Source organism: Hypanus sabinus, chromosome 1 (assembly GCF_030144855.1).
Source record: "Hypanus sabinus isolate sHypSab1 chromosome 1, sHypSab1.hap1, whole genome shotgun sequence".
Lineage (NCBI taxonomy): Eukaryota > Metazoa > Chordata > Chondrichthyes > Myliobatiformes > Dasyatidae > Hypanus > Hypanus sabinus.
The window spans coordinates 47096125-47167800 of NC_082706.1; the positions used below are offsets into that span (position 1 = coordinate 47096125).

The following is a 71676-nucleotide window of genomic DNA, read 5'->3' on the forward strand; positions in this document are numbered from 1 at the left end:
CACCTCGCTTTTACAAAAGACCTACATTAGTAACCCGTTTTCTCTGTACAAAGAGATTTTTGCTTTTACGAAAATTTTTCCCATATAAATTAATGGTTCTTAGCTTTATGCCATTTCGGCTTAAGAAAGGTTTCATAGGAATGCTCTACCTTTGAAGGGGGGGGGGGAACACCTGTATATATGATACAACCTTGAGATACATCTCCTTACAGACAGACACAAAACAAGACGGCCAAAAGAATCTATTGCAAAAGGAAGACCGAGAAACACCCAATACGTAGAGAGAGAAAAAGCAACAAATCTTGCAAATGTACTAAAGTGAGTCCTCAGATGCAAAACCCGGAGAAGTCCTCACAGCCTCAGAGTGGAGTAAACATCGTGGGGCAGTGAGCAGAACCAGCTCGACCCTCACCTTTAGTCAACACCCTGCTTTTTCAATCCACCTGGCCCCGAGTTTAAACTGTCCGAACGTCAGATTGTTCTATGCACCAGGACCTGGGCCTTATTGCATCAATACGCTCTGGGCCTGGACACCGCGTACCCGCCCTTTCCAAAACAGCCCAGCACTTAGATCGACCAAACCTCGCTCTTGGATTAGGTGGATGGGTCCTGAATCTGCCTTTCCACTTTTTCTCCACTCCACTTGCTCCGACTTCGTTTCGAATATGCCTCGACCTTGCCCTGATCTGGACTCGCACCTGCACGCATCAACCCTCGACCCAGCCTGGCCTTCGCCTGCCTCTTTGTTTTTTGTGGTGATTGTTGGCCATAGTTATTTTTACAGAAAAAGCCTGATAAATAAAGCATTTATTTATTGCATTGTAGGGGAATTAAGAGTTATGGGCAAAAGGCGGGCAGGTGGAGATGAGTCTGTGGTCAGTTCAGCCATGAGCAGGCTCGATGGGCCAGATGGACTACTCCTGCTCCTATTTCTTGTTTTGGGAATAACCAGTAAGTTTTTGTTTGCCCTCAGCAGGGCCATCTTAAATTTCCCTCTCAGGTGGGAATGCGGGCTGCGCTCTCACAGGAAAGTGGTCAAGCAGCTGGACTGAGGAGGGGGAATGGCATGGTGCATGAGAGGGATAATAGGGGAGAAGGGGTTTCTGATGCTGAGCACAGGACATTGAGCAAGACAGAGGCGTAGCGATTACTGTACCAGCAACTACCCGTCACGGTGAGGAGTCTGACCATGTCCAGGTGCTCCGGTGTCCTCCCACATTCCAAAGACGTCCGGATTGGTTAGTTGTGGCCCAGGAAGCTGATAGGAGTTGGACAGCACATCCTGAGACTGTGTTTGCTGATGCATATGACACATTTCACTGTATGCTTGGATGTTTTGATGTATATGCGACAAACAAAAGTAATCCTTAATCTTAACTTGATCTCTCTCACCTTCTCCCTTCTCTGCCCAGTTTGTGTCCTCCTCTTCCACTTCCCGTGCGCTGCAGTGAGAAGGCAGGAGATTGGGGCTGAGAGGTAAAATGGATTAGCAATGATGAAATAGCGGAACAGACGCGATGGGCCAAATGGCCTAACTCTTCTCCTATATATTATGGTCTTCTCCACCACCCACCCACCCTTCCCTCCCTTTACTCTCCATTCCACTCTCTCTCCTTTTCATGTTATCTTGACCCCTTTCTCCCTCCCTCTCCTCCTTTTTCTCACACATCACCTCCTCCTCGCACCTCCCCCACTTCCCTCCTCCCTCTTTTCCCTCCCATTTCTCTTGCCCCCCACAGATGACAATTTGTTCAAATTAGTTATTTATTAAATAAGCATTTAGGCATGCCTTTACATAGCCCAATGGGCACATTAGGAAGAGTGGCTCAACAAAGTGACCATGTTCATATCTACAATCTAGGAAAATCACAACAGGACTGTGGACTTTTAAACTCTAATTGCATTAGGTGATTGTATGAGGCTGACAAAATAAACAGTGCAGGTATTCCAATAATAAATGCAATGAGAAACTCAACACAAACTGATTGTGATGTAAACTGAGGTAGTGCATAAAGAACTGACAAAGTGACAGTAATGGAGTAACCGAGGGAGGGAGAGTTAAGGGTCCGAAAACAGGGCAGCCCCACCGGGAAGAGGATGTGCGAAGGACTTGATCTGTTCCGGAGTCGATCCACAGACTGGAACTAGTTGTTCCTAGAGTCTGATTGTCTGGGATTTCTAAGAAGGTAAAACAGAGATCAGGAAATGGACAAGAGTGGCTGGCATGCCTGACTGTACTGTTGGCCTTTCTGAGGCTCTGCAGGGTGAGCATGGACAGGATGAACAAGATGGAAAGATCCTGTGACAGACTGGGTAGTGATTACCCCCACTACGGGTTCTGATGGTCCAGATGTGTGGTACAACCCAACGGGATACTTTCCACGATGCAGCTCTGGCAGGTCCGTAGAGCGCCCATGGACATACTGAACAGCGTATAGAACATACAACAGCAGAGCACAGTACAGGTCACTTGGCCCTCGCTGTTGTACTGACGATGTTATTGATTGAATCCATGATCCATCTAAAACTTTCCTCCAACATAGCCCATAATCCAGTTGTCTTTAAATTGGTCTTTTAGATCTCCACAAAGTACCCGCCTCCACCAGCAGTGCATTCCAGGCAATTGCCACTCTGTTAAAAAAGCTGACCTCTGACTTCTCTGCGGAATTTCCTCCACACACCTTCAATGAATGTCCCATGACCTAACGGCTACCTTCTCTATCAATGCCTCTCATAATCCTGTACATCTCTATCAATTCACCTCTGATCGTCCATTCCCTGGGATGGAGGACAGTCTTGGGGAGAGACTGGAAGGTTGGGACAGTTCTACATGGGCAGAGAAGGCTGAAGGGAGACCTGATGGGGTTGTGCAATACTATGTGGTCACAGATAGGGCAGATAGCGGGAATCCTATCCCTATGGCAGAGGTATGTAAAGCCAGAGGGTACAGGATAGGGTGAGGGGTTCAGAGTGGGATCTGAGGGGGCATTCTCTCCCATAAGGGTGAGGGGAATGGAGTCTGGAATGAGGGAATGGGGGAAGACAGAGAATCAGTGTAGTGGAACCTCACTGTATGACATTTTCATATGAATTAATTTGGCCTTTTCCGGACCTTTCTGCTTATTCATGTTCAGGTATGGAGTTCCGGAGTTCTTTGACACTATCTTATACTTGTAAACTGTTGTTATTGCCTGTGTTAGTTTAGTTTAGTGTTTTATTTTTTTTAATATATATTTTTTCTCACATATTTTTTAATATTTTTTTTCTTTTTTAATGGTTATTTGTTTTTTTTTCATATAATCATGTGGACTTGATTAAGGTACTTTCTTTTGTTGATGTTTAGTAGGATATTATTATCTTATTATCAATGTGATTTCAAGTCTATTGTATTTATAATTTACTTATTATTATGTTATTTTTTTTTTGTGTATATGTGAAAATCAATAAAAAGATTGAAAAAGAAAAGAAAGGAACCTCACTGTAGAGCAACATTAACTCAGTGTTTGAACCCGGGGTTGTGTGTGGGGCAGCGCAGAGTGAGACTCACTCAGTGTCTGATTCAGAGAATGTGTGATGGGACAGTATGGATGGAGCTTCACTGTGTCTGACAAGGGAGTGACGGGACTGTCTGGATGGAGATTCACTGAGTCTGACAAGGGAGTGTGTGACAGGACTGTCTGGATGGAGATTCACTGTGTCTGACAAGGGAGTATGTGACGGGACTGTCTGGGTGGAGCTTCACTCTGTGTCTGACAAGGGAGTGTGTGACTGGACAGTCTGGGTGGAGATTCACTCTGTTTCTGACCCCGGGAATGAGTGATGGGACGGTGTGGAGGGAGTTTCCTGCTGTGCCTGATCCCGGGAGTGATTGATGGGATGGTGTGGAGGGGGCTTCATTCTGTGTCTGACCCTGAGAATGTGTGATGGGACAGTGTGGAGGGAGCTTCACTCTGTGTCTGACCCCAGGAGTGTGTAATGGGATGGTGTGGAGGGAGTTTCACTCTGTGTCTGACCCCAGGAGTGTGTGATGGGACGGTGTGGAGGGAGCTTCACTCTGTGTCTGACCCGGGAGTGAGTGATGGGACGGTATGGAGGGAGCTTCACTCTGTGTCTGACCCTGAGAATGTGTGATGGGACGGTGTGGAGGGAGCTTCACTCTGTGTCTGACCCTGAGAATGTGTGATGGGACGGTGTGGAGGGAGCTTCACTCTGTGTCGGACCCCGGGAGTGTGTGATGGGACAATGTGGAGGGAGCTTCACTCTGTGTCTGACCCCAGGAGTGTGTAATGGGATGGTGTGGAGGGAGCTTCACTCTGTGTCTGACCCGGGAGTGAGTGATGGGACGGTATGGAGGGAGCTTCACTCTGTGTCTGACCCGGGAGTGAGTGATGGGACGGTATGGAGGGAGCTTCACTCTGTGTCTGACCCTGAGAATGTGTGATGGGACGGTGTGCATTATTCTGTGTCTAACCCCAGGAGTGTGTGATGGGACAGTGTAGAGGGATCTCACTTTGTGTCTGACCCCGGGAGTGGAACAGTTTGGAGAGAGCTTCTCGCTGTGCCTTGCCCCCTTTCCCTGGCAGCTCATCCCACATACCCACCACCCTTTGGGTGAAGAGGTTGCCCCTCAAATCCCCTTTAAGTCTTTCAATGCTTCACTCTGTGTGCTGCAGGTTAATGCTCCCTCTCCACCTGAAACTTGGAGTATCCAACAACAATGTGTAATGGGCTCAGAGAGCCCTGAGTCAATGTGAGAGTTCACACATCCCTGAGGATTCCAGGACTGAATCCGATGCAGTCCACATTCAAGCGTCAAACGGCTCAATCCGTGTTCAGGACCCAATACGGCCCAGTCCATGTTTAGGTCACTGATCTGGCCTTTTCCGGGTCCGTGACCCAGTGCAGCCTGATACGTGCACAGGCCTCCATTCTGGATAAATCCATGTTTGGGACCCTGTATATGGGCCCGATCCAGTTCAATCCTGATATGGTCCAGCCCTTGTCCCAGGTGAATTCTTGGTTTCAGAGTCGGGAACCGGACTAGAATGAGGTTTGAGGTTGTATTAGAATCCCTCATGTGAACTGAGGGGTGGGGATGGCTTGTTTGTAGTGAGGCATTGGCCCTCGAGGCTTGTTCCATGAGGAGGTAGGGTTCCTCAATATGCTGGACCTGTGAAAACACTCAATCACACATCAATGTGAGGCGTCCGTCCGTACCCTCACGGTCCATATTAATATCCCCGTCGGTGCCAGGAATCGGGGAAGATGATGGTTCTGTGGAATTCTGCTCAGTTCTCCATAACCAGTATCACGGGAGGGGAGTCTCAGTGGTCCACGTTCCCACTCCCCCCATCCTCCGCTGCCCCAGCCCTCAGACCAGGGTGGATTGGCGGCCGCTGGTTAGGGCCACACTGCGGGGTACAGATGCTCCGTTCAGAGTGGAGGGAACCATGGATCCTGTGGAAGGCTGTGGGAGGGGTTGGAGGGAAGGTGAGTGATGAGGGAGAGGGTGGGGAGGGGAGGAGTGATGTGAGACAGAAGGAGGGAGAGGGGTGATGGAGACCAGTGCAGGTGGGCGGGGGAGGATTGGGTGAGGTAGGGAGTGGGTGGAGGGGATGAGAGGAGGGGTAGGGAGATGGAAAGAGGGTTCAGGGGAAGAGGTGAGCAGTGATGGACAGAGAAGGGAAATGGAGGAGGGGGGATGGATGAGGGAAATAGAACAGTGAGAGTGGAGGAGGGGTAGGGATGGGGGAGAAGGGGAGCAGGAGGGAAAGAAAGAGTGGAGGAGGAGGTGTGAGAGGGGTGAGAAGGAAAGAAAGATCACATCAGACCTGCTTCCAGGAGATCCCATAATCTTTCCAATACCAACAGGCCAATCACCCCCTCCAATCTAGTCACACACACCATCTCTTGCCGTCCCAACATCCTCTCCCCTCCCATTCCTCCCAGCCATTGCTGACACCCTGTCCATGTGGGATCACATCCCACACCTCTGCACAGAACCACCAGCGTAAGATCTGTAACGGAACATAATAACCAACCCGCTTCCAGCTGGACCCAGGCAGGACAGGCGAAGGGAAGGGAGTGTAGGGGTGGTGTGGTTAAGGTTTGATGGAGTTGGGTTTGGTGTAATGTGTGGGTATAGGTGGGTGGGATTAGGAAAGCCCCTCACTCACTAGCGGTAGAGAGAGAGCAGAGATCCGTAGGAAAGAGGGGGTGTGGGTAAGGAGGGGATGGCTAAAGGGGTCGTGTAGGTGTAGAGATGAGTTTAGGGATGAGGGTGGGTAGGAAAGGACCCTCTTCACTCACCGGGTAGCTGCTGTGGTTCCCATCTGGACCCCCTCTTTCGAAGGGTGGCGGTGTAGTGAACCCCGGAGTCTCCTGTTGGTGCTTGTAGATCCAGGGCAGGACCTGTGGAGGGAGGGACAGCAGGAAGTTTCAATAAGCAGAAGGGAGCCCAGTATGACCCTTCAGCCTGTTGACCACAGATTCCTATACCATTCTCTCCCTCTCCCCCTCCCGATGCAGAGGCTGCCTACTTGGCCCCTTTTCTCCTGCTCCACAGTCAGTCTGCTGCAGACTTCCTCACTATCTGTCTCTGATCCCTATCCTCCTCCAGCCTTGGATATATTTATACCCCTCTCTCTGTACAAATTCCCAGAGATCCACCTTCCTCTGGGGCAAGGAGTTGCCTAGACTGCCCACCCTCTGCTCGACATCACCTCCCAGCCCGAGGTTAAATGACTGTCCTGACTTGAGACTCTCTCACTGGGAATGACATCTCCACATCTCATTTGTCCTGTGATCGAGATGCCTGGAAGTTCACAGTTCAAAGCAAATTAATTGTCATGTACAACTCTGAGATTAATTTGCTTGAGGTATTTACATGAAAATGAAGAATTCAATGAATTTTACAGAAATCTATACATAAGTGGACAAAGACTGATAAACTGTGCAAAAAATACTGCGATCATGTGTTGTCGAGTACTTGGAAGTGAGTCTGTAGGTTGTGGAATCAGTTCAGTGTTGAGGTGATTGGAGTTATCCACTCTGGTTCAGGAGTCCGATGGTCATAGATTATGAACTGTCCCTGAACTGGATGGTGTGGGACCCAAGGACACAGACCCCTACCTTCACTGCTCTTTATCCCTGGCTCAAGCTTAGTGTAGCTAGTGTGGATCCACCCTGAGATCCAGAGGAAGTCAGATAGTAGGCAGTAAATACTTATCCTCTGCTACCTGCCATAGAATGAGACAACACATAAACAAGCAATTCCGCCTGACCAGTCCATACTGACCAAAGCATCTGCTTGACCTTGGGGCAAGGAACACGCCAAGTGCTGGAGGAGCTCAGCAGATCGGGCACCATCAATGGAGGAAACAGGGCAGTCAATGTTTCGGGCCCAGTTCTGGCCTCAGAGGGTGGACTCACTGAACCCCTCCAGAAAACAGTCTGTTGCTCCAAGTTGCAACATGTGCCATCTTCTTTGGAAAATGAGGCGGATCTTGGCATCCAGGGGCACAGATCCCTCAAGTTGCTGCACGTTGATAGGTGGATGGTGTGCTGGCCTTCATGAATCAGGGGATTGAGTTCAAGAGCTGGGAACAGGTCTATAAATCACTGGTTAGATCACGCTTGGAATATTATGTTCAATTCTGGTTGCCTCGTTATAGGAAGAATGTGGAGGCTTTTGAGAGAGTGCAGAGGAGATTTACCAGGATGCTGCCTGGATTAGAGAGCATGTAGGTTGAATGAACCAGGGGTTTTGGCATGAAGGAAGATGAGGTGACTTGATAGATGTGTACAGGTTGATAAAAGGCAGGACGATAGAGTGGACCAGTTACGCGGGGTTACATAGTAAACTCTGAGAGGTTACGTAGTGGCTTTGTTTTCTCTTCCAAATCTGGAATTAACTTTCCCAGCCATTCTAGTATGCAAAGGAAACTACAGACCTCTGATACATGGTTTCATATTCTGAACTCCTGCCAATTTGCCTGAATCTTTTTGCATTTCTTCCAAGTCCAGTTGATGGCCTGAGAACTTTACTTACGACTTTACAAGTCTTTTTGTTCAGTAGATTACAGTCTGTTTCAGTTTCTGCGAGGCAGCTCAACTCCCTTGTCATGTTCCACACTTGAGCCTCCAATGATGAGTATATCATCCATTGACAGACTAGTCACAGACTTCCAGTCAGAGAGGCAACCATCCACTACCACTCTCTGGCTTCTCCCACAAAGCCACTGCCTAATCCAATTTACTACCTCATTCCGAATGTCGAGCTACTGAAACGTCTTTACCATGAAGAACATTGTCAAATGCCTTGCTGAAGTCTATGTAACCAATATCCACTGCCTTGTCTTCATCCACTTTTCTGGTAACTTCCTCCAAAAACTCTATAAAATTGGTTAGACATGACCTACCATGCACAAAGCCAAGCTGACTATCCTTAATCAGTCCATGTCTATCCAGATACTGATATATCTGTTCCCTTAGAATACCTTCCAATAACTTTCCCCACATTTAACGTCAGTCTCACCAGCCTATAAGTTCCTGGTTTATGTTTAGAACCTTTCTTAAGCAGCAGAACAACATTGGCTATCTTCCAATTCTCTGGTACCTTTCCTGTCTCTAAGGATGGTTTAAATATCTCTGCTAGGGCTCCTGCAATTTCTGCACTCGCCTCCCAAAGGATCCGAGGAAACACCTTATCAGGCCCTGGAGGTTTATCCACCCTAATTAGCCTCAGGATAGCAAACACCTTCTCTTCTGTGGTCTGTACAGGGTCCATCAAGTTGATGCCACTTTATCTCACTTCTATAGACTCTGTGTCCATTTCCAGATTAAATGCAGATGTAAAAAAATTGTTTCAGATCACCCCCATCTGTTTTGGCTCCACACATGGATTACCATTCTGATCTTCCAGAGGACCAATTTTGTCATATCAGAAACGATCTGGTTTCTTTCTTAAATGTTCCCTTACATTCCTTATACTCTATAAGCACCTAATTTGTTCCTACCTGCCTATACCTGTTATGCACCTCCTATTTTCCTTAACCAGGGCCTCAATATCTCTCCAAAAAACCAAGGTTCCCTACACTTGATATCTTTATCTTTTATGCTGACAGGCACATTCCAGCATTGCACTCTCAAAAATTCTCTTTTGAATGCCTCCACTTACCGAGCACACCTTTTCCAGAAAACATCCAGTTCCAATCCACACTTGCTAGCTCATTTCTGATTGTCTTGGCCCCTCTCCAATTTAGAACTCAGCACGTGGACCAGATGTTTCCTTTTGCATATGTACTTTTAAACTAATGGCATTGTGGTCACTAGATGCAAAGTGTTCCCCTGCACAATTTTCTGTCACCTGGCCTGTGTCATTCCTTAACAGCAGATCCAGTTTCACACACTCTTTCACTGAGACATCAATGTACTGACGAAGGATATTTTACTGAACACTGATAAACACCATCCCATCTCATCCTTCTACAGTATGGGAGTCTCAGTGAATGTGCAGAATGTTAAAATCACCTGCTGTAATAACCTCACACAAAATGCTGGTGGAACACAGCAGGCCAGACAGCATCTATAGGGAGAAGTACGGTCTCGGCCCGAAACGTCGAGAGTACTTCTTCCTATAGATGCTGCCTGGCCTGCTGCATTCCACCAGCATTTTGTGTGTGTTGCTTGAATTTCAAGCATCTGCAGATTTCCTCATGTTTGCTATAATAACCTCATATTCCTTGCAATGATCTGCAATCTCTCTACAAACTTGCTCTTGGACTGTTGGGAGGTCTGCAATATAGCCCCATTAACATGGTCATACCTTTCCTATTTCTCAGTTCCACCCATAGTGCCTCTCCAGACAAGTTCTCAGTCTGTCCTGACTGTCTGACTAGTAATGCCACCCCTCCTCCTTTAATATCTCCCAGTCTGTCACATCTAAAACAACGGAACCACAGATTATTGAGCTGTCAGTCCTGCAACCAAGTCTCGCTAACGGCTACAATACCGTAATTCCAGGTGTTGATCCATGCCCTGAGATCACTCGCCTTTCCTACAATACTCCTTGCATTAAAATATACACACCTCAGGACTCTATTCACATATTGCTCAACATTCTGATTCCTGACATTGTCTGAGGTCTTATCAACATCACTCTCCACAACCTCTCATGAACTGTTCTGGCACTCTGGTTCCCATCCCCCTGCAACTCTAGTTTAAATCCCAACTTGTGAAATACTCCTAAATTTCTCCTTGTCTGTTTTGTACTCTTTTATCTGAGCATCTATCAGTCCTAATCCACCCACGGTGTCATCTGCTTTCTCACCCATGATGACTATCATTGTGCTAACTTGCTGCTATTCTGAAGCTTGAGTGAAATTGCTTGCTATCCTAAATTTCTCAAACTGTCTGAGCCCCTAGTTTAGAGAAATCAAATTTCTTGAGAAGCTTGTTAGGTAAGTAGATGTAGGTACTGCATGTTATTGCTTCATTTTCATGTTCGTTACTTATTTGGACTCCAAAAGTCATTCCCCCCCCCCCCCCCCAACCCCAAAGAGTTTGACTGACTTCTGTGCATTGTCTGTGTCTCTGGGCACTTCTCCAGTCCAGTGGCCACAGGTTATTACAATGTGTCCACTACTGGGCATAGCTTGAAGGCATTGCCCAGGCTAGCTATCTGCTCCGCCTTGTGGTGCGTATGATTGGAAACTAGCATAGGTAGTTTAGGTTGATAAGTCTCTGAATATTTTTCATAGATCAACCACTTTTTTACGATGTGGTGTTCTTTATTGAGGGGCAGTGCAGAGCACGCCAGGATGTCAGCGTGCAGGATACTGAACCAAACTTTATTGATAATGCTCCTTGTACAGTATGTGAAGTCCTCCCATGAAGGAGCAGCTAACTGAATGACATAAATATAACTACCACTACACACACCCAGCAAAATCTTACCCTTTACCCACACACTGAGGGGCAATTCACAGTGGCCCATTAACAAGCGCCCCACTCCACACACACACACAGTGTTGAAGGTCATAATTCAATGGGGGTCTGATGCTGTGACAGGATGACAGAGACGGGCAGCAGGGTAGAGACCACAGGAGGTGGTGTAGGAGACAGTGAGGGTGTGGCGGTCGGGTCACAGACGAAGTGGGGTGTTGGGCTGGAGAGTTCACAGGGAGGGGAACGGGTGTAGGAGCAGGACAGGGGTCAGAGATGTAGGGATAGGGATATAGGGGTCATAGTGTGTCAAAGAGACAGGGAAATGTAGGGGCCGGAGTGAATCACAGAGATAGGAGGGGGCGATTAGAGGGCATCTCACCTTGGCATCCACCTCTCTTGATCTTGCAACCTCTGCTTGTTTCTTTGAGGGGTTATTCCTGTTTTCTGTAGGGTTAGAGAAGGACAATCAGTGGAGCAGGGGAGGGAGAAATTTGGGGGCATAGACCTCATGTCCTGTTGTAACCCTCCCCCTTGCCCACAACATCCCCCTCTCCCATGCCTGCCTCTCACCCTTGGTTCCACCTTCGCTTTCCATTCCACCAAATTTATTCCATGACTCCAATTTTGCACCCCCTTGGTTCACTCCCTGCTCCATCCCCTTCCACTTTCCACATCACCTTTCACTAGTCCTGTTTCCACCCCTGGTCCACAGCTTTCTCACAGATCCCCTTTTCTTCCCTGGCCCTTTGTCCCTACTTTACCCCCTCCCCACTCCCTCTTTTGCTATTCCTTCCATCAGCATTCACCTCCTTCCCCGTATGCACTCTCCCATTCCTTCCCTCTGAATAATCAGCTCTCTGAGCGAAGCTGTACAGGGCAGACTGGTGATGTTCCTGCCCGGCTGTTGTGACTCCCATTCACACCCTCTTGGCTGTGTGTATACAGACGCTTGTGTGTGTGCGAGAAAGAGAGAGTTTCTGTGTGCGTGCGTGCACGTGCACACGTGTTTGTGTGTGTGTGTGTGCGTGCATGTGTGCAGGTGTATCTATGAGTATGCATTTGTCTGTATGTATGAGGCTGTGTACGTGTCTCTCTGTGTGGGTGTGTCTGAGTGTGTGTGCATGCAGGGTTATATGTGAGTACGTCAGAAAGTGACTGAAAGTGGTTGTGTGATTACCCCTTGGTCCAGACACAGACCGCAGTTATACTCACTCCAGCGTTTGTACAGGTAGACGATCAGGACGACAATAATGATTAGGGCAGCCACTGCTCCAATAACGACCCCCGTCACCCCTCCAGCACTCAGACATCCACCTGCAGACAGAAGGGAGGGTCAGTCTGAGCTGAGACAGAAAATGGCGTCCCCTCCCCTCCCCTAGGCAGCGAGTTACAGGCTGGGATCTAATCCAGGGTGTCGGGGGTTTATGTGTAGAATAACAGATCCCCTGGAGTGGTTTGCAGGCTGGGATCTAATCCAGGTGTCCTGGAGGAGTTGGGGGTTATATATGGAAAAACAGATTCTCAGGAGTGAGTTGCAGGCTGGGATCTAATCCAGGTGTCTGGCGGTTTTGTACATAGAATACCAGATTCCTGGGAGTGGGTTACAGGCAGGAATCTAACCGAGGGGATAGAAAGAATACAGATCCCCAAGAGTAGGTTATAGGATGTGATCCAGGGGATGAGTGGATTGATGCAGAGAATCACAGATCCCCAAGAGTGGATTACAGAGTGCGATCGGATCCGGACCCTGGGCTGGGACAGAGTGGCGTGTGTGTGTGAGACAGCCTCGCTGATCGAATTGCCATGGTTCCAACTCTGAGAACGGTTTCACTCACCCACGCCGACGACCCTAGTGGACACTGCCCTCTCCAATCCTGTCTGGGCATTGGATGCGGTGCAGGTGTACAACCCTGAGTCATTGGAGGTCAAACTGTTGATCGAGAGGGTGCTGCCTTGCGCCTGCGCCTGTCCCTGCAGAGTCCAGCTGAAGTTGGCCTGAGGCACCGAGTCTGCTTGGCAAATCAAACTCCCGCCTCGTCCCAGAATGACCTGGTCTGGGGTAACACAGTCTGATTGGAACCGATGGCTCACCACCAGTGATTCTGGGCCATCTGTGGATAGACAGAGACCATAAGGGTGTCTGGAAGAATGACAATCTGGGTATTTGTTTGTGGGCATCACTCTCTGTATCTTTCTGCGAGTGTGTGTGTCGCAGTGTGCATATCTGGGTGTGCGTGTGTTTGTGTGACTGTCTCAGAGTTTGTGCCTGTCTGTGATGTAGCTCTGAGTGGGAGAGTTGGTGTATCTTTGTGAATATTTCTGTGTCTGTGTGAGTGTGTCTGAATGTGTCTGTGTGTGAGAGAGTATGTGTGTGAGTCCCTGTGGATGTTTTTGAGAGTTTGTGTTTGTCTGTACTGTAATGTACCTCTGAGTGTGAAAGTTCGTGTGTCTTTGGAAACATTTCTGTGTGTGTGTGAGTGTGTCTGAATGTGTGCGTATATCTGTGATACACCATGGCATGTGAGAGTAAATATATCTGTGAGATATCTGTCTGAGGGGTGTGAGTCCGCATGATATCTGTCTGAGGGGTGTGAGTCTGCGAGATATCTGTGTGAGGGGTGTGTGTCTGAGATATCTGTCTGAGGGGTGTGAGTCTGAGAGATATCTGTCTGAGGGGTGTGTGTCTGAGAGATATCTGTGTGAGGGGTGTGTGTCTGAGATATCTGTCTGAGGGGTGTGAGTCTGAGAGATATCTGTCTGAGGGGTGTGTGCCTGAGAGATATCTGTCTGAGGGGTGTGAGTCTGCGAGATATCTGTGTGAGGGGTGTGTGTCTGAGATATCTGTCTGAGGGGTGTGAGTCTGAGAGATATCTGTGTGAGGGGTGTGTGTCTGAGATATCTGTCTGAGGGATGTGAGTCTGAGAGATATCTGTCTGAGGGGTGTGTGTCTGAGAGATATCTGTCTGAGGGGTGTGTGTCTGAGAGATATCTGTCTGAGGGGTGTGTGTCTGAGAGATATCTGTCTGAGGGGTGTGAGTCTGAGATATCTGTGTGAGGGGTGTGTGTCTGAGAGATATCTGTGTGAGGGGTGTGAGTCTGAGAGATATCTGTCTGAGGGGTGTGTGTCTGAGAGATATCTGTCTGAGGGGTGTGTGTCTGAGAGATATCTGTCTGAGGGGTGTGAGTCTGAGAGATATCTGTCTGAGGGGTGTGAGTCTGAGAGATATCTGTCTGAGGGGTGTGTGTCTGAGAGATATCTGTGTGAGGGGTGTGAGTCTGAGAGATATCTGTCTGAGGGGTGTGTGTCTGAGAGATATCTGTCTGAGGGGTGTGAGTCTGAGAGATATCTGTGTGAGGGGTGTGTGTCTGAGAGATATCTGTGTGAGGGGTGTGAGTCTGAGAGATATCTGTGTGAGGGGTGTGTGTCTGAGAGATATCTGTCTGAGGGGTGTGTGTCTGAGAGATATCTGTCTGAGGGGTGTGAGTCTGAGAGATATCTGTCTGAGGGGTGTGTGTCTGTAAGGTTCATGTCTGGGGCTGTGTGTCTGTGAGGAATGTGTCTGGGGGATGTGAGTCTGTGAGATATCTGAAGGGTGTGTAGATTATCTGTGAAAGTGTCTTTTCTGTCAGTGAGTGTGTGTTTGTTTCTGTATCACTGAGGTTGGTCCCATTTCTGGGCCTACTCTCTGTCCCTGAACTCTACTCCCAATCAGTTCTGATCTGAGCACTCCTCTCCCATCCCTCCTTCTCTGTCCACATCCTCCCTCCCCAACCCCTCCTCTCTTTCACACCTCTTCTCTCCCATATACTCTCCCTCCTACACTCTCTCCCCTACACTTTCTCCATTATCTTTCTCCTCCTTTCCCACAGTCTTCCTCCTCTAACCACTCCCTAAATACCCTCTCTACATTCCCTTCCTTCACCCCACTCGCTCGCTCCTCTCCCACATTCTCTCTCTCCCTTCACCTTTACTTCCTACCCTTCTGTCCCTACCTCCTCTTGCCACAGTGCTCACACCACAGTCCCTGTGTCTCTTCCCCTCATTCCACTCCCAACATTCTTCTACCCACACTCTCTATGCCTGCTCCAATCCCTTTCATTCCCATTTGCCCAAACTCCTTTCCTCAACCCTCCTCCCCATGGAGCTCTGGCTGACAGTGTAACCCACCATACACGTCTACCACCTGGCATTCATGCAGCCCTCATCCCTCCTTCCGTCCCCTCCACTTCCTCCTTCAGCCTCTCTTCCTCTCTGACTCTTTCTTCCACATCACACTTCACTCACTCCCACTTCCTCCTTGGCCTACAGTCAGTCTTCCTCCCCTCACTCCACACTACCCCATCTTTGTTCTGTTTCTTCCCCAAAACCAACCACTTCCTCCCTCCTCTCCTCCCTCTCCGTCCCTTCTCCCCTGACTCTCCCACTTCTCCCTCTCCATCCCCAAAACCCACCACTCCCCTTCTTCCTCCTCCCTCTGTTCCTACCTAAAACCAAAACCACTCCTTTCTTTCACACCTTCGCTCCTCTCCTCCCTCTCCCTTCCTTCTCCCCTCCCTCTCCAAAACCCACACCTCCCTCCCTTCTCCCACTTTCCTCCTTCCCCTTCCTCCCCCTTCCTTCTCTTCCAGCCTCCTTCTCCCAACCCTTCTCTCGCCATCTCCAAAACCAGCCCCTCCTGTCTCTTTTCCTCTTCCTACTCAAAACAAACACCCCTCCCTTCCCCTTCCTTCTCTCCCTTTTCCTCTTTCCTCAAAACACAACCCTCCCTCATTTCTGTCACTTCCTCATCCTTCCTCTCCCTCTCCTCCCAAACCCTCCACTTCCACCTGCCCACTTAAAACCTCGCTTCTACCCCTTCCAAACCCTCCCTCTCCCACCCCTTCCTCAAAACCTACCCCCTCCATTATCTTCACTCCTCCTCCCCACTCTACCCTTCCCCATCCTCCTCCTTCCAATTGCCCTTCCAAACTCCCTCTCTCCTCCTCTATTTCCTATCCCTTCTCCCACTTTGCCCACTCCCAGTCATTTCCCCTTCCCCTGCCCCTTCTTTCTTTCTTCTGTACTGCCCTCTCCTCTGACTGACTTTTTTCCCGTCCACTCGAATCCATCCTTACTGCCGTCCCTCCCTCCACTCCTCTGCACAACCGGCTCCCCTCCCTCGCTCGCCCTCCTCAGTGATACTCACAGTAGACGGTGAGGCTCTGCTGCTGGGAGCCGCTGGAGATGGGATTCCTCACCACACAGGTGTACTGCCCGGCATCCGCACGCACCACCTGCCGGATGCTCATCTCATTGCCCACCACTCTGACCCGGCTCGAGTTGACCAGGGGCTGTTCGTCCTTAAGCCACGAGAAGGAGATGCGGGTGCCAGTGAGAACTGAACAGGAGAGGGAGAAATTGGCTGTACGCTCTGGGATTCCGCTCCGGGGCCTGCTCAGGGTAACCCCTGTCACCGGCTCTGTGGGGGAGACACGCGTAGTTAGCGGAACTCAATGGGGGAGAGTGGAAGGTTAAAAAGGCAGAGCTGGTTTACAAACAGAGGCAAGATGTAAGGAAAGGCTGTTGACAGGGCAAAGCGGATGAGTTGCAATGTAAGAGGCAGACAAATTCAAAAAGGGTGCGTGCTGAACTAAAGGTATTATAATTGGCGCATGGCCTAGTGGGCAAGGCATCAGACTAGTAACCTGAAGGTCACTGGTTCGAGCCTCAGCTGAGGCAACGTGTTTGTGTCCTTGAGCAAGGCACTTAACTACACACTGCTCTGCGACGACACCGGTGCCAAGCTGCTCGGGTCCCTTGGACAACATCAGTGGCGTGGAGAGGGGAAGGCCTACAGCTTGGGCAACTGCCGGTCTCCCATACCACCCTGCCCAGGCCTGTGCCCTGGAAGCTCCAGGCACAGATCCATGGTCTCTCGAGACTGACGGATGCCACCACCATAATTGAAATGTGCACAATATACGGAATAAAGTAAATGAACTTGCAGCACTGTTAAAGATTGACGGGTATGTTGTAGGCATAATTGAATCAAGGCTGAAAGAAGATTATAACTGGGAGTTTAATGTCCAAGGATACATATTGTATCAAAATGACAGGCAGAAGGCAGAAGGGGCCACTTGCTCTGTTGGTAAAAAGTGAAATCAAATCATTAGAAGGAGGTGACATAGGATCAGAAAGTGTTGAATCACTGCGGATAATGGGCAAAATGACCCATTAACGATGTGGTCTAAGAATTACAATGGGAGATGGAAAATGCATGACAAAAGGGCGATGTTGCAATAGTTATGGGGGGTGGGTGACAGTATGCAGGTAGAATGGAAAAATTAGGTTGATGCTGGATTCCAGGAGGGGGTATTTCTACAGTGCTTATGAGAGATGGTTGAGCCTACTAGGGGATTAGCTATTCTGGATCAGACATTGTGCAATGAACCAGAATTGATTACAGAGCATAAGGTAAAAGAACCCTTCAGGGAAATTGATCAGAATATGATGAAATTCACCCCGAAATTTGAGAAGCTAAAGTCAAATGTATCAGTCTTACAGTGGAGTACAGAGAATTATAGAGGCATGAAAAGAGGAGTTGGCCAGAATTGACAGGGAAAGAACACTGGCAGGCATGATGGCAGAGCAACAAAGCTGGAATTTCTGAAAGCAATTCAGAAGGCATAGGATATATACATCCCAAAGAGGAAGAATTATTTTATAGGAAAGATGACACAACCGTGGCAAACAAGAGAAGTTAAAGCCAAAGGGAGGAAAAATTTGTGGGAAGTTAGAGGACTGGGCAGCTTTTAAGATCCCACAGAAAGCAACTATAAAAATCATTAAGAAGATAAAGATCGAATACGAAAGTAAGTTAGCCAATAATATTAAAGAGGATACCAAAAGTTTCTTCAGACATATAACATGTAAAAGAGAGACAAGAGCAGATACTGGATCACTGGAAAACAATGCTGGAGAGGTAGCAATGGTGGACAAACTGAATAAGTAATCTGCATCAGTCTTCACTGTGGGAGACACTAGCAGTATGGTGGAAGTTCTGTTGTCAGTTGGCATGAAGGGTGTGAAGTTAGAGAGAAGGTTCTAGGAAACTGAAAGGTCTGAAGGTAGATAAGTCATCTGGACCAGATGGTTTACACCCCAGAGTTCTGAAAGAGGAGGCTGAAGAGATTGTGGAGGCATTAGTAATGGTCTTTCAAGAATCTCTAGATACTGAAATTGTTCCAGTAGACTGGAAAATTACAAATGTCATTCCACTCTTAAAGGAGGGAGAGAGGCAAAGAAAGGAAACTATAGGCCAGTTAGTTTGACCTCAGTGGTTGGGAAGATGTTGGAGTCAGTTATTCAGGATGAGATTTCAGGCTTCTTGGAGGCACACAATTAAATAGGCAGCAGTCAGCAAGGTTCCTTAAGGGAAAATCTTGCCTGACAAATCTGTTGGAATTCTTTGAAGAAATAACAAGCAAGATTGACAAAGCGGAATCAGTTGAATTGTATACTTGGATTAGAAGGAATCAGTTGAATTGTATACTTGGATTAGAAGGCCTTTGACAAGGCGCCACACATGAGGCTGTTTAACAAACAATGAGCCCATGGTATTACAGGAAAGATTCTAGCATAGACAAAGCAGTGGCTGATTAGCAGGAGGCAAAGAGTGGGAATAAATGGAGCCTTCTCTGGTTGGCTGATAGTGACTAGCGATGTTCCACAGGGGTCAGTGTTGGGACCGATTCTTTTTGAATTATATGTCGATGATTTGGATGATGGACTTGATGGCTTTGCTGCAGTATGCAGATGATGTGAAGATAGGTGGCGAGGCAGGTAGTTTTGAGGAAGCAGAGAGTCTACATAAGGTCAGACTGAGTAGGAGCATGGGCAAAGAAATGACAGGTGGAATATAGTGACGAGAAGTTTAAGGTCATGCACTTCGGTAGAAGGATGGAGAGAAAATACAAAAAAAACTGAGGTGCCAAGGACTCCTTGTGCAGGATTCCTTAAAGGTTAATTTGCAGGGTGAGTGTGGTGAGGAATGCAAATGCAGTGGTAGTATTCATTTCATGAGGACGAGAATGTAAAAGTAAGGATGTAATGTTGAGACTTTATAAAGCACAGGTGAGGTCTCACTTGGAATACTGTGAGCAGTTTTGGACCCCTTTTCTTAGAAAGGATGTGCTGAGACAGGAGAGGGTTCAAAGGAAGTTCATGAAAATGATTGCAGGATAGAACGGCATGGCGAAAGGTCTTGACAGAGTGGATATGGAGAGGGCACAGCTTCAGAATAGAGGGGTGTCCTTTTACAACGGAGAGGAGGAGGAATTTCTTCAGCCAGTGCGCGGTGAATCTGTGGAATTCTTTGCCGTAGGCAGCTATAGAGGCCAGGTCTGAATGTATATTTAAGCCAGATGTTGAAAGATTCTTGATTGGTCAGCGCATGAAGGGATATGGGGAGAAAGCAGGAGACTGGGGCCGAGAGGAAAATTGGATCAGCATGATGAAATGGTGGAGAAAACCCAACGGGCCTAATGGCTTAATTCTGCTGCTGTATCTTATGGTCCAAAGGGACAGAAAGTGTCACCCCCGTCACTGGCTCTGTGGAGGAGACAGTGGGTCATTGGGAAAGAGGGGAAGGAGGGGGGAGGAGGAGGGAGAAGTAAAAGGGACAGAGTGTGTCACCCCTGTCACGAGCTCTATGGAGGAGATAGACTGGATCATTGGGGAAGAGGGGGAGAGGGAGGGAAAAGGGACAGAGTGTGTCATCCCCATCACCAGCTTTCTGGGAGAGACAGAAACAATAAGTGGGACATATGGGTGGATGGGTGGGTTGGAGGGGAAGAGCAGGATGAGGGATTTGGTGGGAATAGGGAGGGGCAGAGGCCTGGAGTGAGCAGACAGGCAGATGGCAGAGAGATTGGCAAAGGGAATGGGTAAGGGAGGAGTGTGAGGGTGAAGACTGGGGAGCCAGATTGAGTGCAGGAAGGAGTGTGTGGGATGGGCAGAGGGGGAATCGAGGGAGAGTCCATGTTATCCCTCTCCGGGTCTTTGGGAGAAGATAGTCTGTCCTGTTGGATGGGGGAATGCATAGGAGAGAGTCTGAAGAGGGGATGGAGGGGAGGGACCCCCATCCTGTGGGGGTATTGAGGAAAGTGGGGAGCAGGGGGAAAACAGTGAGTGAGTGGATTGGATAGTGAGGAGGCAGCTGAGAAGGGGAAGGGGAGGGCAGTGAGGATGCAGAGGAAGGGATGAGGTGTAGAGTTGGGAGCAATGGAAGATAAGGGGGGAAAGTGTATGGTAAGGAGGGAGAGAGGATTGTGGTGGGTAGGGGGAGGTGGAACTTGAATGATGAGATGGGGAGGGTAGGGGAAAGAGGTGAGAGGAAATTGTGAGGGGGAGGGGTGGCGGAGAAGGCGAGTCTGAGTTGTGGAGGAAGAGCGGTTCCATTGGGGAGTGGGAGGGTACAGACTGAGAATGGCAGTAATCAGGTGTTTGGTCTAAGGACTCACCGTAAACCAGGAGACTGATGGTCAGAGTGGTGGTGGTGAGTCCCTGCCCACTGTTTGGTTCCACCTTGATTGAGTAGTTGCCTTCGTCCGCCAGGGTGGTGGAGCTGATGGTGAGGGAGCTATTGGGCAGCAGATTCACTCTGTCCGTGTACCGAGTGCCAGTCTTGACGAAGAGCTGCCTGTTGATCAGGGTGAGGATGGTGCTGCCCGTGGGATCCTGCCATTCCACGATGAAGTGCTGGGAGGTGGTGGAGACGGACAGTGTAGTATCCCAGCCGACTCCTGTCTGCACCGGATTATCCCCCACCGTCACCTCGACTGGCATTCCCATCACATCAGGGAATGGCCAGGAAACTGTAGACACAGAGAGCCTCCTCACTGTCTGGAACAGCACTGGCCCCACAGTCTCCCACTGACCAACTGACTCACCACACCAGCTACAGTCTCACCCAGATCACCGACAACCGGTGACAGGGGTCCCAGCTCCAACCCCTGTGGTACAACACTGTTCGCAGGCCTCCAGTCCAAACTACAAACACCGCCCCCCAACCCCATTCCCATCCTCCCTTCATAACCAGGGCGGAGAGCAGTCCAGACCCTTGTGTCAGCGTCCCATCACGGCTCAGTTTCTCCTACTGCCCTCGTTACAGCACAGGAATGGGTCCTTTGGCTCATCTAGTTGGTCCAAACGAACTAAACCAACCCCTTCTGCTTACGCAGTGTGTCCATCTCCCTCCAATCTCTGCACAGGACCGTGCTTGCCTCACAGCCTCTTAAAAACCTCTGTCGGATCTGCCTCCAACGCCACCCCAGCAGCTCATTCCAGTCACCCACTGCTCTCTGTGTGAAAAGCAAATTTGCCCCACACATCTCCTCTGAACTTCCTCCCTCTTCCTGTAAATGCATACCCTCTGGTATTACACATTTTTTCCCAGGAGGAAAAGATACTAGCTCTCTTTATCTCTGCCTCTCATAATCTTATAAACCTCCACCAGAGCTCCCCTTGACTTCTATCACTCTAGAGAGAAAAAAAAGTACAGCCAACCTCTCCTCATAGCTCGTGCCCTCTAATCAGATGACATCCTGGTGAACTTCTGCACCCTCTCCAAAGTCTCCACACCCTTCCTATAATGGCAAGACTGGAATTCTCCAGGCGTGGCCTGACCAGTTTGACAAAGCTATAATGTAACTCAATGTTTGATCAACAGCGGGATCAGTGAATTAGTCAGCTGCTGTGGATTGCCGCTCCCCTGCCCAGTGTGAGGGAGGTGTAGAATGTAGGCTCAGTTGGTGGTGGACTGGGGAGTGGGAATGGCATTGGTGTTAATAGGTCAACACTGGATCTGTCCAACAGAGGATTCCAAACATCCTCAGCCCTCAGAGAGGAGGGATCCCTCCTCATCTTCATCCACACTGGGTGATCTCTAATTCTGAAGCCTTCGCCCCAGACCATTTGGCTTGGCATGGCAGCTGCTCTCTCCATGATCACAAGAGACTGCTGAGGGCTCAGCACATCATGGGAGCAGGTCTCAGTCTCCCCACTGCCTCAGTAACACAGCTAGCATGAACAAAAACCCGTCCCACCCCAGACATTACCTCTTCTCCTCTCTGTCAATGAGACAGAAGATAGAAAGGCCTGAAAACACTTAGCACCAAGCTCAAAGACAGCTTCTACCCCACTGTTACTGTCCTACCGTCCTAGGACAGTAAGATGGACTCGACCTCATAATCTACCTCCCATCTTGGCCCTTGCACCTCTTGTCTCCCTTCACTGTGCTTTCTCTGGAACTGTAACACTCTACTCTGCATTCTGTTGTCTTTGTTGTATGGGATGATCTTTCTAGACAGTGCACAAAGTGAAATACGGGTGACATTAATAAATTTGTGACCCTGTGCCAACTTACCAAAGAGGAGGACCGGCCACAACAGCATCTGCCGAGGTGCCATAGATGAATTTCTCTCCTCGCTCTTCTTCCACAGGTATCTGAGACCAAGGTAGGTTGTCAAAGAATGGTACAGCAGAGAAACAGGCCATTCAGCACATCACATCCATCCTGACCGGTGGGCCCCCCCATCCTGTTAATCCCATCTCCTAGCCCACGGCAACCATTTTGCCTCTGTGGGCCAGATAAATGCCAAAAAAATCTTGAAATATGGGAATTATCCATTTAAATACATCTAGTTATGTGTTGCCTCAAATTAATGAATAACGCATGCTAGAAAATCACGTGCTTAACCAAGGATGCCAATTAATAATCAAAGAACTCAGTTTAGTTGCAATTTATTTCAAACAAGGCATCTTTTGAATCGATTAAAAGGACACAAAGAATCTTTAAACATGAAACGCATGAACATGATGCATTGAATGATGGTAAGTATAAAAAAAATGCAAACAGTTGATAAATCAATATGAAACGATGCTGTTTGTTGCTTGAAAGCTTCTCAATGTTGGGTGGCAGACTTGTTGATGCCAGGAGCAAAAGATGAGCCTCAGTCAATCTTGTTCTCAAATGGCTCTTGGTGTGCTTCATCTTTGAAAATATTTGCTCACACAGGTAAGTGCAGCCAAACAATGATGGCATCTTTTTTGCATGGTCAACTAGATTAGGATGCTTCCCACTTGGATCCAGTAACCGTGTCCTTCATAGGAATTAATTGAATCTCTTCAAAAATTTGAGAAGTGGAGGTCACTCCTCGCACAAACACTGCAAGTTGAGCAGTGTCTCTCAAGTCTGTGCTCTCATCGAGGGCAATTGGAAAACATTGCAATCTGTTGCAGGCATCCCTGAAACAACTTTTATATCTGCTGACATTTCTTCATCTCGCCGGGTGATCCTTGCTGACAGGCTGATAGATGCAAGTAAAGGTTTCTTTTCAGGACAAACAACATCCACCACCGCCAGTAAACATTCCTCGACAAACTCTCCATCTGCAAAAGGCTTCACCTTTTCTGCGATACGTTTTGAGACTTCACAGCTGGCACGGGTATTTCCTTCATTTTCACTGCTTTTCTTGGCAAAAAAAAAGATGTTTGTTTTCAGAAACTAGCCTTCATTTGCTCAACTTCATCTTTCCTTGCTTGCCCAGTAAACTTGTTAAAACTTCCACCATGGCGGGTCTCGTAATGTCGCCTTCTTCACAGCAACATTTTCTAGGTAAATGAGACAAACTGGTTTCACAGCTTGCTTGATGAAGAAGTGTCGGCACTCAGTGTCTACCTTCCTGCGTTTTCCATTCATTGCCATTGGAAATTTTTTCTTGGATTTTATTTCGAAACGAGAGTTACTCAACAAGCATCGTAGCCCATGTAAATATCTGGATATTTAGCGTGGATTTCTTGTTAAAGCCGTTTACAAATTTGAATGATCCCATCTGAAAAGCTGCGCGTGCGCGGAGAGTATCTAATACATATTAATAAGGTAGTCTGTCTTCCCGTCTTTCGCATATACCAGTGTTGGTTTGGAACAAAACTGAACCTGGGGCCAGTGTAACAAGACACCATGCATGTCCATTAATGTGGTCGCATGAAACACTCAGAATAAGGAAAGATCGCTCGTGGGCCGGATAAGCATTTTATTGGCCCGCGGGCCGTAGGTTGCCTACCCTTGTCCTAGCACATGGCCTTGGTCCCTGACCCATTCCAGTGGGTGTCCAGAGACCTGGTGTCCCAACCACACCAACTCTCCCCACAGTGTGTATCGGTTAGTTACCCTTCTCTGGTACCACTCTGATGCCCTTGAATCTCTCTACTGTCTCTCTGTGCAGCCTACCCCTTTGTATCTTTATCCACCTCAGTCACGGCCCTTCCTAACCTCCTCTTCCATTGAGGGAACATTCCCAGCCTCTCCCAGCTCTCACCATCGCTCTTCCACACCATTTCCAGTGCAGTGACCTCCCTCTGCAGTGCAATGATTAGTAATGCAAGGAGTACCCCAACTGTGGTCTGAACAACTTTGTTCAAAATTGGAGCATAACCCCCCCCCCCGCCCCAACTGATGATGACCCCAGTCTTTCACTCTTCTCCCCACTCACATCAGAAAAAGCCTGAAAGCTCCAACCACAGGCTGAAGGGCAGTTTCTGTCTTGAGATTATCAGACCTTTGGATACATCTCCTGTTCAATGAGATGGACCCTTGACCTCACAATCTATCTCGTTATGATCTTCCATATTGCACTTTCTCTGGAACCATTTATTGTACATCCTGTTATTGTTTTGCACAGTGTAATGACCTCATATGCCGGCTGGTGGCGCTGGTCTCCGGAGTGAATGTTCCCGAGTTTGGCTCCAATCCAGCCGCCCCGGGCTCGCTTTCCATCCGTGCCGGGTGGAGTGTCGAGCTCGCAACTCGGCCTCAGAAAAAAAAACTGCGCAGTGGGAAGGACGTGGGGACTACTCGCAGAATCTTTCCTCCAGTTCAACCACTTGACAAAAAGTGGCCGCCAAGGCTCTGGTCGTGTGTGGCACACACACAAAAAAATGAACTCATCTGTATGAATTGTATCCAAGAACAGCTTTTCACCATGTCTCATTACATGTGACAAAAACAAACCCAGTACCCTATGTGCTGCCTTAATCATTATCTACCTGTTCTATCCTTGAACAGGACCATGAGTCCATAAGATGTAGGAACAGAACTGAGCCTTTTGGCCCATCACATCTGCTACACCATTTCATCATGGTTGATCCATTATCCGTCTCAGCGTCAATCACCCAGCTTCTTGCTCTGTCTCTTCATGTCCTGACTAATCGATCAACTTCTGCCTTAATTATACACAAATACTTGGCCTCCACAGCCTCCTGTGACAACAAATTCCACAGATTCATCGCACTAAAGAAATTCTTCTTCATCTCCATTCTGAAAGTCACCCTCTATTTGGTCCTAGACTTCCCCACTATACGAAACATCCTCTCCACATCCACTGTGTCACAAGGCCTTTCAACATTTGGTAGGTTTTAAAGATGTAACTCCTCGTTGTTCTGAATTCCAGTGAGTACAGGCCCAGAACCATTAAATGATCTTCATATGTCATGGAATCGTTTTCTGAACATCCTGTGGATCCTCTCCAGAGTCAGCACATCCTTTCTAAGATAAGGGGCCCAAAGCTTCTCACAATACTCCAAGTGAGGCCTCATCAGTGGTTCATAAAGCCTCAACATTTCATTCTTGCTTTTATATTCTAGTCCTCTCAAAATGAGTGCTAGATTGCACTTGCCTTCCTCCACCAATTCAACCTGCAAATTAACCTTTAGGGAATCCCACACAAGGTCTCTCAAGTCCCTTTGCACCACAATTTTTGGTAATTTTCTCTCCAGTTAGAAAATAGCTTACCCTTTTATTTCTACGGAAGTGCATGACCATACTCTTCCTGACACAAGTTACACAGAAATGCCTGCTCCCCAGCACTCAGAGTGACTCAAGCATTCGTGCCGTGTGTCCAGGCCTCAGCACTACATGACCTCATGTTCATCGGGATTAATCTCCATCTGTTAGCTGCCTCGCCCACGCACAGACGTCTCTCCACGTCCTGTGGACAACTCCACCAGTCTCTGAGCCACCTCAGTGAAGATGGACCATCCCACAGGTAGAGGCACACATTGTGAATGGGAGGTGTCGCCTGACTGGGAGACCACGCAATGTGGGTGGGGTCAACATACCTGGGGGTCTTCACGTTCAGTAGGGTGTTCATGATTGCGGGGGGTGGGGGGGAGATTGGCGCAGAGTGTTTCTGCAGCAGATGGGAGGAGGTTTGTGTGGAAATGGGAGCAGGTATTTAGCCGCTGTTCAATAATGGTGTGCCCCGATGTAAGGTCCGATCTGGGACCCTGGGTACCAGCACCCAGAGACACTGGCAGTGCAGCCAGTGGCCAAGAGTTGGTCATACCACATCTAGTTTATTGTGAGCGGTTTTGGGCACCTTATCTAACAAAGGATGTGCTGGTATTGGAGAGGGTCCAGAGGTAGTTCACAAGAATGATTGCAGGAAATGAAGGGGTTAACGTATGAGAAGCATTTGACTCTGGGCTTGTACTTATTGGAGTTTAGAAGAATGGGGGGGGGGTGGAATTTCAATAAAACCTATCGAATATTGAAAAGCCTAGACAGAAAGGGAGAGAATGCTTCCAAAAGGTGGGGAGCCTGGGACCAGAGGACACAACCTCAGAACAGAAGGGAGTCCCTTCAGAGCAGAGACGAGGAGGAATTTCTTTCAGCCAAAGTGTAGAGAATCTGTGGAGGACTGTGCAAGACAAGTCTGCATATATTTAAGACAGAGGTTAATAGGATCTTGATTAGACAAGGCATCAAGGTTTACAGGGAGAAGGTAGGAAAATGGGGTTGAAAAGGATAACTAATCAGCCATGTTGGTTTGATGGAGCAGACTCGATGGGCCGAATGGCCTCATTCTTATCCTATGTCTAATGCTGGGAGACTGAACACAGGGAGTGGGCTGGAGGGTGTGTGGTGCTGCAGTTAATCAACACAATGGTCACACCACATCCTGAGGATTCATAAAGTGAAGAACACATCAGGAACAATCCGAGCAGTCAGAGAGACCAGATCTGGAGCATTCCTAATAATCAGAGAGACAACATCGGAACCAATTCCACCAGGGAGACCATATCAGGAGCAGTGTGAGTAGTCAGACAGACAACTGGAGTACTCCAAACCGTCAGGGAGACCACATCAGGAGCACTGTGAGTAGTCAGACAGACAACTGGAGTACTCCAAACAGTCAGGTAGACCACATCAGGAGCATTCCAAACAGTCCGAGAGATCATATCTGAAGCACTCTGAATACTCATAGAAACTACATTGGGAGTACTCCGAACAGTCAGATAGACCACATCTGGAGTACTCCAAACAGTCAGACAGACCACATCTGGAGTACTCCAAACAGTCAGACAGACCACATTGGAGCACTGTGGACTGTATTGAAGCACAGTGGTAATCCATTAGGAGTGGTTTAGAAATGGTTTATTGACTTATCCTCAGATAGGATGGGATGTCTATGGGGAAGGTCAAACCATTTTGGTTTGTACCCATGTGTTTGAGTGGATGGAGAGGGGACTGGATTGATGATCACGTTCCTGAAGGTTCTGTGCAATATGTGTGGGGATGGAGATTTCTGGTGTGAACAAGGATTACTGTGCAGAAACAGACCAGCCTGGTAGCAATGAATTCCACAAGCTCATCTCCTTCTGGCCCCTCAACACACACAAAATGCTAGAGGTACTCAGCAGGTCAGGTAGCATCCAAGGAGAGGTATGGAGTCGACATTTTCATGCCGAGACCCTTCATCGGGACTGGAAACGAAGGGGGAAGAAGACAGAATAAGAATGTGGGGGGAGGGGAGGAAGAAGTACAAGATGGCAGGTGAAAGGTGAAACCAGGAGGGGGGAGAGGTGAAGCGAAGAGCTGGGAAATTGACTGGTGAAAGAGATAAAGGGCTGGAGAAGGTGGAATCAGATAGGCTAGGGCAGAAGATCATGGAAGAATGGGAAGGAGAAGGAGCACTAGAGGGAGGCGATGGGCAGGTAAGAGGAGAAGTTTTGAAAATGCACTGACATGTCGGAATGGGAATGGGAAGCAGAGTTGAAATGGGTGGTCACTGAGAGATTTCTCTTTTTCTAGTGGATGGAGAGCATAGGTGCTCGGCGAAGCGGTCTCCCAATCTACGTCCGGTTTCACCGATTTATACCTGGAGCACTGGATACAATAGACTGGCAAGTGAAGTGTCACCTCACCTGTTAGGGGCCCTGAATGGGAGAGAGGGTGGAATTGTAGGGGTAGGTGAGGAACTTGCTCTGATTGCAAGGATAAGTTCCAGAAGGGAGATCAGTGGGGAGGGATGAGTAGACAAGGGTGTGATCCCTGTGGAAAGTGGAAAGTGTTGGAGATGGTGAAATTTTGGAGAATTATGTGCTGGTGGCAGAGAGTTTCTGGGTCTTGGGAGGATGAACAGGGATCTCACTGCAACACATTATCATGAGGCAGAGATAACATCTCACATGACAACCAAATGACCTCTTCTGTGTCATACAGAGAGAATACAGAGTACTATAGCACAGCTGCAGATCTGTGCTGTGCATGACAACACTATTACTAACCCCCTCAGCTGTACAGAGAACACAGATCAGCACAGTATAGGCCATTTGGCCCATGATGTTGTGCTAACCTTTTAACTTACTCCAAGATCAATCTAACTATACACTCCTTCATAGCCACCATTTTTCTTTCATCCATGTGTCCATCCAAGAATCTCTCAAATGTCCTTAATCTACGTGTGTGTTCTCACCAACCCTGGCAGCACGATCCACACACTCACCACTCTGTGTAAAAAACATACCCTGAACATTCCCCTAAAGTGATCCTTGTTCACACCCCAGTCCTCCACTCACCTTAAAATTATGTCTTTTGGTGCCAGCTGCTGCTGCCCCGCGAAGAGAAAAGAATCTCGGGCTGTCCATTCTATCTTATCGTCTTGAACACCTCTATCGGATCACCTCTCATCCTCCTTCATTCCAAAGAGAAAAGCCCCAGCTCACTCACCCTATTCTCTTAAAACATGCTCTCCAATCCAGGCAGCGTCCTGGTAAATCTCCTCGGCATCCTTTCTAAAGAATCCACATCCATCCCACAATGAGGCAACCAGAATCATACATAATATTCCAAGTGTCACCTAACCAGGGTTTTATGGAGTTGTGACATTCCCTCACAGCTCTTGAATTCAATCCCTGATTAACGAAGGCCAAGTGAACTCTCATTCACTGAACATGAGAGAAAACATTAGTTCAATTACATTTCCTCATGGGACATGGTCCATATCCCTCCATTCCACGTGTCTGTCAACAACTTTATCACGTCTGCCTCCACTATCACCCCGGCACTGCATTGCAGAACAACACACACAAAGTGTTGAAGGAACTCAGCAGGCCACGGAGCATCTAGATGCATCTAGAATGGAGTCGGCATTTTCAGGCTAAGACCCTTCATCAGGACTGGAAAGGCGGGGGGAAGACGCCAGAATAAGAAGAGGGGCGTTGTCAGGTGCTGGCTGAGACCAGGTGAGCGGGAAGTTTGGTGGGTGGGGGTAAATGAGAAGCTGGGAGGTGGTAGGTGGGCAAGGTAAAGAGCTGGAGAGGAGCAAATCTGAAAGGAGAGGACAGTGGACCATGGGAGAAAAGGAAGGAGGAAGGGCACCAAAATGCAGGGTGGGAGGTGTTTGCTCAGATGAGGAGGGAAAAGAGTGGGACAGAAGCCAGAATGGAGAACGGAAAAGGAGACGGTTAGTGGGAGAAGTTACCGAAAGTTGGAGAAATCGATATTCGTGCCATCAGGCAGGAGACAACCTAGATGGACTATGAGGTGCTGACGAGGCTTGGAATTAAAATAGGTGGCTACTGGGAGATCCCACTTGCAGATGGAGTGAAGCTGCTCGACAAAATACTCCCCCAGTCTATGACAGCCAGGCACACATCCCTCTCTACCCTGCAAAATGTGCCTCGCATACATCTCCTCAAAACTTTTCCCCATGTCACCCTCTGGCATTGGACATTTCAACCATGATTGAATATTTATGCTTCACATAATTTTATAAATCTCTAACAGATCTCCACCCAGCTTCCAGTGCCCCAGAAAAAAGCAACACAAGATTGTCCAAGCACTCGTTATACAGTAGCTCAGACCCACTGATCCAAGCAGCATCCTGGTGAATCTTTTCTGAACCCTCTCTACTCACCCGTCCTGCAGAGTGGCAGTGGCTCCTCTTATCGACCTGTGTCTGCTTTCCTAGAGACCAGAGGGAAAGAGAGAGTCGAGTTTCTGATCCACAGCCAGGATTGGGGTTCTGTCCAGGTATGGTGCAGGAAGCTGGGAATGTTCTGTCAGCTGATGGGAGGGAGGATGTCAGTCCCGAGCGGTATGCAAGAGCCTGCTCCAGTTGGGTGCTGGATCCAGGGTCTGTGCTGTGGTGACGTTCTGGATGGCACTGGGACAGGAGAGTATGTGACATACCCACACAAACTGGTTCCACTGGAAACGCAACCTGACCTCCCCTTAAAGAGACACCAACCACAGCATGGAGGAGGTGTGGTGAACTATGTGCCTGTCGGGACACGCCCCTGCTGACTGCTCCTGTGGCTCCTCCCACAGGCCCCTGTATAAAGGAGACCTGCGGCCTGACGCTCGGCCTCAGTCTCCAAGACCTTGTATGATAGACACTCACTCCTGGTTCCTTCTTCCAGTCAATAAAAGCCGATATCTCACCTACGTCTCAGTGTGAGTTATTGATGGTGCATCAGGAGGGTGCTGTGGGCAAGAGGGTGAGGCCACAGAGCCCATCAAACAGGCCCTTCTTGTTCTGCACCGGCCGTCCAGTGCTCAATCTCGCTGATCACCACTGGGTCATACAGTCATACAAAGTCATTGAGAAGTACAGCACAGAAACAGGCCCTTTGGCATATCATGCCAAAAACATTTAAACTGCCTTCTCTCATCAACCTGCACTGGGACCATAGCCTTCCATATCCCTATTATCCATGTACTTCTCTTAAACATTGAAATGGAGCTCATATGCAGCACATGCTGGCAACTCGTTCCACACTCTCACCACCCTGGGTGAAGAAGCTTCCCCTCACGTTCCCCTTCAGCTTTTCACCTTGCACCCTTAACCTATGTCCTCTGGCTGTTGTCCCACACAACCTCCATGGAAAAAGCCCACTTGCATTTACCCGATCTACACCCCCTCATAATTTTGTATACCTCTATCAAGTCTCCTCTCAACCTTCTACATTCTAAAGAAAACAGTCCTAACCTATTTAATCTTAGCTCCAGACCTGGCAACATCCTTGTAATTTTTCTCTGCATTCTTTCAACCTAATTTATATCTTTCCTGTAGGTAGGTGACCAAAACTGCACACAATACTCCAAATTAGGTCTTACTTATGTCTTATACAAGTTCAACATAACATCTCATCTTCTGTACTCAGTACATTGATTTATGAAAGCCAATGTGCCAAAAGCTTTATTTCCAACCCTATCGAGCTGTAATGCCACCTTCAACAAGTTATGGACCTGCATTCCCAGATCCCTTTGTTATACCTTACGCCTCAGTGCCCTATCAAGATTGGTCCTATTGATGTGCAAAACGTTGCACTTGTTTGCATTAAATTCAGTCTCCAATTTTTCAGCCTATTTTCTTAGCATTATCCTCAGATTTGCTGATCCAGTTAACCACATTATCATCCAGATTGTTCATATAGATGGCACTCAACAACGGACCGGGCACTGATCCCTGCAGCGCACCACTAGTCACGCGTCTCCAGTCAGAGAGGCAACCATCTACCATCACAACAGGACGACAGCACAGTAAGAGGCCTTTTGGCCCACCAAGACCACATCATCCACTGAGCAATCACGGAAAGCAACCCCACTGACAAATGCTGGGTCGTAGAATGACAAGGAATACTACGGTATAAAATCAGGTTCTTCAGCCCATCTAGTCCATGATGGCCTGATATGCCTAATCCTATCTGCACCTTCATACCCCTGCGATCCATAGATTTATACAAACTTCTTTTAAATGTAACTATCGAACCCATATCCACCACTTCTGCTGGCAGCCTTTTCTATAATTGCACCATTCTCTGAGTGAAGAGCTCCCGAAGGTTCCCCTTAAATAGTTCACCTTTCACCCTTAACCTATGACCTCTAGTCCTAGTCTCACCCAGTATAAGAAGAATTGGATTTTCTGGTGTAGTCTGTTTTGTCATATGCTTTTGTGATACCATTCTGGAGGAACGTCGCCTCATTTTTTAACTGCATTGCATTTGTGGTTTCTAAATGACAATAAACAATTTGAATCTGAAATGGCTGCTGTTATCTACTCTATCTATACCTGTCATAATTTTGTATATCTCCATCATTCTCCTACACTCTAGTGAATAAAGTACTAATTTATTCAAACGTTCCTTACAACTCAGGTCCCGGCAAAATTCCTGTAGGTTTTCTCTGCATCCTTTCAATCTTACTGATATATTTTTCCTGTAGGTAGGTGACTGGAACTGCATGAAGTACTACAAACGCAACCTCACCACCTGTACTCAGTGCTCTGGTTTACAACTCCATAGTGCATAAAGCTCTCTTTACAACCCTATATACCTGTGATGTCAATTTCGGGATCTATTGCCTCCTCTTCCTGGTACTCCATCTGCCATGGAGTCTGGAGCTTCTCTCTGAATCCCCTCCCCGAAGTGCCTCTCCTCAGGCTGTGACACAGCACCCCCCCAGAGGAACACCACATCAGGTACGCTCTGGGTGGTCTACAGACATAGATCTCCCAGCTTTCTGGGAACTGCTCCATCTCTGTCCCTTCCTCCAACACAGGACACAGGAAATAAATCATTGCAGCAAAACAACAGGTCCTTTGGTGTTATTCAGAATGAGTGAAAACAATTATACTCAATTAAATTGCACAATGACCTTTTCAATGTTTTCCCAAATATCCAAATATCTAACAGCATCTTATTCCTTCCATCATATCTGCCTCTACCACCACCGCAGAAAGCTTATCCAGGCACCCACTACTCAGTAAAAACTTGCCCCTCATATCTCCTATAAGCTTACCCCATCTCACCTTGACTAGTATTTCCCATGTATTAGACATTTCCACCTTGGGGGAAATGTCTAATACCTCTCAACCTCAATTCTATAATATTTATATTCATAAATGTAATATATTTAATAATGTTTTAATTATGAATAAATTTTACTGTGTTTAAAATAATTTGATCCGGTCTCCTGTCAGCTCCACTGGTTTAGATAAAAACACCCACGTTCTCCCCGGTAATGCTCCCCAACTCTTCCACTGCTGCATTGACAATTGCATCGGTGCTGTTTCATACATTCGTGCTGAACACGTCAATTTCATCAACTTTGCCTCCAACTTCCATTCAGCCCTTAAATTCACTTGGTTAATTTCTGACTCCTCCCTCCCCTTTCTCGACTTCTCGGTCTCCATCACTGGAGACCAACTGTCGACAGACAGCTTTTATAAACCTACTGATTTGCGTGGCTATCTTGACTATACCTCTTCCCACCTTTGTCTCCTGTAAAAATTCTATTCACTTTTCTGGGTTCCACCCCATCTGTTCCCAGGATGAGGCTTTCCTTTCCAGGACATCAGAGATGTCCTCCTTTTCCTCCACCATTGATGCTGTCCTCAATCGCATTTCATCCTTTTCTCAGATATCTGCGCTCACCCCATCTTCCCTCTGTTTTAACAATGATAGATGTCCTCTGTCCTTACCTACCACCCCATGAGCCTTCTCATCCAACACATCACTCTCCTCAACTTCCACAATCTCTAAAGGGATCATACCACGAAACACAACTTTACTCCATCCACCCTCGCTTTCTGCAGGGACCGCTTCCTCTGTAAATCCTTTGTCCATTCGTCCTTCCCCGCTAACCTTCCCTCCTGTTACTGATCCCTGCGAGCAGCCTAAGTGCCTATTCACCTCCATTCAGGTGAGGTGAACACTTCACCTGCGAATCTGCTCAGGTTGTCTATTGTGTTTGGTGCTTCTGAAGCGGCCTCCTCTACATTGGTGAGACCCTTCATAAATTGGGAAGGATCAATTCGCATCATTGAGGACCTTTGTACCATCTGCCAAAAAAGCAAACTACCCAGTGCCCAAACATTTTAAATCTGATTCCCATTCCTGTTCCAACATGTTGGTCCATGGCTTCCTCGTGGCCAAGGTGAGGCCACTCTCAGGTGGAGGAGCAACACCTTATATTCTTTTTGGGTAGCCTCCAACATGATGGCCTGAACACTGAATTTTCCTTCTGGTAAAACAATTCTTCTCTCCCTCTCACCTCTTCTTCTGTTCACTACTGTGGCCTCTTACCTCTTCTCACCTACCTATCACCTTCCCTTGGATCCCCTCCTCTTTCCCTTTCTCCGATGGTCCACTCTACTCTCCTATCAGAGTTCTTACTCTCCAGCTCTTTAACTTTCCCGCTCACCTATCACCTTCCAGCTAGCCTCCTTCCCTTCTCCAATCCTGTTTTATCCTGGTGCCTTCCCCCTTTCTTCTCAGTCCTGAAGAAGGGTCCCGGCCAGAGACGTTGACTGTTTATTCAATTCCGTTGATGCTGCCTGAAGTGCTGATTTCCTGGAACATTTCAAGTGTGTTGCAAGCTTGTCCAGCCTCTCCTTACCCCTGATCCAGACAGCATCCTGGTGAACCTCTTCTGCAGTGGCTCCATATCTCCCATACCCTTCCTGTAATAGGGCAGCTAGAACTGACTGCAATACTGCTGATGTGGCCTGACCAGTTTTACAATGCTCTAACTTAACTTCCTGACTCTTGAACTTAATACATTGACACAAAAAGACAAGAATTCCACATGTTCTTTAGCAAATACCGATACCCTGACTGTCAAAGAGACAGTCAGAATGAACATCTTTCCTGTAAGCAACACTCCAGATGAGGCCTGACCTGAGTTTTATAAATCTGCAACATAACTGTCTGAGTCCTGAGCTCAGTTCCTTGCCGAATGGAGACTTTCCTTGTACCCTATTCCTGATCTACCCAGTTCCACCAGCCCCAACACCATTGCCCTGTTGCTTTCTTTTCCCCCACCCTCTCCATCCACCGATCACCCACACACCCCTCTAACCCTGCCGTTCCCATCTGTTTCCCCTTCCCATCTCAGCAGCATCCGTTCTTCAGCGGGGCAAACAGAACGTAAACGTTTGCGTTACTTGCATTGCGTTGCATGAACGTTACTTCAGCTGTGCTGCCACCAACGCTTCAGACGGCTGTGACATTACATCCCAAATCCTAGCCCAGTGCCCTGAAGGAAGGAGGCAAAGATGGGGCCTGAGAATAAGGGGTAGGAGGAATGAGGTGTGGGTCATGTCAACCGTGATGGTACTAAGTTATGGTGTAGTTTAGAGGGGCAGAGTGGCCTTTTTTTATTTTGTTGTGTCCAATTTTTCAGAGAGAGAACAAGCCAGTGCACAGAGGAGGAACCTCACCAAAAGGCATCTCCCGTGGATCTCCACAGGGATCACCACATGATGGATCTGCATGGGGATCTCTGTGAAGGTGGACCTCTCCATGATTGCCATTGTAGGGATCTTCACTGGAGAGGTCGCCATAGGAATTTCCCCTAACCTGAGGTCCCCTATGGTTATAAGGAGGGGGAAGTCTCAGGAAGTATGGGGCATTGGGGAGCTAGTAGACACTGAATGAACAAATGGACTCTTCCTGTTCCCAGGAGTTCTGTGGTTTGGAGCGGAAGGATTAGTGGAGCTCCCTCAATGGACTAGTATTGGCTCAAGAGCAAAATAGTGTGAATGGATTGATGGCTGAATGGCAGGTCTCTCATCACACTCTCTCTCACTTGCTCCTCATCCCCTCAGCACCGTTCTGCTCCCTCCCTCACCTCCCCATCACCTTCTCACCTCCCCATCTCCTCTCCCTCCATCCTTCACCCTCCCTCCTCCTCCCTCTTTGTTCCCCTGCCTACCTGCAATACACTCCACTCCCAAGTCTGAGTAGTAAGGTTCGCAGTCGAGTCCTGTCCCAGCGTGAGGCACTGGGGGGGAGAGGGGGGGCAGGGTCGAGGTGCAAGTGGTAGGGGCAAATCGACAGGGGTGGGAAGGTGGGGCAGTGGGGATGGGACTCAGGGAAGTGAAAGGCAAAAATCTGTCACCTTTACTCTCCCACAACAGCTACTTCCTGCTTCAGGTGATAACACCTGAGTTCCACCTGTGCTCTTAAAAGGGCAATGCACCATGTGGGGTCCACACCACCCAGAAGCAGGCTGCAAGAACCTGTAGGCACACCCTCATACACACCCTCAGTTACAGAAACAGAGCATAAGCATGAAGCCACATTCTCTACATTCACAAACGCACAGAGATTTACGCAATCACACACAGGATTGTCTAAATTCAGATTTAGACTTATTTATAGCATGTATATTGAAACAAACAGTGAATTGCATCATCAGTTGTAACAACCAACACACGTGAAATGTGCTAGGGAAGCCCACAGGGGTTGTCAAACTTTCCTGTGTCTGCAGGTTCAGCAGACGAACACAGAACTCAACAAGAAACAAACAGCAACTACAGCATAACAAATGTGATCCCTTGCACACAAGACAGGCCTTCAGCTCCAGAACATTCCTCCATATCCAGGACAGTACACCAATCTCCAGAACAGTCCTCCAACTCCAGGACAGGCCCCAGCCTTGAGGACTGGCCTCCAGCTAAATCCTCCACCCTCCAGACAACCTCTCAGTCTCCAAGAGAGTCTGACAGCCTCCAGGACAGACATTTAGTCTTGAGGACAGGCGTCCAGATCCAGGACAGTCCTCCAGCTCTTGGGAAGCTTCCAGCTCCAAGACAGTCCTCAACATCAGTCCTCCAGCCTACAGAGCAGTCCTCCAGCCCCCAGGACAGTCCTCCAACACCAGGATCGTCTTCTAGCCTCCAGGATATCCCAGCAGCTTCCAGGAGAGTACTCCATCATCCAAGACAGTCCTCCACCCTCCACAACATCTCCAGCTACAGTGTAGGCCTCCAGTTTCCGGTAAAGGCCTCCAGCCTGTAGGACAGTTATCCAGTCCAGGGAGGTCTTCAGCTTTCAGAATAGTCCTAACAGCCTTTTAGGCCTCTAGGAAGGGCCTCCAAGTCCAGGTATAGGCCTCCAGCTCCAGGATAGGCCAACAGCTGCAGGACAGTGCTCCAGCTGAGGACAGTCTTCCAGCTCCAGAAAAGCCATCCAGCCTCTAGGAGAGACGTAGGACAATGCTCCAGTATCCAGGACAGTCCCCCAGCTTGAGGACCGTCTGTCAGCTCCAGGACAGTCCAATAGTCACGAGGACTGTCCATTAGCCTCTAGAAAAGGCCTCCAATTGCAGTACAGGCTTCCAGTTCCAGAACATTCATCCTACTGCAAAGACAGTCCATCAGCCTCCAGGACAGGCCTCCACCTCCAGAACACGAGCTTTCAGCAGTCTTCCAACATCCAGGACTGGCCTCAAGACTCCGGGACAGTCTTACAGCCTCCATGGCAGTAGTTCAAGCCCAGGACAGTCATCCAGTTCCAGGAAAGCCCTCCAGCTGCAGGTTAGGCCTCCGGTCTGGAACACAGGCCTCTAGCTCTAGCACAGGCCAACAGCCTTCAACCGCAGGGCAGTTCTCCAGCTCCAAGCCAAGCCTTCAACTCCAGGATAGTCCTCCATCCAGGGCAGTCTGCCAGCTCCAGGGCAGTCCCCCAGCTCCAGGGCAGTTCCCCAGCTCCAGGGCAGTTCCCCAGCTCCAGGGCAGTCCTCCAGCTCCAGGGCAGGCCTCCAGCTCCAAGCCAAGCCTTCATCTCCAGGATAGTCCTCCATCCAGGGCAGTCTGCCAGCTCCAGGGCAGTCCTCCAACTCCAGGGCAGTTCCCCAGCTCCAGGGCAGGCCTCCAGCTCCAGGGCAGGTCCTCCAATACCATGGACAGTCCTCCCACTCCAGGGCTGCCTCTGGAAAACCGTGTAGCTGCAGGATATTCCTCCAGTCCTCCAGCTCAGGCCAGTCAGTGATTGGAAGTGTGAGACTATGTAGCTCACTCACGTTCACCAATTGAGAGCATAGATCAGGCATCAATTCCCAGTGGTTTGGTGTTTTGAGCTGCAGCCACTCAGCCAGCAGGAGTTATTGGCAAGAATAAATTTCAATAAGTCAGGGGACATTGTTGGAGTGAACAATTAGTGTGGTTATTTGAGCCTTTTGCTCTTTGAGGCTTCAGCACAGATAGGCTTGAGTGAGAGAAGGCGAAAAAGCTGGAGGCAGATATTTTTCTCCAGTCTATTAATTGCTTGCTTCATTATATTTGCACAGTTGGGTTGCCAGGCAGGGTAGTTGACAATTCCGCTTGTGGGCAGTGCGACGGGAGGGAGACTGTCGGTGTCCCCACGACTACTGCGAGCGTCTAACATTCCACGTTGAGTTGGAGTTGGAATTAGATGAACTACAAATCATTCGGGAGTCTGAGGGGCCGATAGATTAGAGAGGTAGTTACACCCTACGTGCAGGAGACAGAAGACTGGGTGACAGTCAGGAAGGGGAAGAGGGTTACCGAGCCAGTGCAGAGCGCCCCTGTGGCCATTCCCCTTAATGACACTTTGGATACTGTCGGGCTGGGGGATTGGGGGAATGACCTAGAAGAGGAGAGCCAAAGCAGTCAAGTCTCTGGCACTGAGTCTGACTCTATGACTGAAGGGAAGTGGGGAAAAGAGGCGAGCTGTGGTGGGAGAGGTTTCCCTTCTCCCATCATCAATGATGCCCTCACCCGCATCTCCTCCATTTCCCACAATTCCACATTCACCCCATCCCCCCATCACCATACCAGGGACCAAGTTCCCCTTGTCCTCACCTACCAGCCTCCAGATCCAGCGTATTATTCTCCGCCACCTTCAACAGGACTAAGCACATTGTTCCCTCTCTACCCCTCTCTGCTTTCCGCAGGGATCGTTCCCTCCGTGACTGCCTGGTCCACACATCCCTCGCCACAGATCTCCCACCTGGTACTTATCCCTGCAAGCGTAAGTGTCCCTACACCTGTCCCTACACCTCCTCCCTTACCACCATTCAGGGCCCCAGGCAGTCCTTCCAGGTGAGGCAACACTTCACTTGCGAGTCTGTTGGGGTCATCTGTTGCATCCAGTGCTCCTGGTGTGGCCTCCACTGCATTGGCGAGACCTGACGCAAATTGGGGGAACCACTTCGTCGAGCACCTCCGCTCCGTCCGCCACAACAGACAGGATCTCCCGGTTGCCACCCACTTCAACTCTGCTTCACATTCCCATTCGGATATGTCCATTCATGGCCTCCTCTACTGCCGTGATGAGGCCAAACTCAGGTTGGAGGAGCAACACCTCATATACCGTCTGGGCAGTCTCCAGCCCCTTGGCATGAACACTGAATTCTCCAACTTCCGATAATTCCCTCCCCCTCCCTTCCCCCATCCCAGTTTCACTCTGCCTCCTCCTCCAGCTGCCTTTCTCATGATTCCAACTCCTTCTACTACACAGTGCTTTCTCCTGACATTCCTTCTTCATCTTTCCTGCCTATCCCCCCCACCCCTTGATCTTTCCCCTTACTGGTTTTTCACCTGGCACCTACCAGCCTTCTCCTTCCCAGCCTCCCCCCACCTTCTTTTTAGGGCCCCTGCCCCCTCCCTCTTCAGTCCTGACGAAGGGTCTCGGCTCAAAATGTTGACTGCTCGTTTCCACGGATGCTGCCCGACCTGCTGAGTTCCTCCAGCGTGTTGTACGTGTGATAAAGGATTCATTAGTTAGGGGAACAGAAAGGAGGTTCAGTGGATGAGAATGAGATTGCCAGATGGGATGTTGTCTCCTAGATGTCAGGGTCCAGGATATCTCAGATCGAGCCCTCAGCCTTCTCAACTGGGAGAGTGAGCAGCCCAAGGCCATGGTGAAGGGACCAATGACAAAGAAAGGACACATGACAAGGTTTTACAAAGTGAGTTTTGGGAGTTGGGTTTCATGTTAAAGGACAGGACCTCCAGGATCGTGATCTCAGAATTTCTACCTGCGGCATGTGCTTGTAAGGCCAGAAATAGGAAGATTATACACTTTAACAGGTAGCAAAGGATTTGTTGAAGGAAGGAAGATTCTTGGATCATTGGCTCTCTTCAGGGGAGATAGGACCTGTACTTTTCTCAGCTGAACTGAAGGGGTACAAATACATAATGTTCGTGCTGGATGGTGGGGAAGGATAGGGTGTGCGGTTTGCAGGGAGCTGTTCGAAAAGATAGTGGAAAGGTTGTGGAGACAGATGGTGTTATGAACTCAATATGAGTTCAAAAGGCATAACTAATATCCTGAACTGCATATATTTTAAAGCAAGGAAGCTGCATGAGCTCAGGGCATGAATGAACAGCAGGAGTTATGATATTGTAGTAAATAGTGAGACTTAGTTGCCAGAGGGGCAGGGCTGGCAGCTCAATATTCCGGTGTTCCATTGTTCCAGATGAAGCATGAGGGATTAAAGGAGGAGGAGAGGTGTTACTAGTCGGGGAAACGTCACAGCATTGCTCCATCAGGACAGACTGCAGATCTCATCTAGTGAGGCTTTATAGGTGGAACTGAGAAATAAGAAAGGCATGATCTCGTTAATGGAATTATAGACTACCAAACAGTCCGTGGGAATTAGAGGAACAAATTTGTTGGAAGATCACAGTATTGAAAGAAACTTAATGTTATTGTAGTTACAGATTTTAACTTTCCACATATTGACTGGAACTCTCATGCTATAAAAGGACAATATGGGATAGAATTTGTCAAATATATTCAGGAAGGTTTCCTTAATCAGTACATAAAAGTTTCAATGTGTAAGTGTGCAATATTTGACCTGTTATGAGGGATTGAGACAGGGCAGATGATGGAAGTTGGTGTAGGGGAACACTTTGCATTTAGGGCCCACAATGCATTAGTTTCAAAGTAAATAGGAAAAAGCTGGGTCTGGTCCATGCGTTGAGATTCTAAATTGCAAAAAGGTGAAGTTTGATGGTATCAGAAAGGAATTGGCAACTGTGGTCTGGGAGAGGCTGTTTTCTGACAAAGGAGAACTTGGTAACTGGGAGGCCTTCAAAAATGAAAGTTTGAGAATACGAAGCTAGTATGTGCCTTTCATAATAAAAAGTAAACATAACAGATATAGGGAGCCTTAGTTTTCAAGAGATATTGAGGCCCTGGTTAAAAAAAAGAGGTGCATAGCAGTTATGGGCAAATTGGAACAAAAAAGGTGTTATGGAGTAGAAGAAATGCAAGATAACACAAGGAATTAATTAGGAGGGATAAAAGAAGAGATGGGTTTGCTCTAGGAACTGCAAGAAACAAAATTGGTCCTCTTGAAGATCAGAATGGTAATCTGTGCATGGAACCAAAAGAGATGGGGGAGGACGTAAATGCATTTTTGGCATCTGTATTTAATTATAATATGGATACAGAGTCGATAAAAGTGAGGCAAAGCAACAGCAAGGTCATGGATCCTATACAGATTACAGAGGAGAAGGTGTTTGCTGTCTTGAGGCAAATTGGATTGGCAAACACCCTATGCCTAAGTGTTCTCTCAGACTCCATAGGCGGTGGGTACAGAAATTGTAGGACCCCTAGGAGAGATACTTAAAACATCCGGAAGTACCGGAGGATCCTCTCTGACTGGAGGGATCGGAGCTGGGTCCTTTGTTGTTGGTCATCTATATCAATGATCTGGATGATAATGTGATTATCTGGATCAGCAAACTTTTTTAGATGGCACCAAGATTGGGAGTAGTGGATGGCGAGTAAGACTAACAGAGCTTGCAGCAGAATCTGGACCAGCTGGAAAAATGGCAGATGGAATTTAAGGCAGAGAAATGCGAGGTGTTGCACTTTGGTTGGAGCAGTGTTGTAATGGAAATGAGAAAGGTTCTTTGGGTCTCAAAGGCCCTGGACACACAGTTTTAACAATAAGGAGCTTATTTACAAGGGAACAACACAAGCGGCTACAGTATTCGTACAAACTTGGTTAGGATAGGGGAGCGTGGGAAAAGTCGGGTCGGCAGTACAATGCACGGGAAAACAGTGTGGGGACAGAGTACAGGTACACATACAAGTAGGGGAAACGTAACTACAATACTTGCCCTCCTTGGCTATGGGTGAGTACGGCTCTTTGCTAAAGGAACAACAATAAATGCTCCCACAACCCTATTCAATGCACACCTTATCTGGAGTGAAGCAGGGTGGTCCCTCGAGGATGGCAAAAAAGAATGAGCCAAGCCCATGTAGCACCCTTTATAGGTCAGGAGCCAACGGCTTGGTGCTAGACAGGTTAATCTAATTAAGGTGGCCAATGGTTAAGTGTGCATTGATTAGTTGGGAGGGGTGAAATGTTGACTGGCAGATGGTGTGACCTCCAACCAGGTGAGGGCAGTACTGTCACAGGACAGGCACGACTCTCTGGTTACAAGCAGCCAGGGTATGTCTTACGCAGTGAACACTAGGTCACTGAGGAGTGCGGAAGAACAAAGGGATCTGGAAATACAGGTCCATGATTCTTTGAAAGTGGCAGCACAGATAGATAGGGTCATAAAGAAAGCTTCTGGTACATTGGCCTTCATAAATCAAAGAACTGAGTGCAGGAGTTGGATGTTATGTTGAAGTTTTGTAAGGTATTGATGAAACCTAATTTGGAGCACTGTGAGCAGTATTGTTCACCTGCCTACAGGAGGGATGTAACCAAGGTCGAGAGAGAGCAAAGAAAATTCACAAGGACGTTGCCAGGATTGGATGACCTGAATTATAAGGCAAGATTGAATAAGTCAGGACTTTATTCTTTGAAACATATACGATTGAAAGGAGATTTGACAGAAGTATGCAAAATTTTGAGGGGTACATATGCGATAAATACAAGTAGACATTTTCTAGAGGTTGGGTGGGACTACAACTAGAGGTCATGGGTTAAGGGTGAAAGGTGAAAAATTTAGGAAGAATATGAAATTTAAAAGGGGATTTCAATTTTTGAGAGAAGTTTGGATAGGTACACAGATAGAGCGGTGTAGAGAGCTATGATCCTCATGGAGTCATAGCCTCAAGATTCATGGAAGTAGGTTTAGTACGGAGATAAGGAGGAACTGCTTTTCCCAGAGGGTGGTGAATCTGTGTAATTCTCTGCCCAACAAAGCAGTGGAGGCTACCTCAGTAAATATACTTAAGACAAGATTGGATAGATTTTCGCATAATAGGGGAATTACGGGCTAAAGGGAAAAGGCAGGTAGGTGGAGATGAGTCCATGGACAGATTAGCTATGAACATTGAATGGCGAAGCCAACGAGTCAGATTGCATGCTCCTGCTCCTATAATAGGGGAATTACGGGCTATAGGGAAAAGGCAGGTAGGTGGAGATGAGTCCATGGACAGATTAGCTATGAACATTGAATGGCGAAGCCAACGAGTCAGATTGCATGCTCCTGCTCCTATAATAGGGGAATTACGGGCTATAGGGAAAAGGCAGGTAGGTGGAGATGAGTCCATGGACAGATTAGCTATGAACATTGAATGGCGAAGCCAACGAGTCAGATTGCATGCTCCTGCTCCTATTCTTATGTTCCTATGATCCGTGTCGATGGGAGTAGGTACTTTAATTGGTTCGGCACGGATTAGATGGGCCGAAGGTCCTGTTTCTGTGCTGTACTTTTCTATGACTCTATGACAGGTCCCCAGCCTCCAGGACAGTTCTCCTGCCTCCATGACAATCCTTCAGCTCCTGGACAGTCTTCCAGCCTTCAGAACAGAGCCCCAGCCTCTAGCCTTCATTCTCCAGGCTTTGTTTGCCTGTCGTCTGTACCTCTGATCGAACTTTGGGCTTCAGTCATCTGTATCAACCCCCAGACCACCCGATGACAGGGTCCTAAACTTCAGGTTTGCCAACTCACCAGCCTTCCTATCTTCTGCTCGCATGTATATCTGATCCCAGTACCCACCAGCCTGGGATAGACTGACATCTACGGATGTCCTTCTTCACCTGTTTGTGTCAATGACTTTGGAGCACTGAGCAGAAATCTAGACTGTGACCTAACTTTAAATTCCTCAAACTCCCTAACCCTAAACCCTATGCTGGCCTCCAATTCCCCACTTTGTGCCAAAAACCAGCCCAACGAATTGAAAAATCAATTACTCCTGAACCACAATCTCAACAGAAAGCACTTCTTCCCATTCAGGAAAAGGTCTAGACTGGTTAAGTACATTCTGGAGCCACATGAAGCTCCTGTGGTTGTTGGTTATCAGCTTGCTTCAGTAGTTTATGAGAATCAACATCTCAGAGGATCTCTGAACCCGACATATTGGTGCAATTATGAAGAAAGCACATGAGTAGTGATGCTTCATTAGGCATTTCAGGACCTTGATGATGGAGAGCACTGTCACTGGTTGCATCTCTGCCTAGTGAGGCAGCTCCAATGCACAGTGTCAAAAGCGGCTGCAAAGGAATGTAAACTCAGCCAGCTCCATTGCAGACATGAACTGCCCCAACATTTAGGACATCGTCATCCATCAATAAGGATTCTCACCACCCAGAATATGCGATCTTCTCACTGCTGCCATAAGGAGGATGTACGGGAGCCCAAAGATCCACACTCAATGTTTCAGGAACAGCTGCTTCTGCTCCACCACCAGATTGCTGAACAGACAATAAACTGATCAACATTAACTCACTATTCCCCCTTTCCTCTATATACTTTTATAATCTAGAGCAATGTTATGTCTTTGCACTGCATTGCTGATGCAGGTCGACAAATTTCATTTTCTACAAGTCACTGGTAGCAAACATTATTTCAGTGCTGAGATGTTGTCGTAGTGTTTCAGCCTCTGTAGTGTAACAGTTACAATGGTGGCAGGAGTGCCATTGTAAAGGTTGTGATACCGGTGGTGTTGGGATTGCCGTTGTTGTAAAGGTTGTGATACTGGTGGTGTTGGGATTGCTGTAGTTGTAAAGGTTGTGATACTGGTGGTGTTGGGAATGCCGTTGTTGTAAAGGTTGTGATACTGGTGGGATTGCTGTAGTTGTAAAGGTTGTGATACTGGTGGTGTTGGGATTGCCGTTGTTGTAAAGGTTGTGATACTGGTGGGATCGTTGTTATTGTAAAGGTTGTGATACTGGTGGGATCGCTGTTGTTGTAAAGGTTGTGATACTGGTGGTGTTGGGATTGTCATTGTAAAGGTTGTGATACTGGTGGGATTGCTGTTATTGTAAAGGTTGTGATACTGGTGGGATCGTTGTTGTTGTAAAGGTTGTGATACTGGTGGTGTTGGGATTGCCATTGTTGTAAAGGTTGTGATACTGGTGGGAGTGCTGTTGTTGTAAAGGTTGTGATACTGATGGGAGTGCTGTTGTTGTAAAGGTTGTGATACTGGTGGTGTTGGGATTGTCGTTGTTGTAAAGGTTGTGATACTGGTGGTGTTGGGATTGTCATTGTAAAGGTTGTGATACTGGTGGGATCGCTGTTGTTGTAAAGGTAGTGATACTGGTGGGAGTGCTGTTGTTGTAAAGGTTGTGATACTGGTGGTGTTGGGATTGCCGTTGTTGCAAAGGTTGTGATACTCGTTGGATCGCTGTTGTTGTAAAGGTTGTGATACTCGTTATGTTGGGATTGCCGTTGTTGTAAAGGTTGTGATACTGGTTGGAGTGCTGTTGATGTAAAGGTTGTGATACTGGTTGTGTTGGAATTGCCATTGTTGTAAAAGTTGTGATACTGGTGGGATTGGGATTGCCGTTGTTGTAAAGGTTCTGATTCTGCTTCTGTTGGGAATGAAGTTGTTGTAAAGGTTGTGATACTGGTGGGTGTGCTGTTGTTGTAAAGGTTGTGATACTGGTGGTGTTGGGATTGCTGTTGTTGTAAAGGTTGTGATACTGGTGGTGTTGGGATTGCCGTTGTTATAAAGGTTGTGACACTGGTGGGATTGCTGTAGTCGTAAAGATTGTGATACTGGTGGTGTTGGGATTGCCATTGTTGTAAAGGTTGTGATACTGGTCGGATCGCCGTTGTTGTAAAGTGCTGTTGTTGTGAAGGTTGTAGTACTGCTGGGATCGCTGTTGTTGTAAAGGTTGTGATACTGGTGGTGTTGGGATTGCCATTGTTGTAAAGATTGTGATATTGGTCGGATCGCCGTTGTTGTAAAGTGCTGTTGTTGTGAAGGTTCTGGTACTGGTGGCATTGCTGTACATGTAAAGGTTGTGATACTGGTGGGATCGCTGTTTTTGTAAAGGTTGTGATACTGGTTGGAGTGCTGTTGTTGTAAAGGTTACTGATGCACCATCAATAACTCACTCTGAAACGTAAAGGCGAGATATCGGCTTTTATTGACTGGAAGAAGGAACAAGCAGTGAGTGACCACCATACTACTTCCTGGAGACTGAGAGGCCGGGCTCAGGCCTTGTTCGCCTTTATACAGGGGTCTGTGGGAGGAGCCACAGGAGCAGTCAGCAGGGGGTGTGTCCAGACAGGCAGTCGTAGTTCACCACAGTGATACTGGTGGGATTGCTGTCGTTGTAAAGGTTGTGATACTGGTGGGAGAGCTGTTGTTGTAAAGGTTGTGATACTGGTCGGATCTCCGTTGTTGTAAAGGTTGTGATTCTGGTCGGATCGCTGTTGTTGTAAAGATTGTGATACTGGTGGGAGTGCCGTTGTTGTAAAGGTTGTGATACTGGTCGGATCGCTGTTGTTGTAAAGGTTGTGATACTGGTGGTGTTGGGATTGCTGTTGTTGTAAAGGTTGTGATACTGGTTGGAGTGCTGTTGATGTAAAGGTTGTGATACTGGTTGTGTTGGAATTGCCATTGTTGTAAAAGTTGTGATACTGGTGGGATTGGGATTGCCATTGTTGTAAAGGTTCTGATTCTGCTTCTGTTGGGAATGAAGTTGTTGTAAAGGTTGTGATACTGGTGGGTGTGCTGTTGTTGTAAAGGTTGTGATACTGGTGGTGTTGGGATTGCTGTTGTTGTAAAGGTTGTGATACTGGTGGTGTTGGGATTGCCGTTGTTGTAAAGGTTGTGATACTGGTGGGATTGCTGTAGTCGTAAAGATTGTGATACTGGTGGTGTTGGGATTGCCATTGTTGTAAAGGTTGTGATACTGGTCGGATCGCCGTTGTTGTAAAGTGCTGTTGTTGTGAAGGTTGTAGTACTGCTGGGATCGCTGTTGTTGTAAAGGTTGTGATACTGGTGGTGTTGGGATTGCCATTGTTGTAAAGATTGTGATATTGGTCGGATCGCCGTTGTTGTAAAGTGCTGTTGTTGTGAAGGTTCTGGTACTGGTGGCATTGCTGTACATGTAAAGGTTGTGATACTGGTGGGATCGCTGTTTTTGTAAAGGTTGTGATACTGGTGGGAGTGCTGTTGTTGTAAATGTTACTGATGCACCATCAATAACTCACTCTGAGACGTAAAGGCGAGATATCGGCTTTTATTGACTGGAAGAAGGAACAAGCAGTGAGTGACCACCATACTACTTCCTGGAGACTGAGAGGCCGGGCTCAGGCCTTGTTCGCCTTTATACAGGGGTCTGTGGGAGGAGCCACAGGAGCAGTCAGCAGGGGGCGTGTCCAGACAGGCAGTCGTAGTTCACCACAGTGATACTGGTGGGATTGCTGTTGTTGTAAAGGTTGTGATACTGGTGGGAGAGCTGTTGTTGTAAAGGTTGTGATACTGGTCGGATCTCCGTTGTTGTAAAGTGCTGCTGTTGTAAAGATTGTGGTACTGGTGGGATCGCTGTTGTTGTAAATGTTGTGATACTGGTGGGATCGCTGTTGTTGTAAAGGTTGTGATTCTGGTCGGATCGCTGTTGTTGTAAAGATTGTGATACTGGTGGGAGTGCCGTTGTTGTAAAGGTTGTGATACTGGTGGGAGTGCTGTTGTTGTAAAGGTTGTGATTCTGGTCGGATCGCTTTTGTTGTAAAGATTGTGATACTGGTGGGAGTGCTGTTGTTGTAAAGGTTGTGATACTGGTGGTGTTGGGATTGCTGTTGTTGTAAAGGTTGTGATACTGGTCGGATCGCTGTTGATGTAAAGGTTGTGATGCTGGTGGGATCGCTGTTGTTGTAAAGATTGTGATACTGGTGGGAGTGCTGTTGTTGTAAAGGTTGTGATACTGGTGGTGTTGGGATTGCTGTTGTTGTAAAGGTTGTGATACTGGTCGGATCGCTGTTGATGTAAAGGTTGTGATGCTGGTGGGATCGCTGTTGTTGTAACGTTTGTGATATTGGTGCTGTTGGGATTGACGTTGTTGTAAAGGTTGTGATACTGGTCGGATCGCCGTTGTTGTAAAGTGCTGTTGTTGTAAAAATTGTGATACTTGTGGTGTTGGGATTGCCGTTGTTGTAAAGGTTCTGATTCTGCTTCTGTTGGGAATGCCGTTGTTGTAAAGGTTGTGATACTGGTGGGATTGCTGTAGTTGTAAAGGTTGTGATACTGGTGGGATCGCTGTTGTTCTAAAGGTTGTGATACTGGTGGTGTTGGGATTGCCGTTGCTGTAAAGGTTGTGATACTGATTCTCTCGGGATTGCCATTGTTGTAAAGGTTGTGATACTGGTGGGATCGCTGTTGTTGTAAAGGCTGTGATTCTGGTCGGATCGCTGTTGTTGTAAAGATTGTGATACTGGTGGTGTTGGGATTGCCGTTGTTGTAAAGGTTGTGATACTGGTGGGATCGCTGTTGTTGTAAAGGCTGTGATACAGGTGGTGTTGGGATTGCCGTTATTGTTAAGGTTGTGATACTGGTCGGATCGCTGTTGATGTAAAGGTTGTGATGCTGGTGGGATTGCTGTTTTTGTAACGTTTGTGATATTGGTGGTGTTGGGATTGCCGTTGTTGTAAAGGTTGTGATACTGGTCGGATCGCCGTTGTTGTAAAGTGCTGTTGTTGTAAAGGTTGTGATACTAGTGGGATGGCTGTTGTTGTAAAAGTTGTGATACTCGTGGTGTTGGGATTGCCGTTGTTGTAAAGGTTCTGATTCTGCTTCTGTTGGGAATGCCGTTGTTGTAAAGGTTGTGATACTGGTGGGATTGCTGTTGTTCTAAAGGTTGTGATACTGGTGGTGTTCGGATTGCCGTTGCTGTAAAGTGCTGTTGTTGTAAAGGGTGTGGTACTGGTGGGATCGCTGTTGTTGTAAAAGTTGTGGTACCGGTGGGAGTGCTGTTGTTGTAAAAGTTGTGATACTGGTGGTGTTGGAATTGCCATTGTTGTAAAGGTTGTGATACTCGTTGGATCGCTGTGGTTGTAAAGGTTGTGATACTGGTTGGAGTGCTGTTGTTGTAAAGGTTACTGATGCACCATCAATAACTCACTCTGAGACGTAAAGGAGAGATATCGGCTTTTATTGACTGGAAGAAGGAACAAGCAGTGAGTGACCACCATACTACATCCTGGAGACTGAGGGGCCGGGCTCAGGCCTTGTTCGCCTTTATACAGGGGTCTGTGGGAGGAGCCACAGGAGCAGTCAGCAGGGGGCGTGTCCAGACAGGCAGTCGTAGTTCACCTCAGTGATACTGGTGGGATTGCTATTGTTGTAAAGGTTGTGATACTGGTGGGAGAGCTGTTGTTGTAAAGGTTGTGATACTGGTCGGATCTCCGTTGTTGTAAAGTGCTGCTGTTGTAAAGATTGTGGTATTGGTGGGATCGCTGTTGTTGTAAATGTTGTGATACTGGTGGGATCTCTGTTGTTGTAAAGGTTGTGATTCTGGTCGGATCGCTGTTGTTGTAAAGATTGTGATACTGGTGGGAGTGCCGTTGTTGTAAAGGTTGTGATACTGGTCGGATCGCTGCTGTTGTAAAGGTTGTGATACTGGTGGGAGTGCTGTTGTTGTAAAGGTTGTGATACTGGTGGTGTTGCGATTGCCGTTGTTGTAAAGGTTGTGATACTGGTGGTGTTGGGATTGCCGTTGTTTTAAAGGTTGTGATACTGGTCGGATCGCCGTTGTTGTAAAGTGCTGTTGTTGTAAAAGTTGTGATAGTCGTGGTGTTGGGATTGCCGTTGTTGTAAAGGTTCTGATTCTGCTTCTGTTGGGAATGCCGTTGTTGTAAAGGTTGTGATACTGGTGGGATTGCTGTAGTTGTAAAGGTTGTGATACTGGTGGGATCGCTGTTGTTCTAAAGGTTGTGATACTGGTTGTGTTGGGATTGCCGTTGCTGTAAAGGTTATGATAGTAGTGGGATCGCTGTTGTTGTAAAGGTTGTGATACTGGTCGGATCGCCGTTGTTGTAAAGTGCTGTTGTTGTAAAGATTGTGATACTAGTGGGATCGCTGTTGTTGTAAAAGTTGTGATACTCGTGGTGTTGGGATTGCCGTTGTTGTAAAGGTTCTGATTCTGCTTCTGTTGGGAATGCCGTTGTTGTAAAGGTTGTGATACGGGTGGGATTGCTGTAGTTGTAAAGGTTGTGGTACTGGTGGGATCGCTGTTGTTGTAAAAGTTGTGGTACCGGTGGGAGTGCTGTTGTTGTAAAAGTTGTGATATTGGTGGTGTTGGGATTGCCGTTGCTTTAAAGGTTGTGATACTGGTCGGATCGCCGTTGTTGTAAAGTGCTGTTGTTGTAAAGGTTGTGATACTAGTGGGATGGCTGTTGTTGTAAAAGTTGTGATACTCGTGGTGTTGGGATTGCCGTTGTTGTAAAGGTTCTGATTCTGCTTCTGTTGGGAATGCCGTTGTTGTAAAAGTTGTGATACGGGTGGGATTGCCATTGTTGTAAAGGTTGTGATACTGGTGGGATCGCTGTTGTTGTAAAGGCTGTGATTCTGGTCGGATCGCTGTTGTTGTAAAGATTGTGATACTGGTGGTGTTGGGATTGCCGTTGTTGTAAAGGTTGTGATACTGGTGGGATCGCTGTTGTTGTAAAGGCTGTGATACAGGTGGTGTTGGGATTGCCGTTATTGTTAAGGTTGTGATACTGGTCGGATCGCTGTTGATGTAAAGGTTGTGATGCTGGTGGGATTGCTGTTTTTGTAACGTTTGTGATATTGGTGGTGTTGGGATTGCCGTTGTTGTAAAGGTTGTGATACTGGTCGGATCGCCGTTGTTGTAAAGTGCTGTTGTTGTAAAGGTTGTGATACTAGTGGGATGGCTGTTGTTGTAAAAGTTGTGATACTCGTGGTGTTGGGATTGCCGTTGTTGTAAAGGTTCTGATTCTGCTTCTGTTGGGAATGCCGTTGTTGTAAAGGTTGTGATACTGGTGGGATTGCTGTTGTTCTAAAGGTTGTGATACTGGTGGTGTTCGGATTGCCGTTGCTGTAAAGTGCTGTTGTTGTAAAGGGTGTGGTACTGGTGGGATCGCTGTTGTTGTAAAAGTTGTGGTACCGGTGGGAGTGCTGTTGTTGTAAAAGTTGTGATACTGGTGGTGTTGGAATTGCCATTGTTGTAAAGGTTGTGATACTGGTGGGATCGCTGTTGTTGTAAAGGTTGTGATACTGGTGGGAGTGCTGTTGTTGTAAAGGTTTTGATATTGGTTGCGTTGGGATTGCCATTGTTTTCAAGGTTGTGATACTGGTGGGAGTGCTGTTGTTGTAAAAGTTGTGATACTGGTGGTGTTGGAATTGCCGTTGTTGTAAAGGTTGTGATACTCGTTGGATCGCTGTGGTTGTAAAGGTTGTGATACTGGTTGGAGTGCTGTTGTTGTAAAGGTTACTGATGCACCATCAATAACTCACTCTGAGACGTAAAGGAGAGATATCGGCTTTTATTGACTGGAAGAAGGAACAAGCAGTGAGTGACCACCATACTACATCCTGGAGACTGAGGGGCCGGGCTCAGGCCTTGTTCGCCTTTATACAGGGGTCTGTGGGAGGAGCCACAGGAGCAGTCAGCAGGGGGCGTGTCCAGACAGGCAGTCGTAGTTCACCTCAGTGATACTGGTGGGATTGCTATTGTTGTAAAGGTTGTGATACTGGTGGGAGAGCTGTTGTTGTAAAGGTTGTGATACTGGTCGGATCTCCGTTGTTGTAAAGTGCTGCTGTTGTAAAGATTGTGGTATTGGTGGGATCGCTGTTGTTGTAAATGTTGTGATACTGGTGGGATCTCTGTTGTTGTAAAGGTTGTGATTCTGGTCGGATCGCTGTTGTTGTAAAGATTGTGATACTGGTGGGAGTGCCGTTGTTGTAAAGGTTGTGATACTGGTCGGATCGCTGCTGTTGTAAAGGTTGTGATACTGGTGGGAGTGCTGTTGTTGTAAAGGTTGTGATACTGGTGGTGTTGCGATTGCCGTTGTTGTAAAGGTTGTGATACTGGTGGTGTTGGGATTGCCGTTGTTTTAAAGGTTGTGATACTGGTCGGATCGCCGTTGTTGTAAAGTGCTGTTGTTGTAAAAGTTGTGATAGTCGTGGTGTTGGGATTGCCGTTGTTGTAAAGGTTCTGATTCTGCTTCTGTTGGGAATGCCGTTGTTGTAAAGGTTGTGATACTGGTGGGATTGCTGTAGTTGTAAAGGTTGTGATACTGGTGGGATCGCTGTTGTTCTAAAGGTTGTGATACTGGTTGTGTTGGGATTGCCGTTGCTGTAAAGGTTATGATAGTAGTGGGATCGCTGTTGTTGTAAAGGTTGTGATACTGGTCGGATCGCCGTTGTTGTAAAGTGCTGTTGTTGTAAAGATTGTGATACTAGTGGGATCGCTGTTGTTGTAAAAGTTGTGATACTCGTGGTGTTGGGATTGCCGTTGTTGTAAAGGTTCTGATTCTGCTTCTGTTGGGAATGCCGTTGTTGTAAAGGTTGTGATACGGGTGGGATTGCTGTAGTTGTAAAGGTTGTGGTACCGGTGGGAGTGCTGTTGTTGTAAAAGTTGTGATATTGGTGGTGTTGGGATTGCCGTTGCTTTAAAGGTTGTGATACTGGTCGGATCGCCGTTGTTGTAAAGTGCTGTTGTTGTAAAGGTTGTGATACTAGTGGGATGGCTGTTGTTGTAAAAGTTGTGATACTCGTGGTGTTGGGATTGCCGTTGTTGTAAAGGTTCTGATTCTGCTTCTGTTGGGAATGCCGTTGTTGTAAAGGTTGTGATACGGGTGGGATTGTTGTAGTTGTAAAGGTTGTGGTACTGGTGGGATCGCTGTTGTTGTAAAAGTTGTGGTACCGGTGGGAGTGCTGTTGTTGTAAAAGTTGTGATACTGGTGGTGTTGGAAATGCCATTGTTGTAAAGGTTGTGATACTGGTGGGATCGCTGTTGTTGTAAAGGTTGTGATACTGGTGGGAGTGCTGTTGTTGTAAAGGTTTTGATATTGGTGGTGTTGGGATTGCCGTTGTTGTAAAGGTTGTGATAGTGGTGGGAGTGCTGTTGTTGTAAATGTTGTGATACTGGTTGCGTTGGGATTGCCATTGTTTTCAAGGTTGTGATACTGGTGGGAGTGCTGTTGTTGTAAAAGTTGTGATACTGGTGGTGTTGGGATTGCCGTTGTTGTAAAGGTTGTGATACTGGTGGGATTGCTGTAGTCGTAAAGATTGTGATACTGGTGGTGTTTGGGATTGCCGTTGTTGTAAAGGTTGTGATACTGGTCGGATCGCCGTTGTTGTAAAGGTTGCGATACTGGTCGGATCGCCGTTGTTGTAAAGTGCTGTTGTTGTAAAGGTTCTGATACTAGTGGGATCGCTGTTGTTGTAAAAGTTGTGATACTCGTGGTGTTGGGATTGCCGTTGTTGTAAAGGTTCTGATTCTGCTTCTGTTGGGAATGCCGTTGTTGTAAAGGTTGTGATACGGGTGGGATTGCTGTAGTTGTAAAGGTTGTGATACTGGTGGGATCGCTGTTGTTCTAAAGGTTGTGATACTGGTGGTGTTGGGATTGCCGTTGCTGTAAAGGTTGTGATACTGATTCTGTCGGGATTGCCATTGTTGTAAAGGTTGTGATACTGGTGGGATCGCTGTTGTTGTAAAGGCTGTGATTCTGGTCGGATCGCCGTTGTTGTAAAGTGCTGTTGTTGTAAAGGTAGTGGTACTGGTGGGATCGCTGTTGTTGTAAAAGTTGTGGTACCGGTGGGAGTGCTGTTGTTGTAAAAGTTGTGATACTGGTGGTGTTGGAATTGCCATTGTTGTAAAGGTTGTGATACTGTTGGGATCGCTGTTGATGTAAAGGTTGTGATACTGGTGGGAGTGCTGTTGTTGTAAAGGTTTTGATATTGGTGGTGTTGGGATTGCCGTTGTTGTAAAGGTTGTGATACTGGTGGGATCGCTGTTGTTGTAAATGTTGTGATACTGGTTGCGTTGGGATTGCCATTGTTTTCAAGGTTGTGATACTGGTGGGAGTGCTGTAGTTGTAAAAGTTGTGATACTGGTGGTGTTGGGATTGCCATTGTTGTAAAGATTGTGATATTGGTCGGATCGCCGTTGTTGTAAAGTGCTGCTGTTGTGAAGGTTGTGGTACTGGTGGCATTGCTGTACATGTAAAGGTTGTGATACTGGTGGGATCGCTGTTTTTGTAAAGGTTGTGATACTGGTGGGAGTGCTGTTGTTGTAAAGGTTACTGATGCACCATCAATAACTCACTCTGAGACGTAAAGGCGAGATATCGGCTTTTATTGACTGGAAGAAGGAACAAGCAGTGAGTGACCACCATACTACTTCCTGGTGACTGAGAGGCCGGGCTCTGGCCTTGTTCGCCTTTATACAGGGGTCTGTGGGAGGAGCAACAGGAGCAGTCAGCAGGGGGCGTGTCCAGACAGGCAGACGTAGTTCACCACAGTGATACTGGTGGGATTGCTGTTGTTGTAAAGGTTGTGATACTGGTCGAATCTCCGTTGTTGTAAAGTGCTGCTGTTGTAAAGATTGTGGTACTGGTCAGATCGCTGTTGTTGTAAAGATTGTGATACTGGTGGGAGTGCCGTTGTTGTAAAGGTTGTGATACTGGTCGGATCGCTTTTGTTGTAAAGGTTGTGATACTGGTGGGAGTGCTGTTGTTGTAAAGGTTGTGTTACTGGTTGTGTTGGAATTGCCGTTGATGTAAAGGTTGTGATATTGGTGGGATTGGGATTGCCGTTGTTGTAAATGTTGTGATACTGGTGAGATCGCTGTTGTTCTAAAGGTTACTGATGCACCATCAATAACTCACTCTGAGACGTAAAGGCGAGATATCGGCTTTTATTGACTGGAAGAAGGAACAAGCAGTGAGTGACCACCATACTACTTCCTGGAGACTGATATGCCGGGCTCAGGCCTTGTTCGCCTTTATACAGGGGTCTGTGGGAGGACCCACAGGAGCAGTCAACAGGGGGCATGTCCAGACAGGCAGACGTAGTTCACCACAGTGATACTGGTGGGATTGCTGTTGTTGTAAATGTTGTGATACTGGTGGGAGAGCTGTTGTTGTAAAGGTTGTGATACTGGTCGGATCGCCGTTGTTGTAAAGTGCTGTTGTTATAAAGGATGTGGTACTGGTGGGATCGCTGTTGTTGTAAAGGATGAGATACTGGTGGGATCGTAGTTGTTGTTAAGGTTGTGATACTGGTGAGAGTGCTGTTGTTGTAAAGGTTGTGATACTGGTGGTGTTGGGATTCCCATTGTTGTAAAGGTTGTGATACTGGTGGGATCGCTGTTGTTGTAAAGGCTGTGATACTGGTGGTGTTGGGATTCCCATTGTTGTAAAGGTTGTGATACTGGTGGGAGTGCTGTTGTTGTAAACGTTGTGATACTAGTGGTGTTGGAATTCCCATTGTTGTAAAGGTTGTGATACTGGTGGGAGTGCTGTTGTTGTAAAGGTTGTGATACTGGTGGTGTTGGAATTGCCGTTGATGTAAAGGTTGTGATATTGGTATGATTGGGATTGCCGTTGTTGTAAATGTTGTGATACTGGTTGGATCGCTGTTGTTGTAAAGGTTGTGATACTGGTGCGATTGCTGTGGTTGTAAAGGTTGTGACACTGGTGGGATCGTAGTTGTTGTTAAGTTTGTGATACTGGTGGTGTTGGGATTGCCATTGTTGTAAAGGTTGTGATACTGATGGGAATGCTGTTGCTGTAAAGGTTGTGATACTGATTCTGTTGGGATTGCCGTTGTTCTCAAGGTTGTGATACTGGTGGGATTGTCATTGTTGTAAAGGCTGTGATTCTGGTCGGATTGCTGTTGTTGTAAAGATGGTGATACTGGTGGTGTTCTGATTGCCGTTGTTGTAAAGTGCTGTTGTTGTAAAGGTTGTGATACTGGTGGTGTTGGGATTGCCGTTGTTGTAAAGGTTGTGATACTGGTGGTGTTGGGATTGCCGTTGTTGTAAAGGTTGTGATACTGGTCGGATCGCCGTTGTTGTAAAGTGCTGTTGTTGTAAAAGTTGTGATACTCGTGGTGTTGGGATTGCCGTTGTTGTAAAGGTTCTGATTCTGCTTCTGTTGGGAATGCCGTTGTTGTAAAGGTTGTGATACTGGTGGGATTGCTGTAGTTGTAAAGGTTGTGATACTGGTGGGATCGCTGTTGTTCTAAAGGTTGTGATACTGGTTGTGTTGGGATTGCCGTTGCTGTAAAGGTTATGATAGTAGTGGGATCGCTGTTGTTGTAAAGGTTGTGATACTGGTCGGATCGCCGTTGTTGTAAAGTGCTGTTGTTGTAAAGGTTCTGATACTAGTGGGATCGCTGTTGTTGTAAAAGTTGTGATACTAGTGGTGTTGGGATTGCCGTTGTTGTAAAAGTTCTGATTCTGCTTCTGTTGGGAATGCCGTTGTTGTAAAGGTTGTGATACTGGTGGGATTGCTGTAGTTGTAAAGGTTGTGATACTGGTGGGATCGCTGTTGTTCTAAAGGTTGTGATACTGGTTGTGTTGGGATTGCCGTTGCTGTAAAGGTTATGATAGTAGTGGGATCGCTGTTGTTGTAAAGGTTGTGATACTGGTCGGATCGCCGTTGTTGTAAAGTGCTGTTGTTGTAAAGGTTCTGATACTAGTGGGATCGCTGTTGTTGTAAAAGTTGTGATACTCGTGGTGTTGGGATTGCCGTTGTTGTAAAGGTTCTGATTCTGCTTCTGTTGGGAATGCCGTTGTTGTAAAGGTTGTGATACCGGTGGGATTGCTGTAGTTGTAAAGGTAGTGGTACTGGTGGGATCGCTGTTGTTGTAAAAGTTGTGGTACCGGTGGGAGTGCTGTTGTTGTAAAAGTTGTGATACTGGTGGTGTTGGAATTGCCATTGTTGTAAAGGTTGTGATACTGTTGGGATCGCTGTTGATGTAAAGGTTGTGATACTGGTGGGAGTGCTGTTGTTGTAAAGGTTTTGATATTGGTGGTGTTGGGATTGCCGTTGTTGTAAAGGTTGTGATACTGGTGGGATCGCTGTTGTTGTAAATGTTGTGATACTGGTTGCGTTGGGATTGCCATTGTTTTCAAGGTTGTGATACTGGTGGGAGTGCTGTAGTTGTAAAAGTTGTGATACTGGTGGTGTTGTGATTGCCATTGTTGTAAAGATTGTGATATTGGTCGGATCGCCGTTGTTGTAAAGTGCTGCTGTTGTGAAGGTTGTGGTACTGGTGGCATTGCTGTACATGTAAAGGTTGTGATACTGGTGGGATCGCTGTTTTTGTAAAGGTTGTGATACTGGTGGGAGTGCTGTTGTTGTAAAGGTTACTGATGCACCATCAATAACTCACTCTGAGATGTAAAGGCGAGATATCGGCTTTTATTGACTGGAAGAAGGAACAAGCAGTGAGTGACCACCATACTACTTCCTGGAGACTGAGAGGCCGGGCTCTGGCCTTGTTCGCCTTTATACAGGGGTCTGTGGGAGGAGCCACAGGAGCAGTCAGCAGGGGGCGTGTCCAGACAGGCAGACGTAGTTCACCACAGTGATACTGGTGGGATTGCTGTTGTTGTAAAGGTTGTGATACTGGTCGAATCTCCGTTGTTGTAAAGTGCTGCTGTTGTAAAGATTGTGGTACTGGTCAGATCGCTGTTGTTGTAAAGGTTGTGATACTGGTGGGAGAGCTGTTGTTGTAAAGGTTGTGATACTGGTCGGATCTCCGTTGTTGTAAAGTGCTGCTGTTGTAAAGATTGTGGTACTGGTGGGATCGCTGTTGTTGTAAATGTTGTGATACTGGTGGGATCGCTGTTGTTGTAAAGGTTGTGATTCTGGTCGGATCGCTGTTGTTGTAAAGGTTGTGATACTGGTGGGAGTGCTGTTGTTGTAAAGGTTGTGATTCTGGTCGGATCGCTTTTGTTGTAAAGATTGTGATACTGGTGGGAGTGCTGTTGTTGTAAAGGTTGTGATACTGGTGGTGTTGGGATTGCCGTTGTTGTAAAGGTTGTGATACTGGTGGTGTTGGGATTGCTGTTGTTGTAAAGGTTGTGATACTGGTGGGAGTGCTGTTGTTGTAAAGGTTGTGTTACTGGTTGTGTTGGAATTGCCGTTGATGTAAAGGTTGTGATATTGGTGGGATTGGGATTGCCGTTGTTGTAAATGTTGTGATACTGGTGAGATCGCTGTTGTTCTAAAGGTTACTGATGCACCATCAATAACTCACTCTGAGACGTAAAGGCGAGATATCGGCTTTTATTGACTGGAAGAAGGAACAAGCAGTGAGTGACCACCATACTACTTCCTGGAGACTGATATGCCGGGCTCAGGCCTTGTTCGCCTTTATACAGGGGTCTGTGGGAGGACCCACAGGAGCAGTCAACAGGGGGCATGTCCAGACAGGCAGACGTAGTTCACCACAGTGATACTGGTGGGATTGCTGTTGTTGTAAATGTTGTGATACTGGTGGGAGAGCTGTTGTTGTAAAGGTTGTGATACTGGTCGGATCGCCGTTGTTGTAAAGTGCTGTTGTTATAAAGGATGTGGTACTGGTGGGATCGCTGTTGTTGTAAAGGATGTGATACTGGTGGGATCGTAGTTGTTGTTAAGGTTGTGATACTGGTGAGAGTGCTGTTGTTGTAAAGGTTGTGATACTGGTGGTGTTGAGATTCCCATTGTTGTAAAGGTTGTGATACTGGTGGGATCGCTGTTGTTGTAAAGGCTGTGATACTGGTGGTGTTGGGATTCCCATTGTTGTAAAGGTTGTGATACTGGTGGGAGTGCTGTTGTTGTAAACGTTGTGATACTAGTGGTGTTGGAATTCCCATTGTTGTAAAGGTTGTGATACTGGTGGGATTGCCGTTGCTGTAAAGGTTGTGATACTGGTGGGATCGCTGTTGTTGTAAAAGTTGTGGTACCGGTGGGATCGCTGTTGTTCTAAAGGTTGTGATACTGGTGGTGTTGGGATTGCCATTGCTGTAAAGATTGTGATAGTAGTGGGATCGCTGTTGTTGTAAAGGTTGTGATACTGGTGGGATCGCTGTTGATGTAAAGGCTGTGGTACTGGTGGGAGTGCTGTTGTTGTAAAGGTTTTGATATTGGTGGTGTTGGAATTGCCATTGTTGTTAAGGTTGCGATACTGGTGGGATCGCTGTTGATGTAAAGGTTGTGATACTGGTGGGAGTGCTGTTGATGTAAAGGTTGTGATACTGGTGGGAGTGCTGTTGTTGTAAAGGTTGTGATACTAGTGGTGTTGGGATTGCCGTTGCTGTAAAGTTTGTGATACTGGTGGGATCGCTGTTGTTGTAAATGTTGTGATACTGGTTGCGTTGGAATTGCCATTGTTGTAAAGGTTGTGATACTGGTGGGATTGCCGTTGCTGTAAAGGTTGTGATACTGGTGGGAGTGCTGTTGTTGTAAAATGCTGCTGTTGTAAAGATTGTGGTACTGGTGGGATCGCTGTTGTTGTAAAGGTTGTGATACTGGTGGGATCGCTGTTGTTGTAAAGGTTGTGATACTGGTGGTATTGCTGTTGTTGTATAGGTTGTGTTACTGGTAGGATCGTTGTTGTTGTAAAGGTTGTGGTACTGGTGGCATTGCTGTAGATGTAAAGGTTGTGATACTGGTGGGAGTGCTGTTGTTGTAAAGGTTGTGATATCGGTGGTGTTGGGATCGCTGTTGTTGTAAAGGTTGTGATTCTGGTTTGATTGCCATTGTTGTTAAGTCTGTGATTCTGGTCGGATCGCTGTTGTTGTAAAGATTGTGATACTGGTGGGATTGCCATTGTTGTAAAGGTTGTGATACTGGTGGTGTTGGGATTGCCGTTGTTGTAAAGGTTGTGATACTGGTGGGATTGCCATTGTTGTAAAGGTTGTGATACTGGTGGGATTGCTGTTGTTGTAAAGGTTGTGATACTGGTGGGATTGCCATTGTTGTAAAGGTTGTGATACTGGTGGTGTTGGGATTGCCATTGTTGTAAAGGTTGTGATACTGGTGGGATTGCCGTTGTTGTAAAGGTTGTGATACTGGTGGTGTTGGGATAGCCATTGTTGTAAAGGTTGTGATACTGGTGGGATCGCCGTTGTTGTAAAGGTTGTGATACTGGTGGGATCGCTGTTTTTGTAAAGGTTGTGATACTGGTGGGAGTGCTGTTGTTGTAAAGTTTACTGATGCACCATCAATAACTCACTCTGAGACGTAAAGGCATGATATCGGCTTTTATTGACTGGAAGAAGGAACAAGCAGTGAGTGACCACCATACTACTTCCTGGAGACTGAGAGGCCGGGCTCTGGCCTTGTTCGCCTTTATACAGGGGTCTGTGGGAGGAGCCACAGGAGCAGTCAGCAGGGGGCATGTCCAGACAGGCAGTCGTAGTTCACCACAGTGATACTGGTGGGATCGCTGTTGTTGTAAAGGTTGTGATACTGGTCGGATCGCCGTTGTTGTAAAGTGCTGTTGTTGTAAAGATTGTGGTACTGGTCGGATCGCTGTTGTTGTAAATGTTGTGATACTGGTGGGATCGCTGTTGTTGTAAATGTTGTGATACTGGTGGGATCGCTGTTGTTGTAAAGGTTGAGATACTGGTGGGATTGCTGTTGTTGTTAAGGTTGTGATACTGGTGGGAGTGCAGTTGTTGTAAAGGTTGTGATACTGGTGGGATTGCTGTTGTTGTTAAGGTTGTGATACTGGTGGGAGTGCAGTTGTTGTAAAGGTTGTGATACTGGTGGTGTTGGAATTGCCATTGTTGTAAAGGTTGTGATACTCGTTGGATCGCTGTGGTTGTAAAGGTTGTGATACTGGTTGGAGTGCTGTTGTTGTAAAGGTTACTGATGCACCATCAATAACTCACTCTGAGACGTAAAGGCGAGATATCGGCTTTTATTGACTGGAAGAAGGAACAAGCAGTGAGTGACCACCATACTACATCCTGGAGACTGAGAGGCCGGGCTCAGGCCTTGTTCGCCTTTATACAGGGGTCTGTGGGAGGAGCCACAGGAGCAGTCAGCAGGGGGCGTGTCCAGACAGGCAGTCGTAGTTCACCACAGTGATACTGGTGGGATTGCTGTTGTTGTAAAGGTTGTGATACTGGTGGGAGAGCTGTTGTTGTAAAGGTTGTGATACTGGTGGGAGAGCTGTTGTTGTGAAAGTTGTGATACTCGTGGTGTTGGGATTGCCGTTGTTGTAAAGGTTCTGATTCTGCTTCTGTTGGGAATGCCGTTGTTGTAAAGATTGTGATACTGGTGGGATCGCTGTTGTTATAAAGGCTGAGATACTGGTGGGAGTGCTGTTGTTGTAAAGGTTGTGATACTGGTGGGAGTGCTGTTGTTGTAAAGGTTGTGATACTGGTGGTGTTGGAATTGCCGTTGTTGTAAAGGTTGTGATACTGGTGGGAGTGCTGTTGTTGTAAAGTTTGTTGTGGTTGCTGCTCTTTCTGATAATTTCTGTGGTTTGTTTGGAAATACTATGTCTATCCACTCGTGCTCAAACTGAGGTTATCACAAAACAGTCTATGACTGAATATTCCAAGGTATTGTTCACACAGACCTTTTCTCACAGACTCTCCCTCTCTCCAGCCTGTGTCAATGGTCTTGTAGAGCATCTGAACTCTAAAATTACAGATGTCATTTATGCAATTCCCCCACAACAGTAAAGCTAGTTTCTGGAAAGAAAAAAGAAACAGCACGGAGAAACATCTTGCTGGTTAAACTGGAAAAAGAGAGTGTCGAAAAGAGAATGTGGTGGCAGAAAACAAAGCCCCAGGTCCATTACAGCATTTATAAAGAAGCTCTTCACATCTATATTTTACAGTGGAGACGTCCAAGGCGGCCCTTTGCTATTATAAACAAAAGCAGCAATAAAGCATGTGCCTCATTTGCTACAGTTGTTAGGCTCTCTCATCCTCTTGGATCAATAGCACCTGAACTTCCATCTATAAAGTCATGAAATGACCTTGCGTTCTTTTCTGCTGACAGAATTCAGAAGATTAGATATGCTGTCCGTGTCTTTTCATCAAGTTAGAAGTCAGTGTCATCCTCTTAGTCACTTAGAACAAATTTAGTTACGCGGACACAGTTCAAACCTATTGACTATAAAACTTTAGAAGAAATTGCGCTACACTTGAAATTCTCTTCCTGTTTCCCTGTCATTCTACCTACAACCTTTTCTTAAGAAGTTTTTGGTTTCATGATGCCAGGCATCCCGCAAATGGACAACACTTCCCTTCTGTCAGGCTGCTTCCCCAAAGCCCTGAAAGCCACAGTATTAAGCCTCTTTTTAAAATGAACAATCTAGATCCTCAGTAATTAATAACTATAGGCCTATGTCAAACTTACCATGCTTAAGTAAAATCTTTGAAAAGGTTGTTTATCAGGAACTCAATAGCTCTTTGGTACTGAGAAACTGTCTGGATGTTTTCCAGTCTGGATTTTGACAACACCATAGTACTGAGACTGCTCTGGTCAAGGTTTTCAATAACATCTGCTTAAGCTATGATGATGGTAATATTTCACTTTTGTTTCTACTGGGTCTTAGTGTCACTTTTGACACTGTTGACCATGGCACATTACTGGACAGACTGGAAAACTGGGTGGGACTTTCCAGTACAGTCCTAAAGTGGTTCAAATTGGGTTTACAGGCCAGGAACTATTTTGAATTGATAGGCAGCTACATATCTGACCAAACAAAAACGACATGTGGAGTGCCTCAAGGGTCCACACTGGGGCCTCTTCTGTTTAACATATACATGCTCCGTCTAGCTCAAATCATGGTAAGCAACAAAATATCTTAACCTTAATTATGTGGATAACATCCAGATTTATATAACAGTGTCATCAAGTGACGACGGCCCCATGCAATCTGAAAAGAAACTACATTGAACAAATCACAGACTGGATGAGCCAAAAAAGAGTGTTTAAAAGTCAGTGCTTACTTCGAATCCCTGTTACGGTCTGCAAACCAAGCCAGGAACTTTGGTGTTGTGATGGACTCCGACTAAAATTTTAACTGTCACATTAAGACAATTACAAGCTCAGCCTAAATACTATCTTAAAAATTTAGCACGAGTTAAAACGCTTATATCTCAGCAATATCTAGAAGAACTCATCCATGCATTTATTTTTAGTAAGTTTGACTAATGTAATGGCATTTTCACAGTTCTCTAAAAAATTCCCTCAGACAGCTGCAGCACAGAACATTGCTGCTGGAGTCCTCACTAAGACCAAGAAAGTAGAACGTATCAGTCCAGTTCTCAGATCACTACACTGGCTTCCTGTCCATCAAACTTTAAAATATTGCCACTGGTTTATAAAGCACTCAGTGGTCAAGGGCCAGAATACCTCTCCAATCTCCTGACGCATTATGAACCTTCCTGAGCTCTCAGGTCGTCTATTTACTGCCCCAGGGTCAACACTAAACATGGTGAAGCAGCTTTCAGTTACTATGCTCCGCATATCTGGAATAACCTTCCAGACGAAGTCTGCCCCAACTTTAAACTCTTTTAAATCACAGCTTAAAACTTGCTTTTCTCTATAGCTTTTAATTAGATGTTCCTGCACTGCAACTTTTCTTCCTCTGCTAATCTATTTATCATGTCTATTTTTGGGTGATTTTATTCTCTAATCTATATTTAACATCTGATTGTATATCTTGTTTAATGTAAACCACTTTGAATTGCCTTGTGTTTGAAAAGTGCTGCAAATAAACTTTCCTTGCCTAGAGTTGGTGATGGTGGGAGCACTGTGCTTGTAGAGGTTGTAATGCTGCTGCTATTGGCAGCGCTGTTGTTCTGGAAGTCGCTGTTGTTCTTGGGGTTGTTATAGTGTTGGTGGGGGTTGTAGAGGGTGTTATAGTGTTGGTGGGGGTTGTAGAGGGTGTTACAGTGGTGGTGGGGGCTGAAGAGGGTGTTATATTGTTGGTGGGTGTTGTAGAGATTCTTATAGTGTTGGTGGGGGTTGTAGAGGTTCTTATAGTGTTGGTGGGGGCTGTAGAGGGTGTTATAGTGTTGGTGGGGGTTGTAGAGGTTCTTATAGTGTTGGTGGGGGCTGTAGAGGGTGTTATATTGTTGGTGGGTGTTGTAGAGGGTGTTATATTGTTGGTGGGGGTTGTGTTGTTGCTCAAGCAATCTTTGCAGTGATGGTCAGTATTTAGTTGTGAATGCTGTTGTAACTGGCGTTTTTCAGCCTGTGACTAGTTGTACCTGGTGTTTTAGTGGTAGTTGTAGTTAGCTGTTGGACAAGTAGCTCACAATCAGAATCAGTTTTAAAATCACCAACGTATCTCATGAAATTCATTGTTTTCCCACAGCAGTACAGTGTAATGTAGAATAATAAGTTACAATAGTTAAAAATAAAAATCACATTCAATAAATTGTGTAAGATGAGAGGGTAATAGTGAAGCAGTTCTCATGGGTTCATTGTCCATTCAGCAATCTGATGGCAGAGGGGAAGATGCTGCTTCTAAACAGTTGACTGTGTGTCTTCGGACTCCTGCATTTCCTACCTGACAGCAGCAATGAGTCAACGGCATATCCTGGGTGATGGAGGTTGCCACTCTGAGGCATTAGCTTTTGAATGTGTCTTTGATGCTGGGGAGGTGAGTGCCCATGATGGAGCTGACTCAATTTACAACCTCCTGCAGCTTTTTACAATCCTGTGCAGTGGCCCCTCCATACCAGACAGTGGTGCAACCAGTTGAAATGCTCTCCATGGTATATCTGCAGAAATTTGTGTTGTGTTTGTTGGTATACATTCACACCGACATAGGATTGCACATCTAATAGACTGCAATTCAACTAATATTTATTATTTATTTATTTTATAATTTTGATTTTTAAATTTTTGTATTTACACAAATTGTTGTTTAAATTGGTTGTTTATCTTATTTATGAGCAGTTTTCATTGACTCTACGGTGTTTACATTTACTGTGAATGCCAGCAAGAACACAAACCTCAGGGTTGTATATGTGGTTTAACAATAAATTTTATTTTGAACTTTGATCATTGAGTGATTATTGATCTTGATGTGTGGCTGCTCTGCCCTCTCCTGGACACAGATAGTACTGCACCTTGTCTCCTCCTTTCGCCATCCTCCCCACCCACAAATGGCACCAAGCCCCTCCCCAACTCACCCTACCCCTCACCTCTGAATCTCCACCCCTCCCAGCACCATATCATTTCCCCACCACCTCCCAAAATCCCCGCATCCACTGACAGCACGATCTCCACCCACACACCTGAGACCGAGTACACAGAAACCCACACTAACACCCCATCCACCCAAAGCCCATCCCTTCAACAATTGCCCATACTCTCCCCACCCTCTCAATTACATCCCATCCTACCTGACCCAGGCAGTACGAAGGATGCAAACCCACTCCCACCACACACATACTGACCCGGGACCTAATAACATGCTGAGGAGGAGGTGGTGGAGGAAGCACCCCAGCCAGTGTACACACACGCATGTACGCACACACACAATCACACATATATACACACACTGACACACACACACACACCGACACATTCTCAGACATACATACACACACAGACACACTCACAGACACCAACATACTGACACACACATGCATATCGACACACACACACACTCACAAACATACACAGTGACACACACACACACACACTAACACACACTCACACACATTCTCACACACTCACATACACACAGAGACACACATGCACACACAGACACACACACACAGACACCAACATGCTGACACATACATGCATATCGCACACACTCACATGCACCCACCAACACACACTCAGATTGACACACACTCACACACATACCCACACACTCACATACACACAGAGACACACATGCACACACAGACACAGACACACATCCACACACAGACACCAACATGCTGACACATACATGCATATCGCACACACTGACATGCACCCACCAACACACACTGACACACATACATAGTCACAGTCACACACACACACACACACAGAGACGAACACTGACCCGTCATCTGCACAATCACCCCAACACCAGCTAATCTAATGCACACCCCAAAACACCATTGTAACACACACACACATTCCCTGCTGCACACACAGAAATGCTCCTATGTACACAGGATGGAAACCCACAGGCAGACATGTACACCTCCTGCACGCCACTGATGCTGCGTGTGAGACGTGCTGACTGTGACAGGAAACTGGTGGACTGTGTGGAACTGTAGGTTCTGTGGTTTCCCTCTGCTTCAACCCACATCAATTCCAGGAGAAAATGGCAGGACGTCGTGCCTCATTCCTGGGAAATGCAGGTGCCCAGCCTTATGAATCCTGAGTCTGGTTGCTGGACAGGAACAGAAGGGATCTGGAGATATCGCTGACGTGTGACTCTGATCGCCCACCCTGCCCTGTGATTTCCCTCCCATACCCCACACTGAACTATGACATCTGCCACATAACCCACTCTGACCTGAGACACCTATCCCATCCCTCGCCCTGACCCATGACCACTGTCCCATCCCTCACCCTGCCCTGACCTCTCTCCCATACACCACACTGACCTGAGACACCTATCCCATCCTTCACCCTGACCCATGACCACTGTCCCATCCCTCACCCTGCCCTGACCTCTCTCCCATACCCCACACTGACCTGTGACATTTGTCCCGTCCCCTACACTGAACTGTGACCTGCTTCCCATCCCCCTCACCCTGACCTGTGTCAAGTCTCCTGTCCCCCACCCTGACTTCTCTTGTCACCCATCCCCCACGCAAGCCCACGACCTCAGCTCGATCTCCACCCTGGCCTGTGTCCTGTCTTCCGTCCTCCCCCTCCCGCCCTCTCCTTCTCAGAACCACTTTCAGATCTGTTTGTCGTATTTTTCAAAACATACAGTGAAATGTGTTAGTAAACAGCACCCTCAGGGATGTGCTGGGGGCTGCTCGCACGTGTCTCCCCTCATTCTGGAACATGCTCACGATGTCCAGCAGAACAACACAAACTGCAACAACAAGGACGACAGAATAAACAGGAAAACAAGTCCCTCATCCTTCCTCCCAATCACTGACATGCAGAGGTCAGCAAACCCCCCCTGGGCCTCCTGCCTCAGGCGCTGGGCTCACAGGCATCGGCTGCCACACTTCTTCCCTTTCCACCCAACTTCTGAGTAGGCTTTGAACCCGTCAACGTAACTTCACTACTTCTTTATTTCTGCTTTTTTTGTACTTCTTATTTTATCTTAACTATCTCATAGACATACTGTATACTTACTGTAATTGAGGTTCATTTTTCTGTATTGCATTGTACTGCAGCCGCAAAGCTATCAAATTTCATGGCACAGACTGGAACTATTCAGAAACGCACAGATAATCGCATCTCCAACTTCCATTCTCCAGCTCTGGACTCTGCAGCTTCGGTCTTCGGCCTAGCCCCGTCTCTCTGCTCCACCCGCCAGATGCTGCCTCCTCCCAGTAGCCAAAATCTCGGCTTGTGATAAATAGAGAATTTACCTTGTGATTACCTTATACAACCCAACCCCTCTCCTTCTGCAAACCCCCGCCCAGGGAAACACTCCCACATCGGCAGTTGCAAACTCTGCCCAGTCCCCACAGACAGTGACCTCCCTACGCCCCACCTCACAAACCTGCTGCCTGGTGCACGGCACGCCGGCTACAGCACTGGTAATGAACATCGAAACACCTTTCCCAACCCAGATGTTCTCTCCTCTCACCCACCCCGCAGGCCAGAAGGCTCGAAAGCCTGAAAGCACATCTCGCCAGGCCCAGGGACAACTTCTGTCCTGCTGTCATTAGGCTGTTGAATGGTCCCCTAATACAATAATGTGGACACAGGAGCTTCTGCAGATGCTGGAAATCTTCAACATCGCACAGAAAATACCCGAGGAAATCAGCAGGTCAGGCGGCATCTGTGGAAAGGAATAAACAGTCAACATTTCGGGCCGAGGCACTTCCTCTTGTCTGAAATAAACTCTTTATTCCACACCATAGACTCTCCCTGCCTTGCTGAGTCCCTCCAGTGTTACAACACAATGGACCCTTGATCTCCCAACCTACCTGGCTCTGGCTTTTCAGCTTGTGGGCTACCGGCACGACACTTTCTCTGCAGCCGTTACATTCTATTCTGCATTCTGTGATTCTCTGCAAGGCATGCGAAATAAAGTCCGTAACTGAACGCATGACAACAATAAACACGTTTAATTGGAGCCATTCCCAGAACCTGGCCCGGACGAGCATGCGCCTCTTGGGGAAGTGGGGGTGAGGCACCCCCTTGAACCAGCACAGTCCTTGTGAGGAAGGCGCTCCCTTGGGGATGTTGGGAGGTGGGAACGTCAGTGTTCGGATAGATTTTTGAGAGGGGAGGGGGATTCCTACGTTCTCCTGCCATCCTGCTGTCCGTATCCTTGTGACCAGGAGAGGTGGCGGGTTGGGCTGGGATGTCACGATGCAAACAAAATTGAGCAAGGTTAACTTCCCACTAGATTTCAACCTATTTTGACCCACTACTTTAAAACTGATAATTGCAAAGATGCTCCCTACTAAAATCAGATACAGAAAGGGGACGACACCGGCTGCAGACAGGAATCCAGAAAAGCTCAGCCGTTTGTAGGTTTCCCAGAGTTTCACTCTGTGTCTGACCCCGGGAATTTTGTGATGGGATGGTGTGGAAGGAGCTTCTATCTGTGTCTGATACCAAAAGCATGTCATTGGATGGTGAGGAAGGAGATTCACTATGTGTCCGACCCCGGGCTGGGTTTTGCGACAGGATTGAGGGGCCTCCTCTCTGTGTCTCACCCCAGGTGTAGGTAAAGGGATGATGTAGAGGTGCTTCACCCACTGTCTGACCCCAGGAGTGTGCGAAGTGACAGTGTGAAGGGAGCTTCACTCTATGTCTGATCCCAAGTGTGTGACTGGACTGTGTGAAATGGATTTCTGTCAGCATCTGACCCCAGGAGTGTGTGGTGGGACAGTGTGGAGGGGGCATCACCCTGTGTCTAACCCTGAGAGTGTGTGATGGGACAGTGTGGAGAGAACTTCACTCAGTTTCTGACCCCAGGAGTGTGTTCTGGGACAGTGTGGAGGGGGCATCACCCTGTGTCTAACCCTGAGAGTGTGTGATGGGACAGTGTGGAGAGAACTTCACTCAGTTTCTGACCCCAGGAGTGTGTTCTGGGACAGTGTGGAGGAGGCATCACCCTGTGTCTAACCCTGAGAGTGTGTGATGGGACAGTGTGGAGAGAACTTCACTCAGTTTCTGACCCCAGGAGTGTGTTCTGGGACAGTGTGGAGGGGGCATCACCCTGTGTCTAACCCTGAGAGTGTGTGATGGGACAGTGTGGAGAGAACTTCACTCAGTTTCTGACCCCAGGAGTGTGTTCTGGGACAGTGTGGAGGGTGCATCACCCTGTGTCTGACCCCAGAAGTATGTTCTGGAATGATGTGGAGGGAGCTTCTGACCCGGGGGTGTGTGATGGGATAGTGTGAAGGGAGTTTCACTCTGCATCTGACCTGAGGGTGTGAGATAGGACAGTGCGGAGGGAACTTCACCCTATGTCTGACCCCGGGAGAGTGTGATGTGAAGACATGGTCATTTTTGTTGTGTGAAGTGACCTCATTTGAAATGGAGCAATTGCGGGAATGTAAAAAAAGGCCAAAAATTCTGGAAACTCTGCACAATTTCAGCAGGATTTCTAGGAAGAGAAAGAAGTGAAATTCTCGAGAGCATGATCGGTTTTGATATTGCTGTGCTGCACGGAGCAATGTTGTGATTACCAGGATGATGTGAGTCAGTTTGTGTTAATCTCTTCAGCACATATTTGCTCTCCTATGGTTTGTACAGTTGCAGGGCAGCACAATGGCATAGAGTTAAACTGATCTCAGACTTTTTGCACAAATCTGCCCTCACCTAGCGTCAAACATTGGAAACAAGGCAGGTGCCCACTGTACAATTACTGAAGGAGTTCTTATGCGCGCGCACGCGCACACACACACACAAACACACACACGTGCGCGCACACACACACACAAACACACACACGTGCGCGCGCACACACACACACACACACACACTCTCTCTCTCTCTCTCTCTCTCTCTCTCTCTCTCACACACACACACAGACCCAGGCAGACACAGATGCACTCTCTCTCTCACACACAGACCCAGGCTGACATGCACACACATTCTCCCTCTCTCACAGACACGTACTTCCTCTGTCTCTCTCTCACACACACACACACACACACACACACACACACACACACACACACACACACACACACACACACACACACACACACACACACACACACCACAAGCTCAAGCAGACATGCACTGCACACACATTCTTCCAGTCTCACACAGGCAGTCACACAACCTCACCCCAAGTCACACAAATGTTTGAAGTGAGACAGATGTCAATGGGCCCAAGCCACCCCACTGGAGGAGTGAAAGAGAAAGACTAACGCGCCCCTGGGGAATTCAGCCGGTGGCTCCCAGTCATGTGAGAGGTTTGGGGATTTTACACAACGTCGGTGCCTCGGCCCGTCCCATATTAAATCAGCCGCTGTCAGTGAGGCTCACATAGTTCCATCACCACTCTCATCCTGAGGACTACCTGTGCATACAGCCGAGGTAAGTGTGGACGAGCATAAAAGGGCGTGGCCTCTGGGGAGGGTTCAGTGGGTGGCTCATTCCAGGAATGAATGGCATCATGGACGTAGAATGCGCACGTGTTGGCTACATGCCTGTACTTAATGAAGGATGGGGGTGGGGTGGGAGGCGCGAAATGCAATGGAAGCTCTTGCACACTGAAAGGCCTGGATAGAGTGGTCATGGAGAGGATGTTTCCATCAGTGGGAGAGTTTAGGACCAGAGGACACAGCCTCAGAATAGAAGGATGTTCCTTTGGAAAAGAGAGGATGAAGGATATCTTTAGCCAGAGGGTGGTGAATCTGTGGAATTGTTTGCACAGATTACTGTAGTGGCCAAGCCACTGACGATATTTAAGACAGAAATTATTAGGTTTTTGATTGGTGCAGTGTTTAAGGATTAACAGGGAGAAGGCAAGAGAATGGAGTTGGTCATGATTGTGTGGGGGAGCAGCTAGATGGGCTGAATGCCTAATTCTGTTCTTGTATCTTATGGCATCATGAAGTGACCCGGGTAATGATACTGAGGTCAGCAACAGCTTTCCTCACCCTCTGTAAAGTCTGAGTTAGACCCCAGCAGGCTTACTGCATCAAGTTCTGATCATCTCACCAAAGGACAGCAGGACAAATCCCCCAGGACGCTGCTCGAGAGGGGGTCAGAATCAGAAACAGATTTATTATCACTGACGTTTTGCTACTTTGGGACAGCAGTACAGTGCTTGACATTAAATGTTAACTGAACCATGATTAAACTGACCAAAATTCCCATCAAAGCTGATCCCATCTTCCC

The 71676-nt window shown here is 47.3% G+C and overlaps 1 protein-coding gene across 4 annotated transcripts; it reads right to left on the reverse strand.

The window, feature by feature from the left end:
* Positions 1-1756: 1756 nt before the first annotated feature.
* On the reverse strand, positions 1757-36172 carry LOC132393512 (carcinoembryonic antigen-related cell adhesion molecule 8-like). Of its 4 annotated transcripts, none has more exons than XM_059968869.1 (10): positions 35988-36172; positions 30187-30236; positions 22353-22432; positions 20449-20802; positions 16134-16406; positions 12783-13058; positions 12160-12261; positions 11327-11391; positions 6310-6411; positions 1757-5467 (listed from the first exon to the last, which is right to left on the reverse strand). In XM_059968869.1, exons 3-10 carry the CDS (start codon positions 22393-22395, stop codon positions 5372-5374), a joined length of 1311 nt encoding a protein of 436 aa, XP_059824852.1. In that variant the 5' UTR covers positions 22396-22432; positions 30187-30236; positions 35988-36172; the 3' UTR covers positions 1757-5371. The 4 variants fall into 4 exon arrangements, with proteins under 4 accessions (XP_059824852.1, XP_059824863.1, XP_059824874.1 ...); XM_059968880.1 differs by having other exon boundaries at positions 30187-30335; XM_059968891.1 differs by lacking the exon at positions 30187-30236.
* Positions 36173-71676: the final 35504 nt, after the last annotated feature.

Excerpts from the sequence above, each read along its gene's own strand:
- LOC132393512 (XM_059968859.1), bottom strand. The coding sequence starts at position 24,764 with ATGGAAAGCGAGCCCGGGGCGGCTGGATTGGAGCCAAACTCGGGAACA. Across the intron at positions 20,803-22,352 it reads GTGGCCGGTCCTCCTCTTTG|TTTCCTGGCCATTCCCTGAT; the intron begins GTAAGTTGGCAC and ends CTGTGTCTACAG. Across the intron at positions 13,059-16,133 it reads GCAGAGCCTCACCGTCTACT|ATGGCCCAGAATCACTGGTG; the intron begins GTGAGTATCACT and ends GTCTATCCACAG.